This window comes from Sipha flava, unplaced genomic scaffold (assembly GCF_003268045.1).
Source record: "Sipha flava isolate LNK unplaced genomic scaffold, YSA_version1 0_pilon_pilon, whole genome shotgun sequence".
Classification (NCBI taxonomy): Eukaryota; Metazoa; Arthropoda; class Insecta; order Hemiptera; family Aphididae; genus Sipha; species Sipha flava.
In genome coordinates this window covers 873,344-945,432 of record NW_020271713.1, presented here as the reverse complement: position 1 = coordinate 945,432, position 72,089 = coordinate 873,344, and the positions used below count along the sequence as shown (strand labels likewise).

The following is a 72,089-nucleotide window of genomic DNA, read 5'->3' as shown; positions in this document are numbered from 1 at the left end:
TTGAAGAGCGTAATTCTGATCATAAAATAAATAATGTAACGAAAAAACATGATGCAACGTATTCTTGGCCGCATATAGCGTTATATAAATAAAACGTGACGTAACGAGTCGAGCTAAAGAGATGTTGATATTATTACAAAGAGATGAATAATAAAATAGGTGTAGGTACTTGATGGCCGCAAACTCGGACTAAAGTTTGTATAAGAACTAAACAGTGCAGATTTAAATATTCTTTTTTTTTTTGCGTTTAAATAATATTAAAACAGTAATACTTGCTCTAACTACCTACACTCAAAATAATCTTGTCATCGTATCCTGATTTCTTTCCAACTGCCTACCGAGGACTTACAATTTTTTAATTTCCTATGCTAACGTATAAGGTAATTTAAATTTAGCATGATAATTTTATTTTATAAATGAAAACGAATAAACTTCAATATAAGACTATATAATAACGTGATATTATATTAAATAGACAGAGCAGATCAGAGAACTAAACAAGACGTACTCACTCGGTTTTTTCTAAATGGAGTACGTTTATACAGCTAGCACTCCATCCTGGCATCGTTCGTACTTTTATTCTCGAGAGTATCCTTAAAACAATGTCGATTGGTGTTTTTGACCAGAAGACCCTGCAGCCCTTTGGGAATATTTATTTCCTCGATGCGTGCCCGGGTTGTAGTTTTCGAGCATCGCATTATTTTCATTGCTTCTTTTTCATTTATTAATTTTGATATTTGGCTTAACCGTGCTCTACGGGGTTTCATGGTCTTGTCGTTTACAAACTCAATGAAATGTATTTTTGATCAATTCACTTTTGATCGAATTGAAATCCTTCGAGTATCGACTTTATTGTATAATTTGTGACACTCAATATTATTGTTATATAGATAGTACATATTATTTTGCATATACTTGTATAATGTAGATATTATATGTCTGGATTAGGCGCGGAAACAAGGGGGGGAGGGATTAAAAAGAGTGCGGCCCAAACCCATTTTCCCAAAAATAACTGTTCAATTATTTTTATTGATTATTTAAAATCCTAAACTTTTCGTCTACCAACAGAATAATATGAACGATTTACGTTCATAATCGATTATCATATCTTGTACACACAAGTCTAACATCAATAATTGTATAATATCTTGTTTATCGTCATGTATCTCGTATCAATCGATAATATTATACAGTGTATTGCAATAAAAATTAATGAAACCTGCAGAAAATCGTTGACCGTTGCGCGTCACACGTCATCTCTGTCATTGCCGTGAAAAAAAATTATTTCCTTATTAGTAAATCCTGATTTTAAAAATATAAATTTTGTTATTAAAACATTAAATCATTTGGATCAAAATAACTCTCTTGTACATGCATAATTTCTTAAAATTTTAATTAAATTTCTGTCGGAAAATCAGAAGGAAGTTTTTCCTTTTTAAGGCTGTTCAAAACTTGGTTAAAGGAAAGAGTGGGAGAAGAATGATTGACAGGGTTGGCCCTTATGTATACTCATAAGGATATAAATATTGACACAGAAAATAACCTAAAAAATATAATTAACAGATTTTCTAAAGAAAACAACGAAAACTTGATTTTGTATTAAAAAATTAAAGTATACTATTCATTTTTAATACCATAATACGAGTATTATATTATTTTATTCCTTTAATTGTTATAAAATTTAACTTTGTTCCTAAAACTACAACTTACCATACATATATCCTATTTGTATTATATATATTTATATATGGGTAGGTGCCCCGTGAATAATTTTAAACCCACCCAGGGTCTCGACTATACTATTAATACAAAGGTAATTTTTTTCTTTCGATTAGCAATTTTTGACGATTTGACTGTTAAAATTAGCATAACTATGTTTCGTAATCACAAAGAACTTTCAAAACCATATTGAATTATATAGTTTCGTCAGGTTTTTGTTTAATCAACAAAAACGCATTATTGCATTATTATTTTATTTATTTTACATGATAATACAGTTACATTATTATTTGTTTTTGAAAAAAAATCAAACCTTTTTATGAATATAACAATTTATAAATATATATATATATATATATATTAAAAACTTAAATTATTAAATTATTGAAAATAAACTAGAATTGATCTTTTATCATTTATAAATTCGGAAAATAATCGCTAAAGAATAATTCATCCCATCCATTTTTTTTATGTGCTTTATTCCTTTATTCCTTTATTCTGTTTTCAAATAAGATCATATAGTATAACACACGCAAGAAAAAATAAAATATTTATTTAAAATTTTTACTTTGACAATTATTATGATACAATTATTTTCGTGTTAAATAATCCTGAGATGACATGGAATATTTTTATCTGGATATAATAATGAACAGAAGAAGAACAATGGTCAATATATTTAATTTACATTAATTTATCCGGTATCCGGGACAAGTCTCTTCACAAAATCTAGCATGAGATTCGATCAACGGGCACGGAGATTATTAAACGTGGATCGTAATAAAATAGCCGATTCTTTTATCGTATTCCGCACGTGATAATGACATTTTACAAGTTAAAATAATTACGTCGTATCGCACGCGGACATACGACCCGGGCGTAGGTCTCGTTCGAAATGATATATTCATAAATAAACTTGTCGTCAGTCATCGAGTTCGAATGCAGGTGCGAGTATCGAATTTGTGTTCAGATATTATCTTAATAATGTTCTACGAGGTATAATAAATTCATGGAGTTTATTTATTTTATTATTTTTTTTTTTTTTTTGTACAAAACGAATAGACATATTTCCTGGAACATTTAAAAGTCCGTTTGAATTGGACTGCGGCACGGCACGCGTTCGCCTATTATTTCGTGCACGTTGTAATAATAATATTAAAATAATTTTGTAAATAACTAATCGATATTTCACCGCGTTACTGTGCGCGAATAATTTTCGCCATCGCGTATTGAACATTTAAACCAAGTACATACTAAATGACTTTTCATCGTCACTATTGTTTATCATTATTTTTTACGAAAATATAACGTCACATGTGGTATGTTACAATATTTGTGAGCCAACATATCGGCATGGTATTCCTGATCGTACGCAGTGGCGTAGTTACGGTGGGAGAGGGAGGGGGTAAGGGATTTTCCACCCATCCAGATTTTTTTTAATTATTGTTTATTAATATTTACGTATTATAGTAAAACTATATTTTCATTTTACTATGATAAGTTATACGAGTATATTAAAAATTAAGTAACAAAATAAATTTCATTGAATGCAGGACATAATAATAATACCATTTTAAAAGCAATATTATTACATGGGACCTTACATTAAGATATACTAAGAATATCATGAATTGACTCTTAAACACCCCGCTCCCCCAAAGAAAAAAATTATATCTACGCCACTGATCGTACGTATAATGCACCCACGTACACACAGCTATGTGCGATATATGATCGTGTTGTTTTGTTCACGATGTACTGCACGAGTATGTGTGTGTCTTTATGTGTATCTGCGGTTTGATTTGTTTTTATTTAACAATAAAATAATAATAACAACAAATGTTTCGCACGTTTCATTCGGTTTTCGCCGAATCGCGTAACCGTTTTCGTGCACATTTTTAATGTTTTCGACGTTACGGTTCCACAGATCGTCACGATTGAAATCGTTCGTATCGCCGAGCAGAATAACGCGGCAACGGCGTTAGATTAAAATGTGTCATCGGCGCGTCGATGATGTATTACACCGAGCAGATTAGTATTCGATGAACATCTGTTTTACGGTCACTTGGAGGAAATGTTTTCGCAATAAAAGCTCCTTAAGCAGTAAAAGTAATTCCGTTGGTTGATTAATGCGCGTAAAACGACAAAAAAAAGTTTACGCCGTCGCTGACCCACTTGGTTCTTTAACGGAGAGTTTTCATTACAACTCGGAAAAAATAAACCCGAAAACACGTCGCCGTGTGTCCGTGCGCGTCCTTGCACTCTGCCTTTTTAATTTACATCGAAAATTAAGTTTGTTTCGAACAAAACTTCTCCTATTTTATTTTTTCTTTCTTCTTGTTGTTGCTCCTGCTGCTGTTGCCGCCTGTTCAAGGAACGGGTCGACTAGAATGCACGCTCATTTCGTCGAACGTCGATGAAAGGGTGTAACAATGAGTCCATCCCTCACGTCCCCACCGGTTTATATGTGTCGGCAGCTAATTACATCATTACACGTGCGCGAGTATACGAGAGTACGTCAGTCGATGTGTTTACAAAATATCGGTACAAAGTTTTGTCACGTTTAAACGAGCCAATATACGTGTTACAGTTTTGTTCATTTATTATTTGAATTCCTACTACTTTTCCAGTACGAACATTCGATTTATAATACGGTTGGATAATAGTATTTAAATACCATGTTGGCCGAAACGTTTCTAGTTATGACTCGGACTCGGTGCTAGCCGAAATATGTAGATAAACTATCACTATGTTATTCTGAGAACTGCTAAAAATTGTCGGTGCATTTTCTAATAATTTTTTTTTGTTTTGCCACCATGTACCATATAATGCTACAGCTGTTTGTGTATAGCTAATTTTTAGCGGAGACTAATGCAATCTTGGGGTTGACGGACAAATTGTTTAAGATAAATGAAAACTTACGCATAATGATTATAATAATAATTAATAAGCTGACATTTTGAATGAAATGAAAAATCATCTTTTACAATATAGTTGTATATTTTACCAGTTATAGTATTTTAAGACGTTCCTAGGTACTACAAACAAACAAATAATTACTACGTTGTTATATTAGTTCTTCATACTAAATATTAATCACAAAATGAAAAATGCAAGGGGGGTTAAAAATTCCTCTAATTATTAGTAACAGTATAATGTACAAACTGCATATTCTTTGTTTCATAGAAGCTTGACATTTCCAGACGTAAATTAGTTTCTGCCACCTTCATCATGGTCACATTTTTCTCCCAATCTACTTCTTCTGTCTTTCTCATAGTTTCTTTTAGTACTTTACACGGAAACAAAATTGAATGTTACATTTACTACGTAATTTGACTTTGCTCTTCTCTTTCATATAACATAAAAAATATCTATTCTTTTTTCTCGTTACTTCTTTCCCTTTAGATTTTTCTCTCTCATTCTTTATATATATCCCGAATATTCAACATTTCCTGAATTCCAAATCTCTTCCAGTTATCTGTATATTATCTTTCATGCTGATTTTCTATTTAATATTAATAATATGTAATTGCACAAATACTTAACTAATTTGTTTATGATAGGTTAGACACCTATAGATTTAATTGACGAATGGTATTTTTCTTTTAAATAAAAGATATAAAAAAAAACCCTCACTTATATTTTGTATAATTTAATTGTTCATATACATTAAGATTAACAATGATTTTAAATTTAAAAAAAAGTCAAGTAATTAATTCAAGTTAATATATTTAATTAAATTTGAATCACACACTATAACATACCATACTATACACATCATTTTAGCAAAAAAAATTGAATTAAAATCTTTTATACGGTCAAAATCATACATTCTCTATCACAAATATCCTGATTTAACTGTTCTTGTTAAGAATGTATTAAAATTATATCAAAAATTAATTAATACGGCTTTTATTTTTTATTCATAATCAAATTCCTAAAAATATTCTTTTTTTTTAAATTCTTTTCGCCCAACACTTTTTTACTTTTTTATTACTCTTTCTTTCCGTTAAATTGATTTTTGTTAAGTTTACCCACACATATACATCTCAATCGTTTTTAATCTGTCTTTATTTTTTATTTTTATTATGTTCATGTTTTATATTTGTATTCATACGAACTAACTTATTCAATGCAAAGGACTTTATATACAGTATTCTCGTCTTCAGATCTTAGATTTTTGTCAAATAGTAAGTTCTTCTTGTGCTGAAGAGTCTGTCTCACAACGCTATTCTTTTCATAATTATTTTCTTGTTTTATTCACATTTATTATAATGTTTTCGAGTTAGGAGAAATCCTCTACTTGTTTTATTATAATCTGCTCATCTTGAGATTTGATTATTCGCTTTGAAGATAATCTTATAATATTTTTAAGGTGATGGTTTCCCTCTTGTCTTTTGCATCTCCATATCGTTGACAATTGTCGATTCATCCAACTTTTATGGTTGTTTCCTACTTTAAGGTTAAGTGTGTGCAGTTTTACCAAATTAAAAAAAATTTACTCTATACTCGTGAAGTGGGTCGATTCACTGGAATCGCCTACCTAAGTATTTCAACCAGTCTTACTCGAGACCATGAGTGCCCAATATATATATATATATTAAATTATACAACCCTGAAAGAAACTAAATCAGTTTTACCAGAAGTGCAAATAATTTATTTTGAAATAGCATAGTGCTATATAATTTGAAACATGTTTATATACATAGTATTATTAGAGAATTCAATTCCATAACTGTTTATTACAATTTATTACAACTTAAATTATCAATTATTTATATGTACATTGTTAAACTATTGTATTACTTTAATTTTTAAGTTTTGGTTCGTTTATTTATCGACTAAAATGCTATATAATAGTTTAGTATTAATATAATTATAGTTTTATTGGAAATATTTGTTAAATTATATTACATATATATTAAAGAATAAACCTTTATACTTACATAATGCTAAACAGTTTGCTTTTACTACTCTAAAATATCAATAATAATTATTCAAACACTCTAAATGTTAATATTTTTAATAGTTTATTTAAATTTTTTTTCAGAAAACTTTGCATGGTCAAGCAAACTGTCTCAAGTTTTGCAGTGGATTATTGTTGCATGGTTATTGGTTGCCATTCCAAACTGAAGAAGTTCATAATCAAGTTTTTAATATTTAGTACTCAGCAGACTCTCAATGATTCACTACAGTTATATTTAAATAATTATTACCCTAAAGCCATTAATTTAAGTAAATTACTTAAATGAATCCGAAGAAAATTAAACACGTCGTTATTAAATTACGAGTATACCAGTATAATATGACAAAATGCCTTTGAATGTTTATGTGCTGCATAAAATATTAATTCTTAATTTGACTACACTGTTAACAAGGAATTATGAATTTAACATAATTCAGCAACAATTATTTTAAGTTAAAATGAACGTTCTCACACTTTCTAATAAACATTATATTATAAATGGAACTTGATTAATACTATTTTAATTCCAATGAAACAAGGACGATAATAACTTATTGACTTTTAACAATGCGATGGCATCTGAAATTAAAACCTATATTTTATACTTCGCTCTTCAGAAATTTGAAAAAAATAGTGCTTTAATTTTAAAATCATTTTGAAAGATATTTATTAAAGTTTTGTTGTAGTAATTTTGTTTTTCATAACGTATAACTATTATAACAGTATTGATTGCGAACGTCAAATTAATTTTGAGTTAATGCTTTGTGATTAATTTTAATACTATCATTATTTATACTTTAATTTTTTTTATCTATAAGGTGGAAATTTATTTAAACTTAAATATAATCAAGTCAAATAAATATCAACAAAGTACGCGTATATTATAATACTTTTTTGGTGTGAATCATTTTAATTATGTAGACTATAGTAAAATGTATGAATAAAATAATAAAGTCGTTTGATTCAATATAATCGCAAATTTGTTAGTTATTTATTTGTATAATTAATACAATTATATTTATTATATTTATCCACCTTTAAAGTCCTTCGTGGTATATAATGAACTTATTTACTAGTATACCCCACGTCTGCACATTTGTATTTTATGTTCACGATCTAGACTAGTTTTAACGATCAAGATTTACGAGCCAAAATAAGTCGTAAAGTGTTAAAAACCTGCGAAATACTTATTAATCAAAAGGTAGATTGTTTTACTCATATAAATAAATGCGTGTGTGTGTGTGTATGTATAAATATATATACGAACGACATTCATACAATTGACAGAACATTTAACGTGGCGTACATAAATAAAACGGAATTAGTAAACGAGACTGAAATCGTCGATTGCTTAATCTAGGTTGCACAATGTTTTGGTAACTTAATGTATTCCGAAACGTTTTTTAAAACATTCAACGGGGAAACGAAATTAAAAAATATATTCTGTATATACTATAGTATATATATACACGGCAAGAAATTTCAGCGGTTACGCGCGAATGGAACATTTTATAGTTTTGACATTTAACATCCGAGAGTAGTATTATAATAAATAAACCAAACAACAAATATAATAATGGTTATTGAGCTGAAAATGTGAAAAATAAGACTTATTTACCGAGATTTGTTCTCATTACCGACTGTTGCGTACTGCCATTTTAACAATGCACACACACAATAATGTACCACCTACGTTATTTCGATGACAATGCGAGTATAATATTAATATACAACAACGTAAGTGTACACTATTACGTTTGGTTGTAACTGTTGGCAGAACGTATCGTATTTAATGATAAGCGTGTTCAAAAATGATGTCACAACAAAAGCTCTGGCACCTCGAAAAAAAGCCGTTTAACAAAGTTTACTTATCATCTGCAAACACTACACATATATTATGTACCATTAAAACGACTACGGTAGATTATATAAAATGACACGGGTATATGCAGTACAACATAATAATTTTCAATCGACACAGTTGGCATTTTACAATTTTCATTCGGTTGTTAAAAATAATTATTGATTGTTGTACTGTACGCGGCTTTTAATAATACCTTTGGAAAATATTTTGTTTGGCAGTTGTATATTATATTTCTAAAACCACACGCTTAAAGTTATGCGTGATAGCATGAGTGTACTACTCTAAAACTAGTTTTACTACGACATCTATAAGTTATTCACGGAGCCGACATAATATTATAAAAACTAAAAACAATATCGAATATTCAATAAATAATGTTCGTTCAAATCTAAACAGAAAATAATGAAATATTATTGATGACACACCTATAGTGCGTTAATTTTATAATTTTTAAATATAAAATTATAGATTGTGGTAGAACCACTGTACTAGAAGATACATCAAGCAAATTAATACTCTATCGACACTTGTTTATATACAAAATATTTAACGTATACTCACTTTTAAGTATCTTTTTGCCAACTTTTTTTTCACCTTTAATAATCAATATCATAATTCTTTAAAAATTTAAATAATTATGGAATGTAAATAATATATTACCTAGTAGTTCTATTTTTATACGAATAACAAAGTAAAATTTCTTTTAGAGTAACTTCTGATATTGAACGCTTAAGCCTGGCGATAGTGATTCATTTAAAATAGTAATGATCGATCAGATGTTCACAGCACCACTGTCTTTAAGCCATTTGGCATTTACTTATACAATTACTTTCATAAAATATTAGTATATAAAAATAATTAATCAATAAATATATATTTACAAGTAGGTTATATTAGGTTATAGTAGGTCTATATTATTATTATAGGAAGTTACATTTGATTTAAAAATGGTAAGAAATGGATAAAAATGGTTGAACATTTTATGATTTATTATGTAGAATGGAGTTTCAGTTATACAGCACGAAACGTTTTTGACACAAATTTTTTAATACGGCTTGAGTTTGAGACTGTAGCTAAACCTTATATACTTGGATGCTGTATCCCGATAGGTTCAGAGAAAAGTTTATTTAGAAGAAGTTTTATTAAAATTTGAATATGATAAGTCAAATTAGTTTAAAAAACATTGTAATATTGCCTGCATGTAAAGTTGTCTTAAAATATTTGCCTCCTGTGCAAGAATAGGCAATACCTCCTAATTGTAGTTATCTACGAGTATGATACTTCTACGGCCGATGATGTGAAAATTAAATCCAGAGACTGCTGAAAGACATACCATACTAGGACGGAGACCCTAGGAGGCTAAATGGACTTCAGTCCTCCCCCTCAATTGGCTGTATTATGGTACAAATTGTCTATAATAAAATACCAAGTATAAATCATGATATTTCTAAAAACTATTTTAAATGCACAATTGCGTATTATTTGCTTTTTCTATTGGTAGAGTAGGTAAACAGGAAAATTTATGCTTACAAATTTAAACCTATGTAGTTAATAGTTAATGTATATACTTATAGAGAAGCATGGAAATTGCTGCAAACCAATCATTAGATTGAATACTGCAGAGAGAGAGAGTATATTACTTCACTTGTAAAAATACAATATTTTAATTAAACTTAAAAAATAATATCAAAATTTGGGTAAATTAAAAACTACATCAACGTTAATGTAGTATATAAAGTTTGATGTACAATGGTAAATTTATTTTTAAAGCGGCTTCGGCAATTGATTGCTTTAATATTATTATTATTTAATATAATTGTTATCATTACCCAAATACACAGCTATCATATCGAGAATTCAAATATTTTTGCAATTATTTGAATAAATGATAAAATACCAAAATTAAATGTATTTTGAAGTCATAAAAAAAACCGGTAAGATAAAGATGACGGAAGTTCGTATTTCGCTCCTTCGTTCCTCGGCAGTGGATAACGGTAATAATAGGTACAATGAGTTTTAAAGAAATGATAACACATTTCTTTAATTAGACGGTTTTGAGCAATGCTTCATTATAAAAATATACCATTCACAGTGTTGGGTAATAACGTAACGGAAAGTAACGCGTCGCTGTAATGCCATTACTTTTATAGCAATGCATTACATAATTTTGTGTGTACTAATAACCATGTAACGATTGTTATATGGTTATTAGTACAAACAAGTATATTAGTACAAGTCTATACGTATAATACGTATATAAACTATATTTCAACTAGGGCATACATCATGTATCACTATTATAAACCCTAATGCCGAATGTGTAAGACGCGGCAGTTCGGTTGCAATGACCATCCGGTGTTGGTGTGCTGAACTCCGTATTGCTTTGATGTAAAGATCCATATCCGTGTAAGTTATTTTATGTGTTAAACCTAAATAATTATCCGAACCAATTAATATTTGTTCGTAACATTAAAATCCGCCCCTTTTATGCTTCTGACCTACGGTATAATATATTCAAAAGGACTAGAAAACATTCCCTGAATATCCTATGTTTAACTGGTCACCCCCTGATCGCATTACATATTGGTGGAAGTGCCGTAACTTATTGAACGTATAAACATTTGAGATAGGTTTTTTGATTTTTGTTAAATATTAGTTAATAAGCATTTGCTTTAAGTGTAGTATTAATAAAAATACGAGTTACATATTGAGAAATTATGAGGTTTATGTATTATAGATAATAGTATAGAGAAAATAATTGTAAAAGTGTAGTCTTGTGAAGAATATATAAAGTTAATGTATGAAGAATTTATGATATTCATATATTGAATACATTTAATGAATTTCATGAACATATACGTCAACATGCTGAAAAGTTTTTTGAGTATTATCGAATTCCGATCAAACATTCGATAAACTTTTAGTTAAACTTCACCGATATTTATCCAAAGAAATTACCAATATACCTAATCCATTAAGTCCGTAATTCAAACTGACTGTGGAAATAAGGTAAGTAAAAAAAAAATATATTATTTGAAATTATGCTTTAAAGTATATTTAGTGATGTACTAATTATGGTTTTTGTTTTTCAAATTTTATTAGTTTTTTTTTTTTTTTGTTTGTTTAAATAATAAAAAAACTGCTTCATTTTTTAACTATTAACTAAATTATTTATCAATTCTGAACTTTTTAAATAAAAGCGTGAACTTCTCCACACAGTTGTTACAGCTTTTATTTTACATACGCATACAATAACTATATAATAACCATCACTTTATTTTACTATAATTAAAATACAAATATGATAAGTACATACCTAAGCATAAAACTGATAAAAATTGTTTTTTTTTTCAAAAACTTTTTAATACAAAAAAAGGTATGAACTGTTTAACAAACAAGATAATTATCAACTGTTAAGTGTATATGTTATATAAAATACAAATAAATGTAAATAAAATAATTAAAAATTAAAAATGTTTAACATTATATAAATTTCTTAAAAGAAATAAAATGATTCATACTGATATTACTTATTGGAAAGAATGCAATTTATATCTCATGATGTATGAAAAAGATTATATCAAATACATTTGTATATTATATTGTAATGTACTCGTGTATAATATGCACACATACAAATTTAAATGTAAACTTACATTCGATAATTATTATTATACCATCTTTAGGATCATACAGAAGAAAATATGTTTTTGGTGCATTAATTAATATATTTTCAGGAGAAAATAGTTGAAAAAAGTTGATATGGGATAGGTTCAGAATATACGTTTGAGTGTATTATATCTATAGAACTTTGTGTGGGAGAAGATCGTTGAAGTTGGTGTAAGACTGGAGAAGACGAATGAAACGAATTTAAACCTGAATAAAAATATGGAGTATTATTCTGAAGATTAAATACAATTCGATTGGAATAACTTTTATTTTGTGAGTATGATTCATTTTAGAAAAATTGAAGTACATGCATTTTAAATTCTAATTCTTTACTTTTGCTTAATTGTTTAACTTCAAGAAGTAAAGACTTTTAAAAAGATCATTCCTATCAATATCTTCTGTTTTTTTCTATATAATCTAAGAATTTTCCCTAAAAAAAGTTAATCTTTGGATTTTTTTATTTATTATAGATGTACTCAGTGCCGTATTTTGCGCAGATATGGACGTATCTAATTGTGATGAGTGTTCTTGGTTTAATAATGTATTGTTGTACTTTTCTGCTTTTCCAAATTCTATAATTCTAAATTGAGTTCGTTGTATTCAAAATTCCCTTATGCTCTATTTAAATTAAGAAATGAAATATTCAAATATTTAAGACCAAAACAATTTTTTAAATTGTTATAAATATATTATAATAAATGTTTTTATAATTTAATTTTATTGTAAGCTATTTTATCTTTTTTTATCTAAATTAGGTTTCAAAAACGATAGAATACCAATGAAATAGTATATCTTTTTTTATGTTGCACCAGAAACACTTTAGGTATTTTTTCTTAATTTATGTATTACATATAATTGTCACGTATGTGTCTTTATTTTGTTACCTATAAATCTTTAACTAAAATTAAAAATGCGATTCATTTAACTAATACATTTTGAAACTAATAATGGTTGGATATTTATCAATTAAGTCGTGTTTTAAAGCTTTGCAGTTTGATTTCAATAATGGGAAGATTAGAGTAGTACAAAGTGTCAAAGATACGTATAAAATTTGTTTGACGGTATTACCAACAATAGAAACGTCTCCACTAACTACGGAAAAATGACTTGATACATCGGAAACATTTTACATAAGGGCACACTTTCCTAATTGTCTCGGGAGTATCAGCGAGAAGCATATAGGTATAAAAATCCACAAAACTTGGGTTTATATTTTTTTTTTAACTACAAAAAGTATTATTTTGGCTGTAATCGATTCAAATTTAAGTTATGCATGTATTGATTTAGGGACATTTGGACGGGATTCTAATTCAAATGTATCTAAACAGTGTCCCTATGGGAAAAAATTATATACTAATCAGTTAAATATTCCTGAACCTAAGTGCTTACCAAATACCGATGACTGCTCAGTCTTAGGTCCTTGTTGCCGATGAAGCTTTCTTTCTTCACAAAAATTTACTAAGACCCTATCCAGACCTATCCATTTCAAGATCAAGAAGAACAATAGAATGAGCATTTGGCTTACTTTTAAATAAGTGAAGTAGTATAAACCTTGTTATTGATGAAATCACACTTTTTGGTCGATATTTTAAAATCTTATTGTTTATTACATAATTTCGTCCGCAAATGAGATGCTTATAACTTCCAAGATATAGATACAAGATATTTAGTTGATTGTTTACCATTAGAATAGGAGGAGTAAGATCTCTAGGAAGCGAGGTTAGAGAATTTTCGCAGAATATTTTATGGCGCCCAGATCAATAACTTTCCAATATAATAAAAAATAAAAAGATTATTTTAATACATATCAGTTACATTATAATCAATTGTTTTGACTTTTTCATTTTTATCTCTAGGTACTTAAGTTAATAAATTTTATAATTAATTAGCTGTTTCTAAAATATAACTATTACTTTTTGTATACAAATTAATAATATTATTGATAATTTTAAGTAAAATATTAATAATATATAGTGTCATAATTAGTATATATTAATTTATATCAACGTCTAATGTTATTATCTATTGTTCATTGTGCAAGACTGAAATTTTTTATTTAAAAATTTATTTATTTATTTATTTATCAAGGTAGATATAATGCGTCATTTAATTTTACTATTAATATTAATTTAAATAATTATAATAACTACTCTTAACACCAAGATTTTGTAATATTCTGTTTTCGGATATTAAAATTATTATAAATGTAATTACGTACGAATATAGTATGCATTTTAGTTTCGATTTTAAACTATTTTTATACAATTGCTTTAATTTTCATTAATTATACTAAAATAATAAAAATACACCACTTTTTCCTCCTTTTGATCTATTAATAATTATTCTGAAAAATCGCATATAAATAAACAGCCACAGAAATTTAAGACAACATTTTCATTTATTTGACTTATAATAATAATAATAATAATAATTAATTATTATTATTATTATTATTTATTTAATGTAAATAATTTCCAATTACTTACAATTGGATATTAATACATACAATTTTAAAATAATATAATAATACAATATAATAGTAATACATGGATTATACAAAGAATAATATTAATAATAATAGCGCTACATTTAAAAATAATGAATAGGCTTAAAGAAGAATATATAAAAAATAAAATAAATCATTCTTAAAACATAAATCATAAATGCAGATAAGAAATTATTAAAAAAAATCAAGATTTTTTATTGAATTTCCAACCGACATATTAATTTGAATTTGTGAATTTAACATATAATTTGTTCTAGTGTATTTGATATAAAAATGATTCGTATTTCGACTGTTTATTGAATTTATTTTAATGCTTATATTTTGCAGTAGTTCATGACAATCAATCAAACATCAAATCAAACTATTAAATATTTTGTATAAACCTTTTAATTTTAGCTGCATAAATCGTTTTTCTATAATTAGCATATTAAAGAAATTTATTGTGATGTCGTAAGAAAAATGAGGAGCTCTATAAATATGATATTGAAAACATATGAATCTTATAAAGTTATTATGAATTTGGTTTAGATCTTATTTTTGTGTAACAGAATAAGTATGCCAAATAAGTAGAGCATAATCAAAATGGGAACGAACTAAAGAATTGTATAATTTTATAACTTAAGTTATTAATGCAAATTTATCTCTTAATTGTCGGAAATATGTTCGAAGCTACGATCCTAAGCCGCGTCCACACTAGCGAACAAAACGACGAACAGAATTCGTGTATAACAAATGGGTGAACTTGTAACATTCTATCGAACAAATCGGCGATCCGTCAGTTGTCGATATTTCGACGTAACATCAAAGAATGTTACACGAACATGTTACGACAGGTATGGACACATCTTCGAACATTTTCACGAACACACAAAATTAAACTATAATTATTTATAATCAGTTTTTAAGTTTAGCTATACGCGAACCTACGCGAACATGGACGCGCGAACATACACAGATATTTTTTAGTTGTTCGGCGAACAGTTTGTTGAACAGTTCGTCGTTTTGTTACGCTAATTTGGACGCTGCTCTATAAACAAGGTTTTGACTCTACTATTAATTTTTCAAAATCAAACATTGTTGAAAAAACAAAAAACGTACATATATTTAAAAAAATAATTTTGTCGCATCCGTTTTCATCGCTTCGTGTGGTCGAAATAATAGAAATGCACTTGTTTTGAATTGATAACGTTGTGCAGTGCTGTCGCATCACCGCAAAATATTGTGGTGAAAGCTCGTCATAAACAGCAATACCACGTCATGTGACTCATTCAATTTAAAATTATACGTCACGTAAATAAACCCAACGCCTGCGGTGATAACATATACCGCCATTTACGGCAATAACGCGTCGCGTGGTCCAGACTTTAATACCAAAAAATAAATATTTAATTACATAAATTCTTTCAAAAAATGAGGTATTTTCTAGATTTAAACCGAAAATGCCTAAATCCTAAATTTTTTGGAAAATGTTGTCAAATATAAAAAAAAAATGTCTTTGATATACGATAAAAGTTCCAAGTTTCTAATCATATTTATGATTAAGTAGTTTGAATAAGTTTTAAACAAGAAGTCATGAATGAATAACTAAAATCTAAAAGGTAAAAGTCTCCTTTATGTCGCATTATTACCGTTTTTACTCGATTTTTCGGTATTTTTTCCTTATGTGTGGAAAAATAATTGAGATTTTGGAAAAATAACCTCCATAAAGTACCACCGCGGACCGATTGAAAATCTATAAAGTTGCTAAATGTAACTTTTGGACTAATATTTCTTTCCGAAAAAGTATTTACAGAAAAAAAAATTTAAAAAAGTTTAATTATAAAACCATAAGATCCATCGTTTCACTCAGATACTAAAAAAATACAATTTATCATTTATCGTATCACATTTGTATTATTAAACTACTCATCTAAAGTTATTATCAGGGGTTGCAAGATCATGCATTTACATATCAATCTTGCAAAGTTGTATGTAATGTTAGATGACAAAAATCTATTTCAAGGTACCACGGTTAAATATATGTAATCTTATTTTGCATATTTTTGTATATTTCAATTTTATCGGGCATATTATACAACATTTTATTAGAATCTATCTAAAATTTAAACAGAAAATGTATATAAAATTAAAAATATAAATTTAATTCTTTTTTTTTTTTATATCTTATTGATAATCGTACATTTAATGAAAAAAATTGTTTCATAAGTTTCAGATTTAAAATAAATTACTGTAAAAGACGTATATTATATGCAGTTCATGAAGACTCAAGAATAGTATTAGATAGTATTTAAAATCTATTTTTTTTTTTTTTTTTAATTGTCACATAAAAAAATAAAACATAGCTAGGTATAAAAAAAATGAATAGATAATTAATTTTATTTCAAAAATTATCTATGCTTTTTTTAAATAAGCATTTTTTAAGTGCCTAATTTTAGATATTTAGTACATAAAAAATGCATATTTTTTAACTTTTTATGACATATTTCAAAGCATACTTTTCCAATTGTAAGTGCATAAATACATCATTATTTAGGCATTTCTTAGGTTATGCAAATATATTTTATGTAGTTGAGGTCAAGACACGACTGATGGAGCATAAAATATAATATAAATAACTTATATCATCGATATAAGTTCATGACAATCAGAAAATTATATTTGATTAGTATTCTAATCGCAATAAAATAACTCTCAATCATTTACAACCGCTCACCATATTAATATATTGCACAACCGCTAGTAAATAGCGACCAATGACTAATATATTTATCTCGGCCAAATGACTTCGATCTATCAACGTGCGCTCAATTTACCACTACTGATTTATTGAATCTAGCGCTCCGTAGACACGGTCAAACGGATATTTATATATAGACAATATTTTAAATGAACAGTATTCGCAATTTCTTAAATAAAATGAACGTCGAAATTCATCGCATATATATTTTGTGTCGTAAAGAATCGAAGTCTTGACGATTATTACATGTCAGAAATGTTCACAAAACTACTTAAATTTTTAAATTGAACATTTTTTTTATAGTATTGCAGTGGTTCTGAAAACTACCAGTGTCGTAACTGGGAAGGGGTCACGTTCCTCGTCACCACAGCCCCTCTGATATTGTTCTAGTTACCGATGAAAACGAGGAATGTTTTGATTATACAATAATTTTTATTTATCTGATAATAAAATTTCTAATTTATATAAAAATTACCACACATGTTAATTATTATTTAATATTATATTTATAGTTTTCCCATTTATACTTTCCCATCAATTTTTTTTTTTTTATGAATTTCAGAGCACCCTTGCAAAACGAATGTATTACCATTATGATGTTCTAACTATAACTTTGATTCTTATTTTACGTATTTTGATTGGTTTCGAATTCATAATTCACTCACAAATATTATTAAAAAATTAAGTTTATTATCTTTTTGATAGTTACCAAGTTACAAAATCAATTATTATCTTTATCTTATAATACGAGCACGTAACACAATTTGCTCACGTTGCTACTGCGGAAATACGACAGTGGTTTTTTTTCTATTACTCGTATTTCCTCAGTTATAATTAAATATACGTATGAAGTATAATCAATTACTTGATAAAATTGCTTTTAAAACATAACTAACCAAAAAATAATAAAAAAATATTGAACCTAATATACTGTATAATAATACTCACGCTGCAAAATATCTAATACATTTTAATAATATTCACTCACTAAATTATAATATTAACATACTCATATAATTTACAAAATTATAGGAGCTCGCTAGTAAAATAAACTGTATTAAAAACTAATCAAATGTTCATGTAAACGTGATCTTTATACTTATACTTACATGTTATTACTTATATTTACCTTTATACTTTATAGTTTAGTTAAAAAGCACAGCACGTAATGTTTTTGATTCTTTCGTCAAGTCGAAGTGATTTATGCAATTTTTCTTTAATTTTACGTTGAAAACATAATTAATTCAATTACCTAGTATCTTAAAGGGATTAAGTCGATGAAAATATAATAACTTTTATTTCAAAAAAAACCAGACAAAACTGCATTATAATATACTTGTAATGTAATGTATGGGTGCCTGTAAATTGTGTCGCAATTCACATTTTTTCAAAAAGGTATACGGTAATTGAGCCACTAAAATTTTACGTTTATAACAGGTAAACCCAGTGATTTGGGCTAAATAAAATGTTACTACTGAACACCAACAGATATTGATTAACTTTATTTAAATATATAAACCAATTACACAATAATGTATATCGAGCTGTTAAATTTTATCTATACAATCGAAAATATTAATGAAGTGTATGACTATTTAGAAACAATTGATAACATTATCAACACAAAAAAAAGAAAACTTTTTATTCATAAATAATAAAACTGACCATATTGTATTTTTTTTTTCACGATAGAAAATTTCAATTTCTTTTGTTCATTGGAATCTACTTATGTTGGCGAAACTTTTATATTATAAATTTTTTTTATTTATGGTTTTAAAAATAATTCATATGATCCTTTAGTATTTTTTCTACTTTAATATAATGAAAAAGATACTTATATAAAAACATTATTATAAATCATGAATTACAATTTAAACCTACACAAGTTATTGTCGATTTTAAACAAAGATTTCAAATTATGGGATGTATATTTCAACTATTGCAATCATGGTGGCGCAAAATGTAGGCAGTAGGCTTATGTAAGGAATATAAAAATATGATTTCTGAAATAGGCAGAGATAAGAAATAAATTTGGAATGCCACTTTTAAATTCAGAAGAAGTAGGTAACTATTTTTCGATTGATTTTATAAGTGATATGCAATAAATTAACAATATTATTCGATTATATTTTTGATACTTATATTAGTAACGATGTTATTTTACTACAAATGCCGTCGAGTCTTTTCATCCTCATTTTAAAAATAATTTCTATATTATGTCACATCCCATTATTCATAATTTTTTAAATGTTTTATTGCAACTTCAATCAGAAGTTTATGTTAAAATTAAAAGTATAAAATAATATAAAAGCAAAAAAACGCAATAAAAGTAATAAAAGCAAAAAAAAAAAAAAACGAACATTAGTTCGACAACATTTTATTCTTAATGATATTAAAAACTACGAAGAAGGTGGAAAAAAACTGATCTGAATAAGTAAAATCTGTATTTTGTTATTTAAAAAAATAATTAAATTTTTAATTACTGGAAAAAAAATTATTATTTATTTGACTATTTTTATGGATCTTGTTTTATATTAAATTTGTAAAATCTGTATGAAATTTATTTAAAGGGGCGGCAAACGGTCGCTCTTTAAGGGGTTTAGTATTGGTCAGTTATGGCAATCATTTTAGTGCATGTGAGCATACTGTACATGTGTGTGAGTAGTTAGTGATCATTGTTAGTGTTAGTGCGCCTCATCATATGTACTACCACACATTTATTATTTGATGAATTGTATTTTTATTTGTTAGATAAATAACAATAATTAGTTAATAAACGTTATCCATTCGTATTAATCGTATACTTTTGTTTTATACCTTTATGGTCCAATTTCTGCGTACACTTGTAAAAAATATAGATTTCATTTGTGGTCCAAACTCCTGGTAGTAAAATGTGTCCAATTACCGACCTTCTATGTGGTGCTATGTAATTACAATATATTATTATAATTACTATATAACACTTTATAATAAAAAAAATAAATCAGCATAATGTACGCAAAACCTCGAGCTGTATAAAAAAACCTATAGCAAGGCGAGAAAAACAACTCAATTAAAATATAAATTAAAATAACATAAAATTAAATTGAAGGGTTCGGTCGAGTAACCAAACAGCTCCGTATTTTTTTTCAAATTTTACAGGAGAGAACTTTTTTTTTTGAATTTAAAAATACATGAAGGTGAAATGTTTATTTTGAATGTTGGAAATTAATGTAAACAAGAATACTTACAAGTTAATATACAATTATATACTGAAAATAAATTCTTAAACGTATATTTTTTTGTGTTTTTCAGTATTTTTTACTGGAGCTACCTGATATTTCCGGCAACAAATTGTATTTATATTTTTTATTATAAACCATAACCAGGGCTCGGGAGTTAAAGCATTTGCTTTTTTATGGATTGACTTAAAATGTAGTAGAGTGCTATAGAAGTGTATGTCAAGTTATAACACGCAGGATTATAAAATTTGAAAGTACCTTTTTTTTTTGCTTTTTTCAGCAATTTTTAAAAAAAAATACTTATTTCCAGTTGTTCTGATTATTTTTGTTTATTAGACCTTTTTTTTACGTTTTTATAGTTTTTTCCTGCAAAGTCATTTAAATAGAATTAAAATTAAAAATAATTCTTATCTACGTTGTCACGTAGTTCGTCGCCGTCCAAAGCATCGTTGAAAGGGTTAACAAAGATATTCCAACGCTGAAAATAGAACTGAATATCAAACGTCAGAATGATCAAGAACAGAGAGAACAGTTTACATTTTATTTTTCAGAAAAATCCCTTAGAAAATCCATAAAATCCTTTAAGTCTTGAAAATAAAGATTTATTTTTATTTTGTTTGATTTTTTATTAGAATTTTTTTTTTTTTTTTTTTAATAAATATTTTTGCTTAATTTGAAATTTTTAAATGCTTATTTTAGTGCTTATAATGTTGGTTTTAAATGCTTTCTTAAGCGCATATTTTAATGATTTTAAGTGCTATAAGTCTCGAACCCTAGTCACAACTTATCTAATAATATTATTATCATGGGTATAAACAAGAAAAATTACATAAAATTATATCTAATTACCCGGGAACGACAGAGCGGTATCAAAACATGTATTATATGTGATATCACTGATAATTATAATATTATACAGTAAGAGCGTCTTGTGCAATAGCAATATAGCTTCGGAACTGTCCTGTTCTCGCCCGGAATGCTAACAGACAGCTGCTTTTGCATTAAATCGGGCGAAGTAATAATCGGAAAAAAAATGGAGCTGTCTGGTTATTCCACCGAGTTCTTCAATTAAAATAATAGGAATAATGAAAGTGCAAAAGCTAATCGTTAATCTACATGTGCGTGAATTGCAAAACATTACTGACAACGGTCATATATATCGCTCAAGCATAAAACAATCAAATTATCAAAAGCAGAACCGACAAAGGAAACGATCCAACAACATATATAAAAGCTCCGGATCAGCATTGAATTCACACTTATCCAGCCATCAAGTACAGAATCTCTACCTGTTATTATTATCGTCGTATTACTATTAAATTGTTCGTGTTAATTTATTTAAAGTGTTAATAAAAACTCGTAATATCATCACTAGTATTCTTAATCCTGTATTGAATACTACGTATGTATTATGGACATTTTATATTATTGCACTGTCGAACTAAACTCGAGACACGTAATAGCACTTGCACTCTATGGAAGAATTTGGTTTGATGAATTTTCATAAATGGATAATGATTGATTAACAAGTTTAGTAGGTATTAAACAAAGGTGCCTATATTAATATTTCAATTATTGTTGGTGTCTTCATGAATAATATAAATACAAAAATATAATATTTTTATCCATCGATATCACAGCTAAAGATATTAGATATTATTATATATTCGAAATCGCCTAAATTGAAACCTAGTAAACTTGGTCTTTGAAAAAATTGAAATACATCAAACCAAATTCTTTCAGTATTGTCTGGCTTTTCGGTCTAAATATATTTTTTGATAAGACCAAAATGACCCTGACCGATTCGCCCAGGTACTCGTTTCGCCCAAATTTTGTTATTATAAGATTCCCGTCCAGACTATTTTAGATAAATTAAAAATTAAATTGGCAATGGCTCAGTCAAATATTATATTACAAAAATAAATGTAGCTTATTTAGTAAATATGCGCTTTACAGACAACTAAACAAGTTTCTGATCCCGAAAAGACAACTGGTTTATAATCTATACTAATTTTAGTAAAAATGAATATAATTTAAAATATTAAATAATATATAAAATCAATAGTAATAAGTGATAACGCATAATAAATCCAGTTATTATCGAATCTAGATCGAACAAAACTTGTAAAGCGCATACCAAAATATTTTTAATAAGTATTGTGCAAATTTGATTTTTTACTAATATACTTTTATAAAATATTGTGGACTAAATTTGAAATTTGTTAAATGTACCATTTTTTTGAACTAAAAAACAACTTTTGGACAGCAAAGAGTATCACGTGGTGTTTTCTGGATAACGCTAAATAATACTCAAATATTACAATATAATATAATTTAAAATAATCATTGCCAACTTAATGTTAAATGTATATAAACTAGTCTGGGTGAAACATGAATCTTATAAAAACTAATTTGGATGAAACGGGTACCTGGGCGAAACGGTCTACGCCCATATTTTTTGTGAAAAAGTGAAAACAATTTGTTCTTAATTTATTATATCCGTCAATACCCAAGCGTACGAAAGTTAATTGCCGACGAATATCATTTTAGAACATGGGATTCCTCATAATGTAAAAAAAAAAATTAAAAAATACTAAATACTAATTAAAGTACTTAATGAAAAGTTAATGTACGCTATTGGTTGTGTTCTAAACAATCGCAAATTATGGTAGGTATATCTAGGATGTATTAGGTATATACTATAGTAATATGGTAAATTACCTATTATTGTAATCAATATTTATGACCTGCATAATTTATTAATTCTTTACGATATATTTTTATTTATAAAGGAAGTTCTCTAGAAAAAAATTACCGAAAACGATTAGACTAGCACATACTTATGTTCGTTTACTTTGCATTAACGAGTCACTTTAATGATCTGTTAATTTGCCTACATTAGTATTCTTAAAACACGACCAACTGAAGCCACCTTAATAGTTTATTTTGAGAGACTCGCCCAAAATAAAAAAATATAAATAAAAATTTACTAGAAAAGTTGAAAATGTACTCTAATATTTTGTTTCTTTAATATTTATTTATAAACATATAAGTCAGTGGCGGATCGTGTACATGTGCACAAGTGCACGTGCACTACTTACCCAAACTCAAAAAAAATTGAAAACATAAACCATAATAATACAACTAAATACCTGTAGTGTTATTAAGATTATTTTTCAAAATATAAAAATATAAATTCGGAATATTATGAAAATAATATAATATTTAGATGGTGTTTCCGAAGATCAAACGGGTAGGCGGTTGTCCGCGACGGAACGGAATCAGTGTGTGTCTTATAGTGGTGCAGTAGTGCACACTATTTCTGTGCACATTTGTACAATGTAAAAATTAAAACAAGTCGATATACGCAACACGCGTTGTAATGGAATTGATGTGCACATTCGTTTCTGTGCACATAACCAATTAAATTGTTTTCAGCTAATTATTTTCTATGTCGCCGCGCCGTTGGGCGTTGGCATCGGCATTATGATTTATTTTTACTCTCATTTGTTTATTATATTCCGATTATCGACTAATAATGTTAGTCATTATCTTAAATTCAAAACAACAATCGTGTTTCTGTTTACTATCGACCACCGACGTTAACGTATATTATTATTCGTGTAACTAACGAACAGCAATTCATTTATACTTATAGATAAGTACGTTATATGTACCTTACCTATGTTAAAATTAATATATTTTTTTAACCACCTACATATCTTCCAAATCATTTGTGCATCACCTTATGTGAACCTCACGAACCACCACTGTTTAAATACACTGTGATCAAAGTCGTAACTGAGGGGGTCTCAGGGTGTCTGGACCCCCCCCCCCGAATATTCTTCAATATTTTAGGAATGTTTAAAATACTTATTTCTTTTTAATACCAACATAAATATTTTCAGTCAAAAATGACTTAAGCTCCAATTAATCATTGACTGCTTTTAATAATATCATATGAAAATATGATATTAATTTTAATAAAAGAAGATTAAATCTTTTTTTTGTCTTATTTTTAACCAAATATCAAAGTTATAATCTAAATTCAATAAAATTACGATATACATATTTTGGACCCCTCCCGAAAAAAATTTCTAGATACGGCCTTGACTGTGATCATAATATGATAAACATATTATGAGCATACACGGTAAGTACTTCAAATATTTATACGGTACTGAGATTATTATTTATTTATGTTTCAATAAATATTAAATTAATTTTACCCTATGATTTCAATTTCTAGCAAATCATGTTTCCTTCGCTTATAAGAAATTATCAGATGACACCTAGTGTTCAAAATAAAACATATTCTCATTATCGTTACAACAAACACTCCGTTAGATAGCGCATCGGATCTATTTATGTATGTTTCAGTCGTTGCTTAACAGAGTACACCGCTATAAGCAAAACCGAAAACTTACGTATGACTGCACCGTTTCATATAAATGTATAATTCATGTTCCATTGCAAAAGAATTTTTCTAATTGTTACCCATATGTATTGAATTACTTTTGAAACATCGAAAATATTTTTTTTTTTTACAATTTATATTTTTTGATTTTACTCGAAAAACTCAACGAAGAACAAAGGTGATTAGTTTTCGGATTCATTGTTGAATTAATTTCAATGAAATATCGCTTACTATAATATGCCTACAAAACAATAACACATTGACATCGCTATCTTTATAGAATTAACTTCGAAATCGTCACAATCTTCGTCAAATGTCGTTCATGATGTCATATTCTCCTGATGAAGTAATGTCATAATAGGATATACCATCATAGTACTACAGATAAGTTATTTTTCGCGTAGAAAATTAAATATAACTTGATTAATATCTCATGGTTTAATTTGATTAAATTTAATTTTATTACTTATTATTAACACTTAGAAACAAAATACAATCCCAGTCACAGTTTTAGTTAAAACCCCATAATATTAGTACAATAATATTAGACGCTCTATTGTACCTATATTGTAACATAAATGTTACTATAGTGTCAAAAAGAATCAGGTGGCAGATTTTTATTGCAGTTTAAATATAATTAGATATAAATAAAACAAGGTATAATAGATAAATGAATAATTTTATTATTTCGAGAACCAATTGAGTCGTATGACGTATTATTGTGTATGATATATAATTGTAATTAATAAAACATTGATAATATAATGGACATAAAATAAAAGTGAGTAATATTGTGAGTAATAAAAAAGTTGATTGAAAAAATGAATGAGAAAAAAACACATTAAGTACATTAGGCAAATACATTATTTATCAAGTATAATCGTTGTATAACTATAAACGATTATTAATATTTTCACTAACCGAGGCACTTAGCGATTAATATTTTTAAATCATTTTAGAAATTAATGGTACTATATGAAATTCACTCTTGGGTGTTTTTTTTTTCTTCTTCCTCACTCATCACTGTTGTCATATTGTCTCTGCTGATCCAAATTCGGCGACAAACACCTGTACTGGTGATTACATTTCATATTATAGCGTTGAATTGGCGTCAAGTCTACGCAGACCCTTACGCTCATCCAACGTAAGTACGAAGTTAGCTTAATTTTATTCTTAATGATGAATCTGACGTATTTAGCAGATTTGAATACCAAAAGGACAGGACAACACACCATATTACGACCCAAACGCTTGGCCACCACGAGTTTGGTTGTGGGTATATCAAAAATTCCCAACATACTGGCCATCGCGTTGTACAACGACACCGGCGTCTCATCGTTAGATTTAAAATAGTTGAAGACGATTAGATTTCTGTACCTCCGAATGCGTTCCTCTATCTCGGCGGCCATGTCCAAATAGGCCTGCGACGAGCTGTTCAACTGTGTTTGCAAGTTTCTCACTTCGTCTTTGAGATTCTCGACATCCAACGTTAAGGCGGCCACGTACTGTTCCAATTCGGATCTTGAGCACGCTCCGACTTCTATCACCTCCGCATTTGTTCCCGACGAACCACGTGAAACGACGCTTTTTTCCCATTCGCGTGAGCTATCCAAAGTCGTCTCTGAAACACTCATCGCTTCGAAGCCACCACCGTCACGCACGCCCGTTGACTCTCTCTCGTCGGCGCGCTTGGCTTTCGGGTTCGGAGCAGACGGGACCAGTCCGTCGGCGATTGCAGCGGTGTTACTCATCTTCTAGGGTCGGTTTTCGCGTGAAACCGTACGTGAGAACTACGCGAAGAATACGGTACGTTCGCGGTCGATCCCGGTCGACCGTGCCCAGGCAGAGTAGAAGGACCGACGGATACGAAGGTTTTATGAGCCTTGAAGGTGTGCCACGCGTGCGATACCTGTGTCGACGAGAGTAAGACTGTGCAAAATCGTTTCCAGCGATTAGCAGTGACATTCCCTTTTTCTAACGACCAATGGCCATGGGCATTTAAATGCACGTATAATGTCCCATGCACATTTACTTACAACAAAAACGTTTTAATTGCGGTGCATTTTTCCAATACCGATCCTTAATGGTCGGACGCTCATTTTGTTTTTGAAGATATAAACCTAATGCGTTTGCCTATCATTAGCCGTTGTCCAATGTAAAATGCAGTATGCAGAGATATTTTAATCATAAGTATTTTTATTTATTATTATTATTTTTTTTTTTTATGTGAACCGAAGACAGGATGTGTACGGGTAGTCCCATTACTTCTACACCCTTAATCATAAGTGTTTATTCTTAGAAAATAAAAGAAAATATTTGCTGGATCATAGTTCACTTGGTAAATATACACGATTCGCCGTAATTCATAATGAAGAAAACTTTTCAATTCGTCTTCGGACGATGAAAAAGTATATCATTACTCGCTCGATTTGTCAACATAGAGTTTTCTAAAATTGTATTCTAGCTATAAAATTTTCTTTTTACTACTCAAAACGAACATTCTTGACCAATATTCGCTGTGCATCAGAAAAATCTATACAACGAGATCATCATTTATTAGACGTAGACATACGTAAACTTATTCTTAAATAGTTATCCGGATATCTAGTTAGACATAATTCGTGGTAAATTAAAATCTCCCGAACGGTCGTATGTGCGCCAGTAAACATTTAACAGTGCTCGTACTCTATGCCAAGTGGTGGCGCGTAGCTCGCTGATTTTGTACGTGCAATTAATTAATAGGTGACACGGAACACAGTTTAAAATCCAGCCGTGGTGGGTATCAGTATTTCCAAAAACAAATCACTGTTTCAAAGCATGTGACTTTTACGATTAGATAGCGATCACGCCACGGCGTGTCTGTAATGCAATTATTAACGTGGACAACGTTTATCCACGATAAAAAACAATTTTCAGTAAAGTAATATTTTTGTAGATAAATATAATAAAATTACACTAAAAAACTTAATTATATTTAGAAAAAATGGTACAAAGTGTACAAAATGGTACAGAACATGTAGAATAGTTATAAGAATTACTTAAACCTACTGGTAAAAACCTCACCAAACACGGACTGTGAAAATTTGGTTGTTTAGGACAGCACAAATCTGAAAAAGAACAACTCTATTATAAATAAAAGACAGAAAATTAATAGGATTTAGTATGTACTCTTTTCTACGTATTTTGGTAACACTAAAAAATAATATCGATTATGTAACTAACTTTTCTAACCTGCAGAATTTCATATTTTGTGTAAAGAAACACTGAATATTTCAATTTTGAAATTTATTAAATATTCAGACATTATTTATTTTATGTTTATAGAAATTACTGCACGTAATTCGTACAGTTGATCAGAATAGGAAATTAATTACCAAATAACCTACCGAGGACACTTCATAAGGGATGACGAATAGTCTTCAAGTTAACGCAGTATCTTCCATACGTTATTTTCAGAGCATTTATAATATAGTTTTGAAAAATTGTATCAAATCACTTTCAATAAAGTGTAATTATAGTGAATTTTTTTTTCATTAGTATTCATTAAGTTTATTTGTTTTGTAATTCATTTTTTTCTGGAATAATGTAAGAGTCAATAATTTTAATCAATAAATGTATCTCTGTAATTTATAATAAAAATAAATCATTGACTCGATTGCAATAGGTTGTATAACTATAAAATAAATCGCATTTGTAACAAATATATCATATATAGCATATAGCATTAGTGAACATTCGAATTCACAAATTATTAATCGTAGTTTATTTAGTTTATTTAAATTGTCTAATACAATTATTTAAGGTTCGAGTAGTATGACTGATGATAAAAAATAATTCTATTATGGGAGATTATTATTTGAGAAGATGGTTATGACTTGATATAATATTTATCTCTCGTTAATTATTGCAAGTGAAAATAATCCCTCAACATTACATAAATGTGGTTTGATTACTAGATGCTATATAGAACATGTAAATCTTAAATAATTAAATTTCTTTTTATGCCTCGTGAAGATTATATTTAAGTATTTCATTTGTAATAATTGTGATAATTATCAATGTATTATTTATAATCAATAATAATTAAGTTCATGCATGTAATAATATAACAAGAACAGTATATTAAATTAAAGATTATTCAATGGAAATATTTCCAAACATATATTGTAATATTTTTATTTCAGTTCGTATTGAGTAACATTGTAATTCATCATGGTTTTTTGATATTTTACTTTTCTAACGTTATTTAAAGTGTGATTAACACATGGTATTTTCATCTGTTAATCAATATTGTTTTTTTTTCAACGTTTTTTTTTTATAGTATTTAATTAATTTAATATTTATAATCTATACATTTTTGTACGAAAGTAAAAATTTTGAATTATTATAAAAGAAATTAAGTGGCGCACGAGGGCTTGATCAGGAAAGCGCACAGCTGCGAATCTTGAAGATCATTATTAATGTTATAATTATAAGTAAGTGATAAAATATCACGACGTAGGGAATATAACAATAATACATTTATGCAAAACATAATTGTTTTGATTATTATACTTAAAAAAAAAATATGTAAAATTAGACAATGTAATATTGGAAATTCATATTGATAATTCAAGTAATTCAAAACAACATTTTTATTGTACTATTTTAAAATTAGCGTTTAAGCAATAATATATATATATATATATAATTAGGTTAAGCTAAATGTATATAAGACGGAGGACTAATAAATAGAGGAGGTCTTTGTGGTGGTCGTGTGACTCGATCACCATAGGAAACATTTGCATTTTATTAAGTATTAACTTAATTCAAGTTATGTATCTGTGTCTGTACGTACGACTTGATCGGCGTGTACAACAGCAACAAAATAACAGTTGCTGAAATAAGCTGATAAACTGAAGTGAACGATGCAATATCAGTGTTAATGTATGTTTTGAAGTTTAAAAGTATAAAAAATATAAAATATAATTTGCTATCAATGAAATATTATTTATCTATTAGTCAAATGTTCATAACATTCGATATTGCAGAACGTAGTGTTATTATATTGTCATTATTGATGTCTAAAAATATAATTATGTATATTATATAATTATACGCTCAGAAGATAAGTCAAAAATTTGATTATGACCCGCAGTTATTTGAAAAAATATTACTCACAGATTTAGTGTAATATCATAAGCCCATATGTATGAATAACAGTAATTTTTAATATTTACATGTTATTTGACTATAATCTCGATAAATGAATTTTTAAATTTCTTGGCGTTTATTTATCCACTCTCAATTTACTAATGATAATTTACATTATACACTATCAGAAAACACGTTTTGTCATCAAGTTTTTACGGTTGGTCGTTGATCAAGACAAGTCATACCTTGCATGGATCGTAAATTGTCGAATAATCAAACGTGACGTCTTATCAGATAAGGTAAATAAATTAATTTAATATACTTATTGTCATTTTTTGTTTGCTTTGCAGCACAATTGATGTTAAAATAATATACAGTAGAACCTCTATTATCCGAAAGTTATTTCGTTTCAATTCATGTATCCGAACATCAATGCGTAATATATCGTTTGAAATCGTTAACGGTTTCTTCTTTTAAAAATCAATGTGAGAACAAAAAAATTGACGACAGCGGTTGCAACGAAATTAAAAAAAAAAAGAAAATTAATTAATTAAATTATTTATTTATTATTTATTCTTATACACACGGACAATCACCTATGGAGGCATTTGCTGTGTTTGAGACTGGTCTTGAGTAGTTAGAGATATAAGATAAATATTGTCCAGCACAATTATTTCTATTAAAACATTTGCTAAATTTAGTTGCGCAAAATCGCGTAGCAGCAATTCGCAGCAAAAAATGATCAGTTTGCCAAAAAAAATAAAATAAAATACATTATAATAAATCTATAACATTTAATAATATTCTAATATTTGTAATAATTAATAACATAATATGTAATGTGTAATAATAAGTATAATAAGTCAATCATATGTAATATTAATTTTTTGTTCGTTGTAGTAATATTTTTTTTAATTTCTATTATTCGAACTTTCGCCTATCCGAACTCTGCATGGTCCCAATTAGTTCGGATAATCAAGGTTTTACTATATTATAAATTACACATTTGCGTCTAACAGGGTGGCAGTGGAAGTTCTATTGATTTCCGTGTAAATGCAACTTGGTTTTTATTTTTTAGATTAATTTTCGTGGAAATATACGATTATAACTTAAAAAATATTAAAACATTGTAGACATAACATACGGTTGTGAACAGTTATTTTCAATCGTAATCTGACGTGATATTCGGTGTTAACGTAATTCGCCTAGCCAACGATTTTCGCTAATGGCGCCAACACTTATGCAGATATGTAACATCGAAACCTTTTGCATTGAATAATGATATTGATTTCGATTTTCAATTAAAAGAGTACAATTACACAAATGACACGTATCAAAACTATGTCGAACATTTTACAACAATATTCATTAATGTGTATCAACTGCAAACTCAGTGAAAATTATCAGTTTGACAATCATTTTGTCACGAATAAAAAATATATATTCTTGGGCATAGTACGGCACGCGGCACGACAATTTCTTAGTACGTATTTTTGTTGTAGTTGAACAATAAGAACTTGAACCCGAGAAGGGAAAAGCGGAAAATTGATTTTTTTAAATAAGTACCTACATAATAAAAAAACATCTCAAGTGAATTTTAGTGTAGTTCATGTTATACACTTAAATATAAACACGTAGTTTAATTTCAAACGATTTAACAGTAAAATATGGAAATCGAATTTAACTGTTCATAAAAAAAATAATCAAGTGGTTGTATCAATTTAAGCCTGTTTTGAATTTAGTACTGTTTATAGATTATTAACAATTTACATATACATTTTCGATGAAACTAGTAGTTAATTTTTTATTTCCCATGTACAGTAAATTTTGTGCAGATATATGCACTGAACGAAATTTACGTGTATACTTTATGTGATTTTATAATTATAGAGGATCATAAAATTCAAACGTCATGGGCGGCTGCAAATTTCAAACACAAAATATACGGAATCGCCGCCGTCTTCTCTATACCAATGGAATAATATTCGCCATAGCACTGGTACGTACGATCCTAATGTTTCTAATGTTTGTCTCACAATAACACATTCCCATCAATATTTTCTCTTATTTAGAATAAGTAGAGTTTGTTGTTTAAAAACGAATTCGTATTTTTATTTTTTTTTTATTTTACACAAATGAAACCGAAAGAAAAAATCAGTTCTTTCGAAAACAATTAATTTAGAAAATTTTGACAAAAATATTTATTCCCACTCAATTATAATTTATACTGATTTAATTTCATGTTTTACGCCATTGCATTTCTACGAATAAGAACGGTACATAAGTATAATTAATATGGCTCGGATTTATATGTATTAAAAAAACCCAAAATATGTAGATATATATTAATAACAAATCGCTTTATATGTGATAGCAAAATAAAAAATAGAATATAAAAAATTAAAATCGCTTCATAAATGACAAAAAAATAAAAATAAAAAAAATCATGACACTCAAGTTGAAAATATTATGAAATTGAACGTTATTCATCTTGATTTTGATAGCAATGAGATACCATACACATGCTCAAATTGTCAAAGTTAAATGATCTACGGTTTGGTCGTAACGCAAATTTGTACCGAATAAGAAGCGCTCGACTTCAACTGAGGTAATTGGCAAAGCAAATTTCATATTTCCAATATCCTAAGGAGTGAGCTCATTCTGCAATATAACCTCATTCATTCCGCAAATTATTTGTCTAATTAATTTTAGGCAGTTTAAACCAGGATTTTTGTTTAATACACGGTACATTTTTTCTTTTATTGCAATTCCCAATGGTCTTTGAACTTGTTCTATGCATTTTACAGCTTCTTCTACGAGTCTTAAACTTTGAACTAAAGTTATATTTCTTATCGAACGTATTGAAACATCGAAGTATCGAACATATATCGACCGTAGATTAAATTTAATAATAGGTATTATTTTGTTTACGTACTTTTGGAAACATTGAAAATTACCTGTATCGAATTATTGATAAATCGTAAATGGACAAACGGTCAAAATATTTAAAAAAAAAAAAATAGAAATATCGATAAACATGGTAAAATATTTAAAAATATATAAAATAAAATACAGTTAACTTCGTTTGAAATCGCTTGAAATGAATTTATTACTTACCTAAATGAATTTATCAAGTCGCGGTAAACATTTTGTATTTACATATAAATCCGGGCCTTAGTAATTGATAAATTGATAATAAGCAGTAACGTGATAAAAAAAAAAAAAAAAAAATCAGAAATGAACGGTGCAGTGTTTTGTGTACGTCGTGTTTAACGACGAGTAATAATATCTCACGGGTATACATGTTCTTAGCGGTTTCGAAATAGTTTAATCGCAGAAACTGTTCGAAATCCAAGTGCAACGGTGGGACCGGAGGAAAATAGCGACACCGGGAAGTGCTCGGGTTGCAGACGCGTGCGGATAAACAGGACCCTTTCGACGTGTTTCAGGTGTTCGGATCGGCGACCAGATGCCGTTCGCAGGGTACGACGGACACCGTGTCGGAGGACTGCGCGGGGTTCACGGGGTGCAGTAAATGCACGCAGGAGTCCACGTGCAGCTGGTCGCTGGAAACGCAGACGTGCATGCAATCGACCGACATAACCGGCAACCTGATCGTGCACATCGAGGAGAATTGTCCGCAGTACGTGGTGATCGCGAACGTGTCGTGGCGGGACTCGGCGTCGGTGTCCGAGGCGTACTCGTTCCAGGTGAGGGTGAACAACGACCTGCACGGTTTCCTGGTGTTCCTCAACCGGAGTCGGCCGATATGCTGGCTGGACGGGGTGCCGTTGCACGGCACGGTGGTCGACGACACTATCGTGTGCGGCACCGTGCACAAGTGGTCGGCGGGCGACCGGCCGCCGCCGGAACCGCGGGTGCTGTTCAACTACGTGACTTTCGACAGCGCGGTGCTGCGCGTGGACCGCGTGGCCGACAGCTACGTGCTGCTGGACGAGTACTGCCCGGGCGCCGACCGCTCGTACTGCGTGTCGTGCTCGTGGGACGGGCCGGGCTACACGGACTTCTACGCACGGTGCGCGGCCAACAACACGTGCTCGGGCCCGTTCGTGTTCCACGAGCGGCGCTCGACACACGACTACTCGGTGACGGCGGTGCGCAGGGACGTGGACACGCGGCTCCAGTGCCCGGAGTTGGCGATCGAGGCCGTGGACCCGCCGTCGGCCCGGTGGAACAGCGGCACGCCGGTGCGCATCACCGTCGGCGGCCACGCGATCCTGGCCGACCGGAGGGCCATGACGGTGACGGTGGCGGGTCGCGCGTGCACCGCGCCCAGCACCGTGGACGAGCGCACGTTGGCGTGCACCGTGTCGCTGGCCACCGAGCCAGGGCCGTCCGACGGCCCGGTGATCGTTCGCTACGGAGCCCACGACGTCGTGGTGTCCACGTTCAGGTTCCGGTTCGTATACCCGGAGGTGCGCACCGTGAGCCCGGTGTGCGGGCCGCTGAAGGGCGGAACGTTGCTGCGCATCGGCGGCCGGTCGCTGAACACCAGCACGGTGGTCCGGGTCACGGTGGGCCCGGCCGCGGTCGAGTGCCGCACCGTCGACTGCGACGACCAGAGCATACGCTGCGTGACCGCGCCGTCGCCCGTGGCCACGACGGGCCCGGTGATGGTGCTGTTCGACAAGTCGCTCAGCGAGCACGTGGTCAGCTCGACATTCGCGTACACGGACGACGTGCCGACTGTGAACGTGGGCCAGCGGTACCGCATCTACCGGGCCATATTGGACGGCTGCGACTCGTTCGTGGTGCACGGCCGTCACCTGTCGTGCGTCGAGACGGCCGAGATCTACTACGTTTTCGGCGAGTCCAAGGTTTACTCGGAATGCACGGTCGAGGACGACACGCGCATGGTGTGCCGGAGCCCGGCCATCAGCCAGTGGAACCCGTCCGATCCCGACCACATCGGGTTCCGCGTCACGGCCGCCGGATCGATCTTGGAATTGTGCCCGGGACCCGACCCGTCCGGTTACTTCTGGTTCGTTGATTCCACCGCCGCCAAGGTCGTCGCCGCGTTCGCACTGTTCGGTGCCCTCGCGTTCTACTACGCGCGCACCAAGAAACGTTCCGCCAACACCGAGGCCGCCCGCAACGTGGTGGTCGAGTTCAAAGCGGCGGCGGCCGTGCCCGCGCCCAAATACAACAACCTGACGTGACCGCCGCGTCCGTGCGACTTCGAAACGCACCGAAACGCCGCGGTTATTATCTACGCGCACGTGACACGTAATTTGCATGATGTAAAAATTAGTTTCTCGCCCGATTTCGAGTGCGTCGGCCGCGTACAATGTTATTCGCCGAACGTATTTCACCGACCGATTGTTTGCACCAAGTAAAATACGTCTATACAGTTATTGAACGTGTTGTTATTTGTTTATCGATCGGAACACGATAATTGTTACGGGTACCGCAGCAGCGACGACGATCACTGAGGTCCGAGTGTTTCGTCAGCTGCTCGATCATAAACGTTTATCGTTTTTTTTTTTTACGTTCTTCTAATTTTTAGCACGAGTAATTTTACTCTCGTAAATGTTACTGTGTTCGCTTTAATTTTCTTTTACTGTCGTTAAGTATTGCAACCAGTGTCGTACATTCAAATTTACTATGGGATGGGGGGGGGGGGTTCAAAAAAAAATAATGCATTCCAAAAACTACCTATTTATAACTACGGCTCTTTTTTTAATAGCCGAATACTTAAAGGCAGTGGCGTAGCCGTAAAGGGACGATGAACGGGTTATAATCCCCCCCCTAAATGTATCACTTATTTCGTAAGATAATTTTAAGACGTACAACATTAATTTCTTATAAATATTATTTCATATATCTTTCTTAGAAAGAATCATTCTTTCTTAGCTATATTTATACAATCTTTCTTAGAAGTTTGTATAAATATACTAACAATATAAATAAATATCAATAAATTATATTTATATAAACATGAATTTTTTAGTGAACATAACGATAACACGACCATAAATTGTGTTTTTACTCTTAGCTTAGAGCATAACAATAAATATTTAAAATATCACTTTATAACGTTTTTTTTTTTGGCCCTGGAAGGGGGGTAGAACCCGAATCCCTCCCGTAAGTACGCCAATGGTGCAACGTTTACGTTTAATAAAATCGTGCGTCGGATGGTCTAGTTTGACTCGATCTAGTAGGCTGGACTCGATGGGGCTCGTTTAAAGGTGTGGAAAATCCGGACGTCACCAAATTTCCTAACGACTACGACGTCATTGTAGTACGACTAGTCTGCTTATTGGTGCTGGCGTTTTATAAATCGGTAAAAGAGCGACCGTCGGCCGACTGGTACACTGAAACGGCTCGCGAATGGCTCTAATAATTATATAGTCAATTGTTGTAGGTGAGCGTTCGTGGGTCAAGACCCGAACACATGTTGTAGCATAATTACTGCAGTGTCGAACTATGTGGAGGCGCATTAGTAATCATATCACCAAGGCCCAAGGGTATTGTGAAATTTGAAGAAAAAGAAAATTCCGTTTTAGAACATGAAACTAAAAATAAAAGTTACGATTCTGGCGTTCTCAGAAAAGAAGAAAACTTAGCCGTCGCGAGACACCTGACAGATATAAAAAATTGAAACTATTACGTATAGGCAACAGCTGGTTTGACTCGCTGCATTAAATGATTCACATCCAAAAAATAATACATCAATAAGAGTAGTAAAAAATATAATTGTTATTAATCTGACTCGGTCCCATATTGATGCCGTAGGGATGTCACAGGTGTATACACCTTAAATGAGAAAATATGCAATGTTACATGTTTTGTTGCCGCGACCTTGCCGAAAGTTCTACCAAAAAAATTGACCGAAAATTACCGCGGTTTCGTTTCACTAGTGATTTCACTCCTATGTAGCAGAAGGTATCCACCTTGTACGGTTATAGGCAGACAACACGCCTCACCAAATCGAATGTTGAAATTGTGCAAAATTTTATTTTCAAAAGACATACATCGAATAAACGAGAATGTCGATCATTGATATTAAAAAAAAAAATTATATGTAATATTTGTCTAGAAACAATCAAAGCTAAAGGAAAAAATTAACGTATAGTTTTTTTTATCGTATTTATCGAATTTTTTTTTTTTTATAATTACACAATATTTCCCACGTCTGAAGTATCATAAATAGTCATTAATTTGCTGGGCCAAGGGTTATAGATTTATACTTATTATTATTATATAGGCCTACCTATGCTTTTATCATTCGACAATATTATCAATATTGTAAACATGATACTCTCATGTTACACTACTTCGGCTGGAATAACGAGAAAACAACTATGTGCATAGAATATTCGCATTGCTACGGACGTAGAAAAAAATTGGTTAGTTAGCAGCCCTTATTTTCCATAAAAATTCGTACTTCACATTTTTTAATGTACAATGATATATACACACATATGATATATATATATGATACAGAACCCCCTTCTCTACATCTTCCATATGATTATAATTTTTAGTACAATGTCAATAATCATTTTTAGTAATAATTCTTTTTGATTAGTCAAATTGCACATAATAATTAGGTACCTTTCAATCTGTTATTATTTTTTAAACTGAAAATATACTTTTGTCTGGTAAAAATCTGAAAACAATTTATAAATAATTTATTTTAATTTGGGATATTAAATTAAAATTTTTTAGGTATATTTAAGTCCTCGTCAACTATCTTGCTTAAACCTGGAATCCTGAAAAACATTTATATAGTTTTATTTATTAATATTTAGTGAGTATACACTTCTCGAATCTGTAGTGCACACTTCCAGTTTCGGATTACACAATTTGTGTCGGGGTTCATTAAAAAATTGGGGCTGGTAGTTAATACTAACTACGAAAAGTTTTACTAATAATGTATTTACTTTTGGTTGGTTATTATTAAGTTATTAAAGTAAACTAAAACTTGCGACGTACATGAATATAGCAAACATTATATCGATTTATAAAGTTTAGATTCTGAGTGAAAAGATAGTTTTATTGTTTATGTGTGAGGGTTTGTTTTTTTTTTTTATTGATGCATCTTTTTTCACAATTTTGACCGGAATAATAACCAGGGGCGTATTTAGACTTAATTCCAGGGGGGGGGGGGGGACTCAAAATTTTTTTTTTTTAATACAGGCTCAAAATTTACAAGTAAAATTCTTGGTAATATTTATATCAGGTGAATAATTAATATTTGTGGTTTTTTTTTTTTTTAATCTAATGCCACTTAGAATGGTCTTCTGTGTAGTTCTTTTTTAACATCTATCTGTGTTTTGAAAGTTTCATTTGTGTTTTATTTAATTTTTCACTAAGTATGGACTGGGTCTTCAATCAAAATAATATATATTATTTATCTTTATGAGACATATAAACGTTATAAGCAATTGAGTGTTTAACGCTATGAATAATTCAAACGTTATTCAATTAAGCGTTTAAACGTTTAAACAAATTTAAACGTTTAAAAAATTTTCCGTTTACCGTTATTGACAATTAAAAGGTTATGAAAAATTTAGCGTTTTGCGTTATTTAAATTAGTGTAAAATTTGAAACGTTTTCAAATGTAGTAATACTATAAAATAAATCATAATTTTTGTTTCTTAATAAAATACCCATTACTTATATAAAAATTGTCTTAGTCTAAAAATTCTCGGGGGGGAGGCGATTGCCCCCATCACTCCCCTCAAATACGCCACTGATAATAACTCCGATTATCACAAAATAAGAAGTAAAAGATAGGAAATAGATTCTAGATTGTTTTTTGTGGTGGTTAAGAGGTCATTTTACGAATTTCTCAAGAGCTTTCTTAATAGTGGAGTATTTGAATAAACAATTTTAACAAAATTATTAGTCATGAAAATCTGCTAGGTACATTTTTGTAGTAAAAAATGCATAAATTTAAATATTTTTATTTTAGGCTTGAAAATTAGATACATAATTTTTCATATAAATTTCTTTGTAACTAGAAAAAAATTACTCAAAAGTTGCAAAAATGATTTATTAGCATTACAAAATAAAATTTTGATGAATTTTTATATTCAATTAAATTAGGTACACGATATATATATCATTTATTTTTGACTTAAGATATTTCATAGTTTTAAATTATTTCAATGAAATTTGTACTGTTTATATGAATTTGAAAAATTAATGGTATTTTTGCGAAATTTCTTACTAAGGTTAGTTGAACATTTAAAATTCAAATTACCTCATTAAGATTCAACTATATTCAAATATATAAATTGATCCACCCAATCTCTTTCACACAGAATGGTTTTTTCGAGTGCAACAATTACTCATAGCTAATTGCCGAACCAATTATTGGTACATCGGTTTCAAGTTTAAAAATACAATAGAGCAACACCATTAGTTAGCCATACCGCTATCCACAACCTGCGGACCCGCTCTAGTCACGCGAACCAACGCGTCCGCCTCCAGCTTTAAACCTAAGCAGCTGCTAGAGACATCAACACCACTCACCCGTATCACCCTCGACCGTGGAGTCTCATCAACCAAAAAATCTCACCCCTTTTGGTATTCTAATTTGCTCATTCACCGATTACGTTCAGACGTGTTTTTCTTTCCGTGTGAAACGGTCGAATATTATCGCGTAACGCAAACGCGGTCACGGTTACTACGAACGCCGTGTCATACGATACATAAGCATATTTGAATGTTTAAACATTTAAGTGTTCAGATGTTGACGAACGTACGGCGACAGTATTTTGTACATCACCGACGCACGCATTTCGTTATTGAACGTTTACCGATTTATAATCATCGACGTGGGAGGGGACACGGGGCTATTACCACGCCATAATTGTATACTGAGCATAATAATGTATAATGATAATATCACGAGTCTATCAGCGAGCCATTACGACGATAAAAAATGAATTAAATGCGCGATGGAACGTGCAGGTCGGTGAGGGAAAGCGTAACAGCTGGCATACTCCGTCGGATCGTTCTGTAGTCGTTGGTCTGCAAGCGAGACATTTGCGAACGGACTAATAATAATCCGTAGCACATAAGTATTATTATTGTTGTTATTATTACAGGTACCAGAACCGCGGTGCCGGTGACGTGCTCATAAAGGGTGTTCGCACTACCATTACCATACATCGTGACCGGACCCATCGCAAATTCGGTTCACAGGGCGTCGTACGTCCGGCAACCCGTTCTCCGGAAACCGCCGTTGGTGTGCAACAACCGAAACGAAACCAAGGTAAGCGGCACGGACAAGGAGACGGACGGTGGTTCGTTGACGAACCGCCGCGGCCGTGAAAACGTGATAATGTTGCAAATAAAATCGACACGTTCAACGTCCCCTCGCCGTCGCGATGGTTTTTTCGGCCGAAATTCCGTTTGCTCGTGTTTGACTGCGCCCACACCGCTGTTCGCGCGCGCGGCATGCACGTGCTCGTGTCCGCGGATCCTAGAGAGTTCGAAACGCATTCCGGTCCTGCCGGGAACAGTCGATCCGATCGTCATCCCTCACCGAATGAACAAACAGTTTTCACTATTTTTTACCCCGTTTTTTTCGTTAGCATGATTACCGACTCGTAACTAAAGCGCTTCACTCGTCTCACGGTTACTTTTTAAATACCCTACATTGTGTCGGACGAATATGTGGTAAACTGATAAAAATTCTAACTCGTCCATTTATTGTACCGTAGCGAATACGTTAACGTGCGTAAGTAATGCACGACTTTCGAACTGTTCCGAAAGTCTTATAACGTCTGAATATCAATTCACATTCCAATGAAGCCCTTAAATCGATTGATCGCGTTCATTTTTTTTTTTTTTTGTTCATCGCAATCCGTGTACTGACAGCACGTCACGGAGAATCATTAAATGCATTAATGGAAAACCGCCATAGCAAAAACTTTCCGCTTTAAAAGTAAGTTGTTGATTTTTACCAAAAATCCACCAGAAAAACCCATTCTATGCGTTACGAATTACGACCTTGGCCGTACGATAGAATTTATGGTGTTTTTTCATTAATTATATTTCACTTAAGTTCATTGTTTTACATCCAACTTTGTAACGCCGCAAACAGATTTTATTTATGCATAAAATAATTAGAACTAACAATAATTACAATAGTAATAATTATTTAACATATAATAATTTTTAAGATTCTTTGACGATGTTAAAGGTTGTAGAGTTCAAAACCTATGAGTTGACATAATCGTTGTTCAAACAATAGCTATAGACGAACGTCATAGTTGTTGACAGTTTTAGCATAAAATGTACACGAATCAAATAGTTATTTTATTATTAGTCATTAACGATAAGTTTTCACATTTAAAATTAGATAATCGCTATCATGTAGTTACACATTTACGCAATTACAACCAAATTGATGTAATTATAATTCAGATTTTGATGAATAATTATATACATATATATATACATGTCTGTAGTATTTTTTTTAAGTAGAAATAAAATACTAAACCAATTAAATCTCGGCTTTTATAGATCAATTTTTATTAATTATTAATCGAAAAATAGCAGCAATTTTTAAACTGCACGAATATAACAAAAATAGAAAAATACTCGTTTTTCAAGTGGTGTTTCTTTGTTCATGTTATTCAAGCCTAGTAAATATTAATTTTGTGTTAAAAGCTTACTTAATGTATTGATGTGTTCATGTTACGTATAATGTTAACATTTAGCTAATGTCCGACATCAATCGGTTAATTTCGATATTATCCATGCATCTTTGCTAATGTGTAATTGTTCGAGTATAAATATGAAATATCAACTATTTTCGGACGACGGTAAAAAATTTAAACAAGAGTTTTTGTTAGAATTCTATCTACTATAGTATCACATTAATAAAGCGTCAAACTGTCAGAGTAAAATAATCTTATCTTAGCCAATAATTTATCTTAACGATAAATTGAAAAATAAATGGGTCAAGTATTTTATGTAGGTATAGTATCTTAATTGGACAATGTTTTTTTTTTTTTATAACTTTATATACTATATGAATACAATATACGATGCCGATCTTAAGTTAGTCTGTTTTCGCATGTGATACTCATGAGAACGATATTGTGTTTTAATTTTTTTTTATTTAATTGAAATAGAAACAAAAAACAGAATTTTACCGTTTATTTGAAAAATTGTTCTTTGAAAAACGAGTAGATAATTCATTTTATTTAACAAATGAAAACTATTTAAATACAATCAATGAATAGAAAAGTGGCAATAAATCTCATCATTATGTGTTATATTTGCAGGGCCTGTTTTAGGGATGGGCGACCTGGTCCTCGCTCAGGGCGCTTGTTGAAAAGGGAGTGCTTCAAAGATATAATGTTAAAACTTAAAAAATGATAGAAATATAATTATAATACTCTATCCATTCTATTGGATATTAGTTATTATGATAGGTATATACTAATTTAGTCCATAGATAATAAATTATTAACATTGTCAGTCGTCATTCGAAATCGCTATTTATTTAGAATTTAGATATTAATAGCATCATATAAGCATTTAAAATAAAACGACTGCTCATTAGGGTGCATATTTGTTTATTTACACTGTCTGTTAATATACTAAAAATAATCTATAATAACTAATTATTTATTGTGTCTTACTATATTTAATTTTTTTTTTTTAAATTGTTCAAAAACTACACATTAGCCAAATGTTAACATTACCCGTAACATATATAGATGGTAATATTTTCTTAATAAAACAAAAAAGTGTTTAGTTGGGAAATCAATAGATCTTAACTAACATTGAAATTGATATTATAGTTAAAAGTATATTATTATTAGGTCAGTTCTGACGTTAGATTATGATATTTTTCAAAGCACAACCATAGTAATTAATTAGTCGAATAACATTTTTAGTCTGTCAATAATATATTATATTCTTAATTCATTTCAGTGTTTTAATTCTTAATCGATACTGTCCGGACCATTATAATAATATAATCAATACAGTACTCCGATTAGTAAGTAAATTAAAGTAATTAAATAAATTCCAAGTTAGTATACCATTCATAAGCATGTTATATTCAGTCATATTTGTATTTTTCAATATTCAATACAAAACGGGAATATTTACTATATTTAAAACAATTTAAAAATGATACTATTATCAAAGTATAACGTGTTGGGACTTATCTAGATAAATTATCTAGATAGATTTTTTGTCATCTTTTATCTTATCTAGATAAATAACGCTAAGTTATCTAATTACTTATCCAAGATAAAATTTTCCTTTTCTAGATAATTTTCTGTATTCTTGTCAAGATTAGAGTTATTTTTATTATTTTACGGAGATGAATCCAAAAAATCAGAGATCATCGAAATCGGTCCAGCCGTTCTTGAATTATAAATTCTGTAAATAACCTGACTTTCTTTTTACATATAGATTTTGTATTCATAATCATAATTCGTGTATTATTAATAAGTAATTATTATTTCTTGATATGTCATTTTATTTGTATTTTCATGTCGGGAAAATATTTTTGGTATTTTTAAATTTAATTTCTTATTTTTCCATGGAAGTTCCAAATATAGTAGGTATTTGATTTTAGTATACACACGTAAATAATGAAAATTATCAAATTAATATTATATGGAAAACAATATTGTTAACTTAAAATATTTTTTTATGTATTTTATTTTCATCCTGATACGTACAAAGTAATTTTCATTTTTTTTTTTTTTTTTTTAACATTTTAATGATTAACTGTCATTAAATATTGCACAATATTTATAAATAATGCTTAATGGTACACTCCATTACTACAATAAACATTAAACACCTAGGTACCTATTGATAGTAATGATTATAACCAGAGACGTATTTAAGGATTGGGCCTATGGGGCCGGTGCCCCCCCCCCCCATTCACCGTATTTTATACTTTATTTATTATTGTAGGCCCTCTTATTTTTCACGAACGGGCACACGGTGAAATACTGGAATATCAATATATCATGATAATATGATACCATCGATTAAACGGATTAGCATTATATACACTCTGAATACACCTTAATATACACCCTGAAATAATTATAAATCCTGAAGAAGTAGTTGATGCATATGTTAATAAACACCCCAGACGTCTTCAGTTATTGTAATTACAAAAATTTTATTTAAAAATATGTTTTATTGTAAATTTGTGTAATAAAAGTTTATATTTCTATCAAACACTTGTATTTTGATTATTTGGTTATGAATAATGACAGTTTTTTGAGATGGAAAAATTAGAACTATGTATACTTTGAACTTTTTGTTTGTGCCCCCCTCCCCCCATAAGACATTCCTAAATACGCCCCTGATTATAATTGAGTCTTCATCGATATTATTAGAATATGAAATATTGACCAAAAAATAATATTTATTGAAAATATCTTTTTTTTATCTAGATAAAATGAAATTATCTTTTATCTTTATCTAGATGAATTTAGACATATTATCTTTCATCTTTATCTAGATAAATTTTGCATTATCTATTCCTAACACTGATAATTAATAACAAAATACATTCTTAAAATTTGCCGCTGTAAGCACATTGTATATAAATACGCCACTGCCTGGGTGATATAAAAATACAAATTTTATGTACTTTATTATAAGCTATATGTCAAATGAATACTTCATGTAACTAGAGCTTATCGACATTATTCACTTTTAAAAAATATTGAAAAATTATAGCGATATATAGCAGCGCAACCCTTTTAAATAAAATGTTAAGTTATTTTATACTAAGTTTTTAAAAAACGTACGGTTTCAATATTCCTGAATAGTTGATATTTTGATATTAGGTTTTGTAATATTCAATAACTCGTATCAGTAATTATTTTATTTTAAAAAATACGAAATTTTAGTTTACAAATCTTGAAAATGAGAAACCAATGTCAGAGTTTTCTCTTACAATAAGATTCCAGTTATGAGCTAATAGATGTAAACATATATCAATATTATATTTTTAACTATAAGATTTAGAAAGTCTAGTTATTAGTACTTGAAATTTGCCATTACAATGGTTGTTTTATTATTTTTCACGCACAGATTTCAAAAAAGTTTTGAATTTATAAAAAGCACTAAATTGTAGTCAATACAAATCCTCGTTTCTTCAGTATATTAGGTATTTAGAATAATTTTTATGGTTGATTATTAGTTAAATTACCAAAAACAAAAACGATTTCCTGAACATTTATAAATTATTTAAACATTTTGTTTCTTTTCAGGTAATTAGGTAAAATAAATCTCAACACCATGGATAAAAATAGACGTTCGAAAAACAATGAAAGCAATTGGAACCATTTTTCAAGACTTTTATTCGTATGCGCTGTGGTACGTAACGTTTTGACGTGAAATCGTGTCTTTATTAATACTGTTTTCGATATCAGCATATTTTGTTAACGAATAGTTTCAAAAATTAAATTTTATTTACTCTGTATTACGAATTTCTTTTTTGTTTTCTATATCTATTAGACTTCGATGTTGTATGGAAGTGTTAATGCACTATATCATTAGGCCATAAGCCAATACTACTTTTTACCTATACCTAATTTTCTAGTACACACGACCTATATAAGCGGTGTATTAAAAATTAATTTTACGCAAAAATTATGGTAAAATAAAACCGGTGGCCGATAAGTAAAAGATCGACTTTCGATAAAAAATTCGGTACAGAACGCCTCTTTCACACAGTCCGTTATTTTTAACGGCAACGGAATCGGATCGGATGAAAATTAAAACTAAACTTTACTAAACTTAAACGGGTACCGGATAAAAATTATCGGACACTGAATCGGAAAGTGTAAAATGTTATATCTATTAATATAGTCTTGATAAACGGTCCGTTTTAAAAACGTTCCGACAACGGAAATATATCAAGGCAATCCGTCGAGTCGTCCGTTACAACGGACCGGTGGGTTATTTGTCCGTTGATTGAAACGGATAGTGTGAATAACTGGTATAAACAACTATGTTTCTCATCTCTCCGTTTTATTTTTTTATCCGATCCGTTTCCGTTGCCGTTAAAGAAACGGACAGTGTGGAAGAGGCCTTAAGGTTCTAGGATCGACCTTTACCCGTGCGCGTCACACACACACATACCCCGAACGCGCACGTACATCTCGGTTAGATCGGTGCGCACTGCTAGTCGCCAACCGGTGTTCGCGCAGTACATACCAATACACGTATTGTAACGGCCCCGCGTCGTGTGCCCGACAGATGGTGTGCGGAGCGGCGAGCTGCGACTGCGCGGCCACGGACAACGCGACCATCGTGTGCCCGGCATACATGGAGTGCACGAAATGCACCAAGACGCCGTCGTGCAGCTGGTCGCTGAGCCGGCAAACGTGCGTGGACCCGGCGCAGAAGGCCGATGGGCTGATGGTGTACAACGACGAGAACTGTCCGCGGTACGCGGTGCACAAGCCGACGGTGTACTCGGCGACGGTCACGATGGACTACGCGTACACGGTGAACGTGTCCAACGACGTGTACGGGTTCCTGGCGTTCCTGAACCGGACGAACGTGACGTGCTACGAGCCGGAGACGGGCGCGGCCACCGCGGCTGTGGTGACCAAGGACGCGATCGTGTGCGGGTCGACGAAGCATTCGAACACCCGAGCCATGGCTTTCCGGTTCTATTACATGGCGTTCGGCGACCGTAGCGTGCTGCTGCGGTTCGACAACCGGACGGACAACTACGTGACGTTCTACTGGGACACGTTGGGCTGCAGGGACGTGGCCGAGTACTGCGCCACGTGCCTGTGGGACGGCCCGGACGGCCACGTGAACCGGTACGACCGGTGCTCGTCGAACAACCCGTGCACCCACGAAATGTTCGAGTACCTGTCGGTGCGCTCGTCCCGCGACTACAGCTCGGTGCTCACCGGCCCGGTGCCGGTGCGAGTGCTCGGGTGCCACGCGATGGGCGTCGAGTCGGTGACGCCGGCGACCGGGTCGTGGAACGGCGGCACGACGGTACGGATCGTGGTGCGCAACCACAACGTGCTGGCGGAACACCGCACGGTCACGGTCACGGTGGACGGCCGGAACTGCGCGTACCCGAAAACGGTGGACAACGAGACCATCACGTGCGTAACATCGCCGACCGCGATGGCCAGCCCGATGGACGGCGTCGTCGAGGTGTCGTACGACACGGTGCGGCTGGCCACCGCGCCCGGCACGTTCCGGTTCGTCTACCCCGAGGTGACGACATCGAGCCCGGCGTGCGGCCCGCTCCGGGGCGGCACGCAGCTGCGCATCGAGGGTATGTCGCTGGACATCAGCCGCGCGGTCCGCGTGTTCGTGGGCCGGCAGAACATGTCGTGCGAGACGATAGCGCGTGGCCCGCGGCACATATTCTGCATGACGTCGCCGATGCCGGGCGGCCGGTCTTCCACGGGCCCGGTGTCCGTGCTGTTCGACAAGGTGCTCAGCCTGCGCGCGGTCAACGCGTTCACGTACACGGACGACGAGCCGGCCATCGACAAGGGTCAGCAGTTCAAGGGAATCGCGTCCGGCGGCACCACGGTGCCGGTGCGCGGCACCCGGTTCGCGTGCGTGGAGAGCGCCGAGCTGCACGTGGTCGTGCAAACGTCGTCACGGCACATCAGCTCTAGCTGTGCGGTTCGCAACGACACGTACATGGTGTGCCGGTCGCCCAAGCTGGACGTGCTGTCCGCCTCCGAGACGTCCACCGTGCTGGCCAACCTGTTCTTCCGGCTGGAGTTCGCGGGTCGGGTGATCGACCTGTCACCGCAGTCCGACTCGCCCGGATACCTGTTGTACGCCGACCCGGAGTTCATCGACTTTGAGACCGTCCAAAACCGCGTGGTCATCGGTGGTCGCGGACTGGACCTCGGCTACGAGATCGCCGACGTGGCCATCCGGTTCCAGAACGCGTCGGGCGCGTGCAACGTGACCAAGCACACGCAGCACCAGATCGCGTGCGATCCGTCCACACTGGTGCCGCGGACCGGTGACCACGTGCACTCCGGCGACGGCGTCGTGGTCACCATCGGCGACTCGTTCGAGTACATCGTCAAGAAAAAGTCCACCCGGTACAACGTGTACCCGGTCAAGATATTCAGCATATTCTCCGGCATCAAGATCTTCCTGATCATCACCACCGTGCTCGGGTCGATACTGTTCTGCGTCAAGACCAGCATGGGCAACGAGGACGACGTGACCGACATCATCAACGTACAGTACTGTCTGTCCGAAGACATTCGCAAGTCCACGGCCACGTAATACGTCGGTCGGTGCCCGCGAGACGCCGTCCACGTTCTTTGGCCCCACTCGAATTCGTCACCTACATATTACGTTTATACATATATATATATATATATATAATTTTTTTTTTTTACCATTTTCATATACAGTTTTTTAATACGCTTTGTGCCCATATTTTGTTTCGTCGCTCATCAAAACAATACCATAGCTTCGTCCGAGGCCTGATGATTGAAAACCCGTTGGTTATCTACCCCTTTGATGGGACGTTTTAAAATCGTTTCGGTCCTTGTGACGTTGATACTAGATAGAGTCTCTAGACTACGACCAGTCCTCGCTTTAATCTTGTCCTGGTTCTGTCTGGCGTTGGTCAGCACGAAGTTGTAATTCGATTCGCCTACGGGTAAATGATCCGCACTGATCCCGGTCCAGTTCCAAGACGTTCGTTTTTAAAAATATACTCGAACGGAAAATCTTTATGTATCGTCTACTAGTATACTAGTATACTTGTACGATGATAATCGTAATATTACATCGTGCGGTATGGGTAGGTATTCATCGTCTCATTTATAGTTCTCACTCGATTTATACTTTGCATTTGTGCTTTTAGAAACGCCAGCCCATGACCGAGTGGTTATTTTTTATTTCTAATATAATTTATAATAAAACTTTTTGTTTTGTCAAATTTGACTTTTTTCCAATGTATTTATAGTACATACTGTATGTACTGTATGTAATATTGTATGACGATAAGTCTGCCGCATTAGGGAGATAATACAAAATAATCTCCTATGAATGTATATATTTAATATCCTGTAAACGTTTAAATATATATCGCTTTATATTTCACATATCGTTTCGTTTGAAAATTCAACGATATGTACTTATTGTAATTAATTATTTGTAATTATTATGTAATACACTTTAATAATACACACTCCTATATTATACTATGAGCTATATAAACCAGGTTAGGCACAAATGATCAATAACTAATTATAGAACCAATAAGTAAGGAATCGAATCGATAAAATTTTTATCAGTTACACTAAAGATCTGTAAGTTTTATCGATCCGATAAATATGGTGTTATCGAACCGATTTATTGTTGTCCCGTTTTTGGTTCGATAAACAATAAACAGAGTTATACAACTTTACTGACTTGATAACTTCTGATAATATTCTATCTTATCTTATTATAATTTATACTTGTAACCACTAACAATAATATTTATACTATTATACTTATTTTTTTTAGTAATCATTTTATTGTTATACTTTATATTATTATTATTATTATTATTATTTTTTTTTTTTTTTAATATTGGTTTTGTCCATAAAACAAATTATAATATAATTAAATATAATCAAAATGTCATTGTATTCAACATTATCTGACAGTTTTGATGAAGAATATGTAGCAGAAAATGTTATAAATCTACCGAAGCCAAGAACCTATCTTGATCGTTTCAATCCGCTCGAACAGTATAATGATTACGACTTGTACTCATACTTCTTTTTATATTGGTCATATTCAGTGTCATATTTACAATTTTTTTTTGGGAGGAGGTGTTGTCATCAAACATTTTTTTATAAGTCAATATACAATGGTCAAAATTAAATGTTTATCTGTTTTACTATCTCCTTATTGAAAAATATAATTTCATTAATTATAAACTATATGATAAACTCTGGCTTCCTTCTTTTATTTACCAATTCGTCAACAACTCTATCGGTAATAATATTTAAATCTGGATTAATGTTATGTCTTTTCTGAGACAAAATTCGATCTTCATCCAACTATCTCTACAATTTGGAGAATGGTGATATCTCATTGTTAGAGCCCGGATTTATATGCATTTGAAAAGTGTCGAATATGATGCAAATATGCAAAGAAAAAGTGGCTAAATATGCAATTATATGCATTTTGTTACACTTTATAAAATGTGATTTCTTTTTTTGAGAACCACACTTTTATACCAAATAAAATTCTAATTATTTTATTTAAAAAAGAAATTATAATATCCACTGATTTATATTTCAAATCATTTAAATCAATCTTAAACTTTTAGGAAACTAAAAAATGAGAATAAAAAAAAAGAACTAAAAATAAATATTTTAGATTTTATAAATATTTTAAATCATTTGAAGTTACCTACTGCCAAAAAACTAATAGAACACTTAAAAAAAAAACAAATATTTTAAAATAATATTTTTGAAACTTAATACTTATCATGTCAATTCGTGCTCTATTCGAGGAGATTGCTGTAAATTAAAATAGTTGATTTATTAAAAAACCATTAAATATGCATGTTATATGCATTTATGAACAAATATGCAATAACCCTCGAAATATACGATATAAAATTTGGTGTTTAAATTCGGTGTAATATGAATCGTGGACATTTCAAACCTCCATAGACGTGCATACACTTAGTACAAACATGCATATAAATGCATATAAATCTAGGCTCTACTCATTTTTATCAAAATCGGGAAAACTGTACCAGTGTAGCCGCGTATAGCATTTATTTAATCTTCCCAATTTCGTGCAAAATTAAGAAGTTTTTAAAACATGTCTCAAATTAATGTATGATGCTGTAAAACCTCATTTGAGTAATCTTTAAAGGTTTTTTAAGGTTTTTTTATTTTAAAATATAATGTGCCCCGTTCAGTAACAAAAGTTAAGATTTTTTATTTAAATTTATTGTAATTATGACTTGTTTATTACAAATCACATGTCACAGGACTTGTCGTCCGATGTCAAAACTCGAATGAAGTCGGCTGTCGATTATGAATTAAAATATTGGTTTTGATTATCTTATGGGAGTGGTGAAAGCGGTGTTCCTTGGATTTTTTAAGATCATTTAAATTTTTAGTTTGTGGGCACCATTTTATATTTGACTTTAGGGCCTCAAGTGTATAGTTGCGTCACTGTACATCAGTGGCAAACGCGGGGGGGGGGGGGGGGTTGTAATCCCCCCTCTCCTCACCAGAACATTTTCTCCGATGTCTAAGTTAAAATTTACACATTTTACAAGTTTGAAATATGAAGAGCCAGTGTTGAATACCTAGTATCATTGATTATACAATAGTCTATTATTTTATCAATGCTATTATTTAAGTCGAAATATATAAAGGATTTGCATGATTTTGTTAATTGTAAAATGTGTTATATTTTTACCTTTTTATATCCTTTATGCATTACAAAAAATCCGAATTGCATACAAGGTCATGCGTTCGAAATATTTCGTGTCACCTTTATCGTTGAACACACTGTTATATAATGGGTAGTCCAGGGTTGGACGCATAGAAATAATTAGTTGATAATAACTAAAATATAAAGCGCACATCGTTAGCTAATTATTATATTGGCAAAGATAGGAAAACAAACTAAGAAAAGTTCACAAAAAAAGGCATTAATTATAAAATAAACATTTACGTAAAACATACCTAACTCAAACCATATTTGGATCAAGCGTATTGCACTCTTAAAAGGACCACAGTCTCTTATACAAGAACGGGATATATAAGGTAGACCAAAAAAAAAAAAAAAATTAATGTTTTGGACTTAGAATATTTCACAATAAATAGTGTTTAACTTAATTTGAGTTATTATTTGAAACATCCCATCATACTTTCCAACCTTAGTACTGTTGAACTGACAGCACACAATAGAGGTATTACATGCACGGCGTGTCTTTTTTAAAATGGGTCGTCCCCTATATAGGCCTACTCCACATCGAAGGTCGGTCAAACTATAGAAATTTAGAAGAACCATCCGCAATTTGTATAATCACATTTTCATATTGATAATTAATAATAGTTCAAATTAGTGATGATAATGAGTAGCAGTCACTGCTACTTTTCACAGTGATTCATGAAATAGCAGCAAACAGTATCAACTAATAGTACGTAAAAGAGCAGTGATTTGAACACACTGCAATACTAAAGTACTATACTATTATCACAGCACAAAGTGCTAATAGCAGTTGTTATTATTTTTGATTAGCAGCCTGCTACTTAGTAGAACTGTTGTCAAAGTAATTGTTTGAAGTTGAAGTTTATAAAGTTGTTTATAACAACGCACTTGCTAAATTAAGCAATAGGTATGTTTTAGTATAATTATATTTTGAAAATATTAGTTTTGTTAATTTCTTATTGTTATAGATATAGCAATATTTTTTAGTAACATACTTGTTTTGCTTGTTCAGGTATATGATCAATGAGGATGTAATTCAAGATGCTGCATTTTTTTGATCCAAGAACATTTTCACAATTAAAAAATCCCGGATTCATGTTTCCAGAAGAATCATTGTCCAAAATCGCATCCATGGCCAATGTCGATGTTATAGATATTCAACGTCAGTTGATAGAATTTGCTCGAAATTACGAGGCCATAGCAAATATAGATGCTAGTATTCTGTATCAAGATTGTAACGATGAATTTTTCGAAGAAGAAAATGAAAACCATACAGATATGGAAGATGATTTAAAATGTGCATTATCCGAAAAAAATCGTTGTAAATCGTGCATTTCATGTGCGTTCTTATATGTATACATATTAGTGACTCATACACCAAATTACAATGATTTATATACGGTATATATGGTTATATTAAGTTTAGCTTTTACTCAAGTAAATTGTGAAAGGAATTTTTCAATACTTAAAATTATAAAAACTAGACTTAGGTTAACTTTTTCTAACGACAAATTAGAAGCATTCATGTTTATGAACCATGAACGTGGCTTGATTGTACCTCATGATATTATAATTGATCGATTATGTGCCACTTCCACTGAAATGAAAAGGATGCTTATTGGGTAATTTTTATACTTGCAAGAATATTCAGTTATGTTTCAAATTTAGTGTAAATAAATATATTGTTATCAGAATTGTACTTGTATATTTTATTTTTATTTGTTGCAATTATTTATTTAAGAATAATCATTATACTGACAAAAATATTTATAGATATGCATTAAATATTTATTGTATGATGTAGTTCTTGTAAAGCTTGATTTGCTGTCTACATAGCAGATAGTTTGTATTCTGTTCGTCGGCTAGGCCGTGCTACAGTAAAATCACAAACATTTGTAGCCAGTCTTTTAATATTATCATATTTATGTAAGGTAATAACTAATAAATAATCAACAATTACTGTGATAACTTATAAGCAAACATCATAATTGAATAGTTATTCGATAAAAAAAAATTTGATTTTATTACGTTAAATTAATTTTCCGTAAAAAAAGGCCCGAAGTATTGAAATCACTGACTGGCCTGTCGAATACCCAGTCCGCCCCTGAATGTTCATTTACTACTCACACATTGACACAGCCAAAATGTTCATGTGATATAAAATGCCTAAATATTACTCCTTAAAACATGCTACGCTCCAGCGATGGCAACCGGATTCTGGGATCCTTGTACTAGAATCGATTTTTTTGTAAAAAAAAGTGGCCTTGAAAATGTAATTATTTTAACTAGCGACTCAAAAACGAATGCTTTGGTAGACTGGAAACGAGGTCTACTTTACAAGGTCACTTTTTATACGATATTTTTCGTGCTTCAAACGATTCCGGCATAGTATTTGGTTTTAAAGTACCAGGGCTTCATGACCGCTCGTATAGCAATGCTGTCGTCTACAGTAGCGTACGCTTATGATATGGCTGGTAGCTGTAATTAGTATGTATAGGTTTCTGGTGTATAAAACGTAATATTTTGATAATAACTTATTGATTTTCATTAATATTCACTATTTGTAAATAAAAAGTAAAAAAATATACTGTAAATTCTATTATTATATAATACTATATAATATATTTAATTTTAATATAATATTTAGTAGATACCAATAAAAAGTATACGTAAATTAGTTATAATAATTTATTAAATAATTTTTATATTATATATATATAGTAATAAATAAATAAATAAATATAATAATATATAATACTAATGCAGTGGCGCCGAGTCTTATAAATTTAAGTGGAGTGAAATCAAATTAATTATAAATCCATTTACCCACCTACTACAAATATTTAACTTAACTATTTCAATTATTATGCCAGTTTTTTAATGTTTGTATCTAGTAGTGGTAGGTATTATAATTTATGGGTAGACCCACCTATTACATTTTTATTAATAACTTAATATTAATATTATATTATATTAATATTATCCTGTCACTCCTTACGTCATTACTAAATAAAGGTCAATTGTAATTCCAGATATCATTGTAAGTACATCAAATTGTGTACCATTTCATTTCATATTCTTATCTAATTACCTAATTATCGATTTCATGCGACAATATTATTCCTAAGTTATTATTATAATTGTAATTAACTGCAATTTTTATAATTGTATTTTATGTTTACCTATTAGCCGAATAGCTAACAACCACATATCTTAATATTAAAATAAGAAACTTTCTATTGTAATGCTTATCTATATTATAATTAACTGTCTTCGATATTTTTATTTTCATCTTAATAATTGTTTATTTTTTTATCTTGTTATGTTTTTATATATTAACTGTGAAATTTAACATTATTTTAATTGTTGAACTGCTATAGTTTATACTAAAAGTTCTAATTAAATAAAAAAAAAAAAAAAAAAAATATTATACTTATTTATTTACCTTTGGGTACAAGCATTTCAATATTGTCATTTTCTAAAGATTCAACATTGACTTGAACACCACCGTTATCTGTTATGTTCTCGTTTAAAGATTCAACACTGACTTGAATGGTTTTTTCTGTTTGATTATAATCTTTAAACAAAAAAATATAAATGTACTGTGGTTTGTAAACACAATAAAAAAAATTAATGTTCATTAAAATTGAACAATCAATATAACTTTAAAAAAAAATATATTTAAGTAGTTAATTAAGTAATTTTAACTGCGTATATTAGTACAATCTCTATACGTTCAATGAATCATAAAATTAATATTTTAATTATTTACCTTTGGGTACAAGCATTTCAATATTGCCAATTTCTAAAGATTCAACACTGACTTGAACGGTTCTTTCTGTTTTATTATAATCTTTAAGCAAAAAATTAAAAAAATATCTAGGTATTATAATATATAAATACTAAATAATAAATATGTATATTTGAATTATTAGTTGATTTATTTACCATTGAATGTAATTTGTTTGGGAATAGGTACTGAGTTATCCAAGGTGTCTAAGTCATGCTTCTTTGTAATGTTTATACTTTTCATATTGAAGAATGATTTAATATTTAAACACTTTTGTTTTGACTTAACACTTTTACACGCTTGAGTATGACGCAACCAATTGGTAGAATTCGTTCCAAGTTGTTTTTTGCCACACACGCATACAAAATTTTGTGGCGAAGACATGGAGAAATAAAAGTTAGTTACTTAGTACTAAAAAGTTACTTACTAACGAGTAACGACTATTAACAAACTTCTATTTAAGGTCTAAAATCTAAATGTCTAATACTAAATACACGATTGCGCCTTGCTGTACTGCTGTAGTGATCGGTGCGGCGCGTGGCGATTTCACTCTGTAATCTCAATAACCGAGCTCGAACACCGTCTAGTTCTAAAAATAAAATGGTTTTTCATAGGGTACCTTCGGCGGACTACGGCGAATTCACAGATAACAATAAGAATATTTATACATATTTTGAGATAAAACTACAGAACTCCATCAAACTATAAAAATATACCCAGTAAACTGTAGTTTTTTTTTACATTTTTCCTTACAATTTACAGAATTATAAAATATAATATATTTATATCCATATTTTGTTGAATAAATTTGATAACGACTTGCTGATCGCTGACGTTTAGTGGTCTAACATTTTTTTATATATATTTACACTATTTACAATCTTGAATTATATGGTATGCATGCTTTTAAGTTATTATTCACTTAGTTAAGTTCATAAGCGCCAGAGAGAATCACGCCATCATCATATTCTGATATATAATAAAATTCTGATATAATTAACCAATAATCAGTGTAAATTGAAATGCACACCTACGGAACGCCGCATAACATCTTCGGTGCAATTGTAAAGCAAGCTCGAATGCGGTATCTAATATTTATTGGATATTTATTATTTTATTAGCGAATAGCGATAGCTATAGTGTTATAAAGAGTTTATTTTGTCTGTGTTTTATTGTTATAGGTAATATTATGTACTGTATAATAATAGCTTAAAGCGTAATACAATCAATAGATACAACTAACTTACTCTATAATTTTCACTCTCAGCACTTTATGACCTGACAAAGTGACACATGACTGACCCACCCACCTACCCACCAATACAAAGAAGTTGAGTAGTCACTCCACTTGACATATGTATATAAATAGTATACAATGTATATAAAATTGTATTAAAATAAAAAATATTACAAATATACAATATATTAATATTTGTAACCCGAAGTATAAATATTTTTTATCGATAAAATAAATTCGAAGTTCATCTGCTGCTCTCACGAAACTGGGGCACTGTAAAAGTGTAATTATGGGTATTGTGTAAAATCGCGCGAATAAAATTTATACTATGTAAAATATTTACAGCAATTTACGATTTGTTCTTGTCTGATTTTAGAGACGTACGGAACGCGGACAACTTCTCGCCGCTGTTTCGGACGCGGAATATTCCTATGCTCCTGGTAATCAATACCCCCAATATTTGGGTTTTTGAATTTTCTACAAAAGACTGAGTGAATATGAATGTCTCGGGAGTTCGGCCATAGATTAATTATAAAATATAAAATATTAAATTAAATATAAATATAAAAAATATACATAGACTCTTGGTATAGGCGATATGGAAACCAATTTATTTACTATAACGATGTCTCAAAATGTAGTGTAACGTCAATCGGTCATTTGTAAAATGTTAATGTTATTAAAACGTTTATTGATTAAGAAGTGGATTAAGAAGTTATATCAACTATAATGCATATTTAAAATGATTAAATGCTATATTAATTTTATAATATCTATTATTAATTGATTGATTGAGAATTAATACAATTAAACTAATATTTTGTTGATTTTATAACATTATTTTATTAAATTTACAATTTATATTATTAATTTAAATATACGTTTTATCATACTAATAAACCTGCTATTAAATCAACAATGCATTTTTGTTAAAATACACAATAGTAAATTGATTTTTGAAAATAAGATTTTATTATTTTCACAAATTATATTTGTTAATTAAACAAAACAAAAAAACATATTGAATTGAAATATTTCAACTCAACTGCAATGGGGACTCCTGTGATTTTGATCACTTATTATACTGTCCCACTTTATCAATCAACAGAACATATTATCTTTAATACATTTTTTCCTCCTTTGATCTCAATTGCTCATATGTCAATGCTCTTTCCTCCTATAATTTCATCATCATAAAAGCCATCCTTAATTATATCCTGCAGATTAGTCGAAAAATATAAAAGTACTAGCTGTACACCATTCCACTAATTTTTGTTAATTATTTTTATTATTTTTAACCTTTGTTATATATTATTTATTTTATGATTTGTCTTCTTCGTGTTCAAATTAATTGCCAAGGTATAATAATTAATGTTAAAATTGCATTAATAATGAAAAAATAAATAAATACAAATTTAAATATTTTATTTTTTAACACCAAAAAAACAATTTGATTAAATCACAATTCATATATCTGTTATCTAAATTAATACATATCTAACTGATAGACACTATATATTTAAGAAAACAAATAATTATTATTAATATACCTAATGATGTATAGAAAATATTATTAGGTAGATATACGTATTACAAAACTAGAATAATATTTATATAAACAGTATTCATCACATTATTAATCACATAATTAATACGTATTTAATTCAACAGATATTTGTTGAATTATAACATTCGATTTATCATATTTTGTTTTAATATTATAAAAAAAAAGTTTGAATAAATAGCCATACATCATTTGATTCAATAGGATATTCCACATTAAAAACGTGAAATATCTTGAAACACATATCATAAGATTATAAAGCACTAAAAATTTTATATTTTATGCTATCAAAATAAATTAAAATTTGTTTCGGATTAATTAATGATCCTATGACTAAGACACATCATTGAATAGGACCTTTGTTAGACATATTTTGAAGTGTTGCATCCATTTCCGCAGCAGTTGTTTAAGAAGAATAAAAGCGTTTTGAGAATCTTTTATACTGAATTTAATATATCCTTTTTTACCATTTGCATCATGTGTTACTTTTTTTGGATGTAGGAATAAAAATACTATGTAACGAATACAATACAATCAAATTCTTGGAATCTGAAAAATAAATTAAAGGAATGATTGTAATTTATGTTTATACATAATCCAGAGTAAAATATTATATGGTTTTTAAATGCTTACCAACTGATAAATCTTGAGAGTTATTTAATTGTTCCAATAATTTCTTACTCGCTCAGTCCTTCACCCTCTCATTTAAAATTTGTAATAATTTGCTAGATATTTTTTTCGAACTCTGTATAAAAATGTTTTTATTCTGGATACAAATTTTGGAAATCAATATCAACCTAACATTTTACCATCATTAGATTATTTATACATTGTTCAAGAAATAAAATATCTTTTTGTAAATATAATTCTCTAGATCAATTTTCAAAAACAAATTTTGTTTAATAGGTAAATTTTAGTTAAATATGTGTAACAATTGAAACACATTTTAAATAATATATGAAAAATAAAGAAGAATTAAAAAAAATTAAATATTAGTTTGTTATTAATTTAAATCAATTATTTTATATTAGTCACATATCTGTAGTAAACATAACCATTGAATTATTTGCATATTATCAAAATTATAGAAGAACTAAAATAAATTGTGTAGGTACCTAGTTTAAATTGTGTAATTTGTATTAATTAATAATGAAACATGATAAAATTAGGTTACAACATATTTTATTATATATAAATATATATACCTATATAAAATTATACATTATATTATATATATATATATATATATATATATATATATAAATTGCATTTTTAATCAATTAGGTATTCATTTTTTAATAATATTTTGAACTTAAAAGTTTATAACCCATTAGCTTAGTATAATGCTGCCATTTATCAAATATAGTTTTAGTATTGTTTCCATAAATAAAATATTGGCGAAAATTGACTGTTTTTATCCAAATGTCTTCCACTTCTGGCCAAGTTAATTCAGTATCTACTAAATATTTAGATAAATGTTCTGAATTAGGTTCAATTTCTATAAAATAAATAAGAACATTCAAGTAAATACATTTTATTAACTATTCATACTTAAATTAATTATTTTTACAATTAATCATAAGGCTTTTTCATTTTTAAAGAGTATTAACTTTAATAATTAATCATTAGTAGGTATCTAACAATGTCGAAAAAAAAATGTAGTTTAATAGGTATCATATATTATCCAATATAAGGCTAATTTTAATTAAATGTATTATTAAATAAATTATAAAAAAATTGTTGAACAATAAAAGCATTATTTTTCAGTCATAATATTATAACTCAACAATCTACAGATTTTGAACTGAAATTTAGGTATTTATTATTATTTGTCTGTTATTATTAAAATGTAATTTTTATTTACTAAAAAAAAAATTTTTAAATTAAATATATATTCACAAACTGTTGTGTTACCTTGTATATGTTTATTTGGGTCCATTATGCGGCCTACTTGTTTTTTCAATTTTTCTTTTTTTACAGTTTCTATAAGACCATTTGGTTTCATAGATCGCATTGTATTATAATATTTTATATATAATTTTCCTTTAGGACTATTAGTTATGGAATCTTTCACAAAATATAAATCCTACAAAAATACAGTTACATTTACATGGTATCAAATTACTACTTATTGAGATAAAATATGAAATACTAACTTTGATTTCAGTTGGAAAACTATCAACAATAGCATCAGCAATACAATTTGCTAATTTCAATGTCATAACACAATCCTTTTTTATGATACCGCTAATGATATTGCTAATGATATTTCAACTAAGATATTGCGACAACTTTCATTTAATATTTTATTTTTATTGTATCTAATAATCTAAAATTAATGATCCCTAAGTATTGCTTGTTAAGACACTTTGTAATTGAAATAAATTATTTTCTGATAAGCTTTTTAGGCTTTGTAAAGAGGAATCAGAATTATTAATAGTAACTTGAGGACTTAACGACTTGACATTAGTAAATGGCTCACTAGCAATAACTAGAGTTTCTTGGTATTTTTTTACTCTGTTTTCAAATTTGATTCTAATTCCCAATGGGAAGTCCGACAGCAAAATTTCTATATGTTTTTCGTTCATTAACCCTAAAGTTTCTAAATCAATTTGTTGATCTAAAAATAAAACTATGAGTTTCAAATTTAAATAAAAATTTTAATTAAATTACCTAAACATATTTGATCGACCATTTCAAGATTCCACTCTGTGAGAAGTTTTTTTTAAAATTTTTCTCAGGATCTTTACATGTTGATCTATACATTGAGGTGAATTGAGTAGAATTGCCATTAGTTGTATAAGAAATTTCAGAAACACTATTATCAATATTATCAACGGGTACATTTAACAATTCTGTACAAGAAAAATCTTCTTCATAATTTTATATATTATCAAATATAATATTCGTTTTGAAAAAAATCTTTAGAAAATAAGAAACATATAAGATATAAATTTAAAATTAAACTAATTTACAACGTAAATTACCAAAACCCATGGGTCAACCCGAGGCCTTGGTCTCTCCCACTATTCAAACGCCCTCGTTGGCTAATGGTGGGCCTAATACCACGGATACAATGATACAAAAAGTTCCGCAGTCTGCAAAGTATGGGCCTCAAACTTCTCTAAATTAATGTCATAACCACTTGTCATTATTTTTAAAATCATCCCAAATCGTTGTATAAGTTGTAAATCTAAATTTGTTATATCAACACGTATTTCTGCGTTTTTGAAAAATCGACGAGAAATTTTATCGTTATTAGTCGTTCCTCTGCCTATATTATGAAAAAACAAAATTTAATATTAAAAATTATAATCTAAAATTGAATGTACTCATAATAAATTATACCTTGTAACACTACATCTACAAGAAGACCAGTTTCTGTTCTAAATCGATCTTGTATATATTTTTTTCTTTTTGCATAAATTTTATTTTCAGCTGACCAAACCTGTTCACAAATAACACATTTGGAAATCATATGACGCATGTTTTTAATTTATACTAAATAGCCATTGCTCATTATAATCGATAGTTATCATACTAACCTGCCATTTTTTAACTCCAATCTGTATGAAATGTGTAATAGACACTTGAAAAATCGTATATACGCATGAAATGTTGACAGCCCAAAGTTGTTACACTTAGGTTGTAAACTTTAATTTTTTTGCTTGGGTAATATCATTCATATCTTTTGGAGAACACTTACAGATATAGCATTTTTCGCTTAGTGAACCGGCTATTGAATTCCAAACCTAAAATATATTTAAAAATCGTTTGTTGATTTTCGTGGGTTGCAGTACTGTGTCTATAATTCTAGACTTAACTAAAATGTAAGATAATTTATTTATTAAAAAATTGTAATAAAAGTTTGTGAAACTTATTTTTCCGTCTATCATAGTGAACATTAATATGCTCTGTATTTGAAATTCAATCTCATTTTTAAAAATTAGAGTTGAAATCAACAACTTTATTTCTTGTTCGACAGCATTTACTTCTTCTAATGTCGACTCAATAGTTTGTTTTTTAAAATCGAATTTTGATCGGATAATAATAATGAGTTGACGACGAACGAGGATTTTTCCATAAAACTATGGAAACATTGCTAGGATTGTCTATCTTTGTACATCTCAGCTGTAAAGGAACCAGTGAAAACATAAAAAACATCATTAAATGATATTTTTGTCATATTTAAAACATCAAAACGAAAACAGTCGTACCAATTTGCTGTAGGTTAGGTTAGGAATCTACGTCAAAATTATTTTATTTTTTTTAATTTGTACAGGTTTATCGTAAGTAGAATTAGTTTGAATATACAAGATGTCCATTGTTCCCAAAATGAATGCCGCCAATAGTATAATTTCGGCATAACATAACCATAACCGCCAACCGCCAATTAATTTATACTATTATATTATATGTATAAAAATATACCTACGTATTGTTTTACTTGCTTACTCTAATGAAACAAAAATACTTAATACCAAATAGAAATAATACATTTATATACATTTCCTATGTAGGTAATATATATGAATATTAAATAAATCAGGAAATTTTTAGATTATTATTATTATTATTATTATTATTTGTTTAGCAAATATTGGTATATTGACATATATATATTGTATATATTTTGATGAATAGTTCAAGTATTACTGCATTAGTATATTATAGTAAAATATAGTTTAGGACTATTCTCAATTATAATGCAGTAACTAGTATTATTTGTAATAGAAATAGTATAAATAATAAATACTCAAATTTAGACATTTTATCAAGATTTTTTTTTAACGAAGTAATTTATAATTTATGAACAATAATATTGGTAGATAATACATTCATTCAATTTGAGAAGCAGTAAATTGCCTTGTATACAATAAACTTTTGACTACATTTTTGCAACCAGTATCAAGTCGACGATTAATAATTTTACTGAAGTTGGAGGCAGTTAAAAGTTTCCTCCTAGTTTCAAACCACTTTATGTTTTTATAATGGTCAATAGCCTGTCGTTCAATTTCTTCGTGGTTTTTCACTAGACTTCTCATTTCATTTAGCACTTCTTTTTTTTGTCAGGAAAATTTTTTCTCATCAATATCCGGTTTGCTGGCGTCATTCCCGTATGAAATATATGTTCCATTTTTAAATAATTGTTTAGTTATTTCCGAAATCGTTTAGTTTTGAATCTTGATTAGTTTTGTCTTTCCTGTTTTATTTTCTCAAAATTTTCAGAGCATTCACATTACTTTTTTTATACTATGTTTTATGTAACGAATATATTGGGATTTATTGTTTTTACTTATGGTAACTAACATGCACCTTGTAGAATATGAATTTTTTAAAGCATAATTAATTCGTTTGCCTCCTATAAATTTCGGAATAATTGAATTAAATGACTCAACTATGTTACTTTCAACGTCCTGTAATAAGTTTGAGCAGTGTCTTGCTAAGCTCCTTAAAATCGTATTCATTGTCTCATAAAATTCATAATCCTGGAATATTATTTTCCTAATAGATACAATTCGCATCAATTCATTTTTTTTTATCACAAAAATAATCAGCACATGTGACATGATTACCAATGGCATGATGAATAGTATTCAAAATATCACTTCTTGAATCACCGACTGAATGCCCGTTCGATTTTCTATAACTAATTGCACAGACAATACCTTTTCCAAGGCCGTATTTAGGGAGGAGCTACAGAGTGCTGTTGCCTCGGGTGGCTGAATATGCGAGGGCGGCTAATTTTTTATATTTTCAATATTTTATGTTCTAATATTTTTGAAGTGAAACTTTACAAAATAGAAAGTATATCTCAAAAAAATATACATATATCGCCAATCACGGCGTCACGATATACACACATACTCGGTAATAGTCGAGTACTGTCGATATATCCAAAGATTTACAAACAATCTATCTTTGTGTTGACATTGCACTTAGAATGTTTTTGTGTACATCAGCAACGAATTGTTCTTCAGAAAGATCTTTTTCAACCGCAGAAATTTGTATTTGGTACAATGAAGCGTTTTTTATTGTTGCTCCCTGGTGTCAAATTCCTAAATACGGCCCTAACCTATTTATTATTACTTAGTAATTTTCTATGCTCTAATTTACCAGCTGATCTTTTTGTTGAAATATCCTTTAATTTATTACATAAGTTCCTAAGCAAGTGCTTTCTGCATTCAATTTTTTCCACCGTTAGATTTTTTGATCCACACTACTGTCATCGTCTGCTATTAGTTTATGATACCGTAACCCGTACATTTCTTCTTTTTTTTTAAATCCTTCAACTATTATGAAAACTTCTAATTCCCAATGAGCTACTAGTCACTGGACAATTTCTTGAGCATTTTCGAAGAGAAGGTTTATTGTTACATACACAAGTCGAACAGTATTTATTTTTAATCCCATCATACAATACTTTTTTAGTTCTGTAACCTATTATGACAGCCTAAAATAAAATTTTTTGTATATTGTATTATTTTGTCAAAAATTATATATAAATAGGTATACCTAGTATGTTACTATTATATACAACATTATTATGATTATGTGAAATCGGGGAAATGATAGGTATATAGATTTTTACCTACGAGTAAACTTATTAATTTATTAATTTATTTCAATATTAATCGAAACTATAAAAATATAATTTTTTTCTACATTAGAATAGTAATTAATAAGGCCCAGAACTTGATGCATTTGCATATTTTTATTTGATACTTGTATTCGAGGGCTCATTTTTATAGAAATTTGATTTGTTCCACACAGAATACAATGGTTATTTAGCATATTTTCAATTTTTTAGTAATTCTCCATTGTAACATCATTTTTTAGCAATTTTAATGCATTTAATATATTTTTTACTTTTGTTTTACATTATTTTTATAAAACTAAACATCAAAAAAAAAATAACATATTATGTAGTATAGTACATAAAATTTTAAAATCTGTCTCTAATTTAACTGGTGACAAAGTATATTTTTAACAACAGATAAAATTTTAACTGTAGTTAAACAAGTTTATCTTCGTGTAAATATTTGGTGCAATCGGGCATGAGCATTTTATTTAACATCAGTTATAGTATTAAACAATTTTAATTAATTTAAATCTATCTTATATTTTATAAACTAAATAATATTTTGGCCACAATGTATGCGTATATATATATATATATATATTACGTTGTCAGTGTTTTCACTATAAAACAACTCAAATATTAGCTATTATAATATAATGACATACAATATAATGTTGACATTTTATAATATACTCATATTATAGATATATTACCTATATTTAACAGCCCTAAATGCTTTGAAAATTGAAATGTCTGACAACATATATAATTTCGCCCTCCACGGCCAGTTTTTATATGAGCTTCGTGCATAATTTCGTAATCGTATTGTTCTTCGTTCTTTACATAATAAATAATTTCAGTTCCAACTACTTTTAAGGGGACGATTAGTTTATGATTATCTATAATATCCACAACGTCAAACTGATTTAATCGCCTGTAATCACTTCGTTGTTTATTTTTTTTTTTAGTTTAGCATTTATAAATTCAATTATATATTTATTATATTTTTCAATGCTTAAATAAAAACAATTATCTTCCCTCTTTTTTTAATAAAAGTGCATTAAGCTTTTCATAAAAAATCTTTCATATTTTTATCCATTATTAATTTGAATTCGAATATAATATTATAAACTGTTATTAAACTGTTGTGCTTGGTTTAGAATACGTGACAATACTGAGGAAGGTTTATATTATATAATCTAGCAAAGGATTGACTACCGGATTTTCTCATGCGATAACATTACTGATGTCCTAACGTCTTGAATGCATATTTTAACTGGACGATAACGTCAAATTTAATCAAAAATTTTATCGATCCTACAAAATAATACAAAAATACCTTTTATATACATCGTGTTTCAAGCGTGGACAACATTTACCAAACACTGATTGTAAATGTCAACAATCACCATTGTATGAATGCGTTAAGACCATTTTGTCAACATTTACTACGATTTTTGGTAAATGTGAACATACACCGATGACTGTAACAATAGTCTACTGCGGTCATACACCTTAACATACATATATATATAAAGTATTTTTTCCATGAAATCAATAGGAATATTTTCAGTTACTGGAGATACTAGACAGGAAAAGTGTTAAGTGACTTACACAAAATATTTAAAATTCACATATATTTAAATGTTTTAAATCAAGATAAGAATACAATTAAAAAGTAAATAATATTCAATATCATCCTGAAAAATATTGTTGAATATTTTTTTTTTTTTTTTAGTACCCCATCCTGTACTAAGTGATTTATTTTATTTAAAACCAATAATTTTAATGATTAAAAGATTTCAAATAAATTTTAATATAGTTTACAATAATATAATATAGTACATTTTCAATTTATTTTCTGATATTTGTTCATAACTCTTTATTATTTAATTGTTCAGATATTTTTAAAAACTTTATTTAAATTAGTTAAAATATTTATAAAAGATTATTAAAAATTAATATTTAAACATATTTTTTTCATATTAAAATTAAGATTAAAGCAAATACAAAATTTACACTAAATTTTGTTTATATATATATATATATATATATATATATATATAAAATAAAAAAATACATAAGTAAAAAACCAATAATTCAATATAAATATTCAATCACACAATTATCATTTATCAAAATCAATAATATAAAACATATTAAAAAAAAATCTTAATAAATCAAATAATTAGTTAGTCCTTTGAATATTAAAATTAAAGAAATGTTAATAATTTTGGTCTTCTCACTTTTAATCACCAAGTTTCTCATCCTTTTCATGAGTTGTTTTTTTCTTTTTATAGTGATGGCTTTTATGTTTTCTTTTTTTCAATTTACGCTTTATTCCGCTTTGATCAGTGCCTTCAGCTAGTTGAAAACTTTTATTTTCATTTAAATAGTTATAATGTTTTAAATTCTTATCCATATAGTCAGATACACTTTTAGACTTTGATGTTACCAATAGTGCGGAGGTTTCAGTTATAGAGTTGTCAGATATAGAGTTTTTATTTATAATAGTGCCAACAACATACTTTTTTACATCATCAACACTTCTTGAGTTAATTTCTCCGCTTACTGTATTATCAGGAGATATTTTACATCCTTCCAAACTTGTCTGCAAATTGAGTATTGTATTTTGTGTAACATCTGCACTTGTATCTAAATCTAGCAAAAAACCATCCAATTCTGGTAAAAATAAATAATAATAAAATTGAAAATTTAAATGCAAATTTTTTTTTAATATAAGTACAAAAGAATATAATATTTTCTAAGTTTATACCTCTCTGCGATTCTTTAAAATCTTTATTCAAATTTTTCTGTAAAGCAAGTTCACATTCGATTTTAGCTATATGTCCGCTTGTAATTTCTTTATTAAGTTCTACATTCTCTTCATGCAGTTTATGACATCTAGTTACCAAACTTTTCCCAATATTACTGTCAAAATAAAAATTGTATTTTATAAATTATTATCAAATCTAACAATATTATGTACTAACTCACCTATTTGGTGTAAAATTTGAGGCATTTAGTTCCTTTTGAGTTTCTTCTAATTTAGTTTTGGCAATTATTAATTCTTCTCTTAACTTTTTAATCAAAATATTTGTGGATGGATCTTGCAATGAATTTTTTAATGAGAGTTCTGAATTACTTTTAATAGAATCACGAATGGCTAAAATTTGCGCCTAATAAAAAAACTAAATTTTAGTTATTTATTTTAATATATAAATAAACATATACTTTGTATACAGAAATAAATAAATGCTTAACCTGGAGTATTATTATATTAGTAATATAACATAAGTAATATTACTCCAGGCTAAGCATTTATTTATTTATTTATTTATTTATATCTATAAACTGTTGGTTTATTTATTTGTATGTTAACTTAGAAGTATAAATCATATAAATTTTTTTTTAATTTTAATTAATTTTTTTATTATTAATAATTTTAAATTCAAGGTAATTTTTTTTTTTTTTTAAATATTATTAATATAAAATATTCTACAATTAATACACATATGGCACAATAGGAATAAATGAGTGACAGATAAGCGAACAATAGTATTAGTAATTAATCATGAACAATTACAAAGTAAGAATTAAATTTCAATATCATAATATACATTTTAAGCAAGTTAAATAATTATTGTTATGATAAAGTGAATTTATCGAATCCCAAAATGTATAATTTATTTTAACAGTCTACTTTTAGGTTAGTTAATAGTAAAATAAAATATATATATATCTGCTGTGATGTTCGATCAAATTTGTTTGAAATTTTTTTGTTTTATTTACATTAGTAGTTATGAATACACCAATAACTTAATAATCTCTTATATGTTTTAATAAACCATTATTTAATTTTTTTTGTTCAATTACATATTCATGTTAATATATTGTTAAATATTTTATTTAATATTAATAAATTCATTGAAAATATATAAAAGTTAATCGTGGGAAAAATAAATTATAAAATTAAAAATTGTATGCGATTGCCTTTGAAAATTATATAAAATACAATAAACTTCTTATTAAGTGATTAATGAATGTTGGTAAAAATTATAATAATATAACAACATGAATGTCAAATTATATGATAAATACTTTTCAAACTATTGAAATACGAACCAAGGAAAATATCAATATCAATATTAAAATTTTAAACCTTAATAAATGATGAATACAAAATTAAAATACAAAAATTATCTCAAATTTAACTTATCAATAAATAAAAAAAATAATAAATTTTTTTATTTATTTCAATTATTTGAAATAAACTATCATATTTATATAGATTGTTATTATTTTTTTTTGTAAAATATGCAAAATATAAATGAAAGGTGTAATTACCAGATATCATTACTTTTATAGAAATTCATGTTTATAAATTTTTTGATAATATAAAATATTATATACATTTAGGTCAAATTTTTACTATACAAGTTAATAACATAGAAATAGAGGTTTTTGGTATTTATAATTTAGTGCAATAATAAGGTATCCCTGGAGACTTTAAGCGCAATACATTTTTAAAATTAAGAAAAAGTTCTACTTTTTTATATGTTTTTTATTTTTGATATAACTATTGTACATAGATAAAATATTTGAAGATTTGTATAGTTTTCAATAGTTATTTTTACATTTTCAACATTAAATGTTGGAAAAAAATTATTTTTTCATTTTGGCAAAATAAACAGGTACCTCCATATTTTTTTTTTTTATAAAACAAATTCAAATCATGAGATGATTAAAAAGTTAAAAATATATGTGAAGAATTGAAATATATATTTTAACTATTTATGCCTCATAAGAAAGTTCATACTTCAGTATTTCATATAAAAAAATATTAAAATATGGAGTTACTCAATAATCACACCTCAATAATTTCTATTAAACATTAAACATTTTGAAATAATAGAACTAAAAATATAATTAAAAATAGTTTGTATTTTAGTTAAAGAATTATAGTTATATGTGTTTAAATACTTACAGCATATTTTTTTGATTCTTTTTTTTTAGCAGCTAGTTTCATTTGTAAATATTTCTCTCTCGCCTTAAATTTTTTAATTTGTCTTTTTTCACGTTCATTGTCACAAATCAAGTTACAGTTATTACATATTTTTACTGAAAAAATTGTACATTTTAAAATAATCAAATCTGATAACGATTAACTATAAGCTTCAAATCTCTACACTATTTATGACAAACCAACATATTTTAAGAACTTACGAGAGTAATATCAACACCCAAAAAAAAGCATAAGTTTCAATCTACCATTCACTGGTAGTGAATACCCACAGAAAGTGCTGTATTTCCCAGTAAACACTTTAAGCTAGTGCTTAGGGCAGCAATTTCTCAAGTACAACAAATAACTTTTTATATTACATTTTTATTATATGTATCTAAAACTATAATAAATGCAACTAATTATAAAATGTTTTATTATATTACAGCCGATGGATACTAACTATTTAATTTTGAATATAATATAAAAATGAACTGTTTAAGCATTTTTTACTACTATGTTTTTTATCATGATATTTTATATCTTATGTTAATAATAAATTTTTTCATATGAATGTATGGATACATTTTTATAACAGCTGTATATTTTTATTTTACATCATTAAAATTTTAAGTAATAAAGGAAATAATTATAATCACATGCTTGAATAACTTTCAATAGACTAGAAAAAAATAATAAAAGGCGACAATTTGTTTAGTACTTAAAGCGGCATAATGATTAAATCTGGCATTTCCCACAGAGTCAAAAGAAAAATACTCAATTGTAGTCTTAGCATTAAAATAATTGTAAGTAAGCATATTTGTAAGCATTTCGCAAATCGCAATAAGAAAATAGTACCTTTGTTCGCCTTTGCTTCTAAAAAACGAATGCGCGCTACGGCGTCTTTATATAATTTGATAAGATGCTGTCGTGGAAATTGTACCAAGTTCTCTTCGTCAATGACGTCTATTCGCGCAGAACCTGATCGATGTTGGTCGTCCATCTTTTCAAAACCACGCGCAATATTACTATAATATAATTAATATAATATTTCAATCGGTAATCGGAGAAACGCTCGAAGCGAAAAGAGTAGATTTCGATCAAACTACGACTTCCGTCAACAAACGGACGCACGTTAGAACTTGACGAACTGAAGATTCGTTAACAAGATAAACCGTACAAATGGAGTGCACACACGGTAACCGTTACGATAAATACTATAAACTATTACTTGGTCGAATCCGAATTGAGGTTCTTCTGCCCTCGTGGTCGGGGTGTACCGGTTTGGTCGGTCCGCGGTACCGGAGGAGGAAGAACGGAAACCACCAGCGTTGAGTCTGGGACGTGCTGGACACTGCACACGGATGGTGTTTACTGTTTGCGGTATTCGTAAGTACGTTTAGATTTCTCGTTTCGCGGAGTACTACTGAACCACGATGAAACGCGACCGAGCAAACAACGAGGTTACGTCGAACAAGCCACGAGCAGTTATCAAAAATGCAATCGATTATCACAGTGTCGCGTTGCGCGTGCCTACAAGTGTACCACACGACTAACTCGTCCGCGCGACAACAGTTCACCGAGTTCCCGCGTCGGTTTGCCATCTGTTCCCGCCAAGCCCGCCATCGACGTTACGTTATCACGTTCGCTTCTCGCGAACACGACGGCAACCACGAAATCGTATTTATTTCGCTTGCCTCCGTTACGCTTATCGATTCGTGTTTCGTAATGTCGCTTCTGACTCGCATCAAACACCAAATTCAAAACTATGCACTGCTGATCAGTGCCGGATCTGCGATGGGGCGGGAGGTGGATATGCTTACCCCCCAGTCGCTGTTGGAATAAGGGCTCTTTTGAGTTTATGAAAAATATAAAAAGTTATAAACATAGCCCGTACTACGTACGGGCAGGTACTGCGTTTCTATTACAGCCTCGGGTGTCAGATTTCCTGAATCCGGTACTGCTGTGCTGAGAACCCTTAGATCTGTTCAGATCAACAAACATATTTAACGTTTACGATAGTGGCGTAGGCATACGAACTTTTTTATTGTACTCCTACATTATTTTCTAAAAATTGAATGTGGCGATAACGTGTTTTTTTTACCGTTTTCGCTATCGGTAGTCATTTTTTATTTAGCTACAAATTGTAGAAGTAGAAATTGTACAAGTAAAAAATGAACTTTTAAATTTGACTTCTACGGCTTTTGTTCGTTGTTTAGTTTTATATCGACTTC

General features: G+C 30.1%; 3 protein-coding genes across 4 annotated transcripts in view; 2 read left to right on the top strand and 1 right to left on the bottom strand.

Annotated features, from left to right (window-relative positions):
• The window catches only part of LOC112682920, a 68,949-nt gene extending 61,620 nt beyond the window's left edge, over nt 1-7,329 (top strand). Inside the window, exon 6 of the mRNA XM_025553734.1 lies at nt 6,770-7,329. Coding sequence (XP_025409519.1) covers nt 6,770-6,852 — 83 coding nt within the window. The 3' untranslated portion in view covers nt 6,853-7,329. The remainder of the gene's footprint in view (nt 1-6,769) is intronic.
• A 22,931-nt stretch (nt 7,330-30,260) lies between these two features.
• LOC112693811 lies at nt 30,261-49,695 on the top strand. Its single transcript, XM_025569041.1, has 6 exons — nt 30,261-30,531; nt 32,123-32,231; nt 33,682-35,408; nt 40,315-40,481; nt 45,480-45,583; nt 46,469-49,695. The coding sequence occupies exons 2-6, from the start codon at nt 32,145-32,147 to the stop codon at nt 48,497-48,499; spliced, it is 4,116 nt and encodes a 1,371-aa protein (XP_025424826.1). The 5' UTR covers nt 30,261-30,531; nt 32,123-32,144; the 3' UTR covers nt 48,500-49,695.
• Nucleotides 49,696-67,054: 17,359 nt separating this feature from the next.
• On the bottom strand, nt 67,055-71,327 carry LOC112690560 (pre-mRNA-splicing regulator WTAP-like). Of its 2 annotated transcripts, none has more exons than XM_025564626.1 (6): nt 71,087-71,327; nt 70,714-70,883; nt 69,841-69,974; nt 67,851-68,032; nt 67,630-67,784; nt 67,055-67,535 (listed from the first exon to the last, which is right to left on the bottom strand). In XM_025564626.1, exons 2-6 carry the CDS (start codon nt 70,856-70,858, stop codon nt 67,102-67,104), a joined length of 1,050 nt encoding a protein of 349 aa, XP_025420411.1. In that variant the 5' UTR covers nt 70,859-70,883; nt 71,087-71,327; the 3' UTR covers nt 67,055-67,101. The 2 variants fall into 2 exon arrangements, with proteins under 2 accessions (XP_025420411.1, XP_025420474.1); XM_025564689.1 differs by having other exon boundaries at nt 67,055-67,514.
• Between the last annotated feature and the right edge of the window lie 762 nt (nt 71,328-72,089).

Excerpts from the sequence above, each read along its gene's own strand:
- LOC112693811 (XM_025569041.1), top strand. The coding sequence starts at position 32,145 with ATGGGCGGCTGCAAATTTCAAACACAAAATATACGGAATCGCCGCCGT. Across the intron at positions 35,409-40,314 it reads CCCAAATACAACAACCTGAC|GTACCAGAACCGCGGTGCCG; the intron begins GTGACCGCCGCG and ends TTATTATTACAG. Across the intron at positions 40,482-45,479 it reads ACAACCGAAACGAAACCAAG|AATTAGGTAAAATAAATCTC; the intron begins GTAAGCGGCACG and ends TTCTTTTCAGGT.
- LOC112690560 (XM_025564626.1), bottom strand. The coding sequence starts at position 70,858 with ATGGACGACCAACATCGATCAGGTTCTGCGCGAATAGACGTCATTGAC. Across the intron at positions 69,975-70,713 it reads AGAAGCAAAGGCGAACAAAG|TAAAAATATGTAATAACTGT; the intron begins GTACTATTTTCT and ends CAATTTTTTCAG. Across the intron at positions 67,536-67,629 it reads TTTTAAAGAATCGCAGAGAG|AATTGGATGGTTTTTTGCTA; the intron begins GTATAAACTTAG and ends TATTTTTACCAG.